Source organism: Nicotiana sylvestris, chromosome 7, assembly GCF_000393655.2.
Source record: "Nicotiana sylvestris chromosome 7, ASM39365v2, whole genome shotgun sequence".
Taxonomy (NCBI): Eukaryota; Viridiplantae; Streptophyta; class Magnoliopsida; order Solanales; family Solanaceae; genus Nicotiana; species Nicotiana sylvestris.
Window position 1 is genome coordinate 31,740,449 of NC_091063.1, and position 72,089 is coordinate 31,812,537.

The 72,089-nt window shown below is 38.1% G+C and overlaps 2 protein-coding genes across 2 annotated transcripts; one reads left to right on the forward strand and one right to left on the reverse strand.

Moving 5' to 3' along the window:
- Positions 1 to 28,355: 28,355 nt before the first annotated feature.
- LOC104246577 (calcium-binding protein KRP1-like) lies at positions 28,356 to 28,715 on the reverse strand. Its single transcript, XM_009802390.2, has one exon. It carries the CDS (start codon positions 28,713 to 28,715, stop codon positions 28,356 to 28,358), a length of 360 nt encoding a protein of 119 aa, XP_009800692.1.
- A 2,950-nt stretch (positions 28,716 to 31,665) lies between these two features.
- LOC138872937 (uncharacterized) lies at positions 31,666 to 33,541 on the forward strand. The gene is made up of 5 exons (XM_070151358.1): positions 31,666 to 31,710; positions 31,794 to 31,885; positions 32,813 to 33,122; positions 33,207 to 33,260; positions 33,329 to 33,541. Exons 1-5 carry the CDS (start codon positions 31,666 to 31,668, stop codon positions 33,491 to 33,493), a joined length of 666 nt encoding a protein of 221 aa, XP_070007459.1. The 3' UTR covers positions 33,494 to 33,541.
- The last annotated feature ends 38,548 nt before the right edge of the window (positions 33,542 to 72,089 follow it).

Genomic DNA, 72,089 nt, shown 5'->3' on the forward strand with positions numbered 1-72,089 from the left:
CCAATAGGAGACGCACATCCTAAGAATAGTTTCACCAATAGGAGACGCACTTCCTAAGAATAATCTCACCAATAGGAGACGCACTTCCTAAGTATAGTTGTACCCATAGGAGACGCACTTCCTAATTGAGTTTTACCAATAGGAGATGCACTTCCTAAGAACAGGTTTTCCCAATAGGAGACGCACTTCCTAAGTTTATTGTACCCACAGGAGACGCACTTCCTAAGTTTATTGTACCCAATAGGAGATGCACTTCCTTAAAGTTTAGTTTTGCCCATAGGAGACGCACTTCCTAAGTTTACTTTTACCCCATAGGAGACGCACTTCCTAAATTAAGATTTCACGCATAGGAGACGCACTTCCTAAATTATTTTTATTCATAGGAGACACACTTCCTAGTTCAAAATCATTAAAGTTTCACCCATAGGAGACACACTTCCTAAAACTATTTTACCCCTAGGAGACGCACTTCCTAAGTTTAATTTCATGCACAGGAGACGCACTTCCTGAATTAAGTTTTCATTATTAGGAGACACACTTCCTAGTCTGGTTCTCTCAGGTTATACTTTTGCTTTAAGGAGATGCACTTCCTAGTTTGGCTTTTTCAGGTTATACTTTATTTCAGGAGACGCACTTCCGGAATTGAGTTTTCACCCTTAGGAGATGCACTTCCTAGTTTGATTCATTCTAAGTTCGACCATAGGAGACACAATTCCTAGTCCAGTTTTTTGAAGTTTACCCGTAGGAGACGCACTTCTTAATCAAGGTCTTTCAAGTTTTTTAGGAGACGCACTTCCTAAATCGAGATTTCATTCATAGGAGACGCACTTCCTAGTTCTAGTCACTGAAGTTTTCACCCTTAGGAGACGCACTTCCTAGTTTAGCTCATTCCTATTCAACCATAGAAGAAGCACTTTCTAGTTTGAGTCATTGAGGTTTATTTTAGCAGACACATTTGCTAGCAAGAGTTTTTGGTTTTACTCGTAGGAGATGCACATCCTAGTCTAGTCTTTAGTTTACTCTCATCATTGCATCAGTAGTATAAATAGGTTACAATTTTGCTAACGACTCACAAATCTTCCCAGTGAAAACTGGGTTAGGAAATTTTCATTTGTTTTGTTTGTTTTGGTTGTAGGATCCCGCCTAGAGAATAGAGGTTGTTAAATTCAAGATGATGAAGCCAGGCACCCACCTGTATAACGAGAGGAATACATTCAGTCTTTACATTTCAAGCGTTGAAGTTGGGAGCCCGCCCAGATAACAGAGGCATACATTTCAGCAATAATTTTCAAGTATTGAAGTTGGGAGCCCGCCCATACAACAGAGGCATACATTTCAAGACCAAGTCAGAGGACAATAAAACAGAGGGTTACAACAAGAATCCCCAGCAGGAAACAATAAAATCCCCAGCACCGGGAAACAGAAGGTTGCAACAAGAGGCCCCAGCATAAATTCAGGCGCATGAGTCAAAAGGAAGAAAAGAGGCGTCTTGAAAGAAGCAGCTGGTGAACATTAAATCATGCCCAGCATAACAAGTCTGATGAAGAGAGCCGTACCCATCAGAGGAACCGCCAAAAAGCTTAATGAAGAAAGCCATGTCCCCAGCGGACCGAGCAAAATGATAAAACTGGTATTCAGAAAAGCAAATGGCCAGTATCATTCCAAAATTCAAGGAAGAAAAGCACAGGATGAAACACAAGCCGACAAGAAAGCAAGGCAACAAGAACAAGTTACAGTCTAGCCTAGCTTCTTGTTTTCTTTTAAACACGGTGTAACAAGGAGATCGGTAAGCAATGATAACAGCAGGCAACAACAGTAACATTGCAGTCCCACGGTAGTCCCAGCTACCAAAACTTCCCGAACTACATTAACCTGATTCCCCTTTAGCCAGGGATATGTAGGAAACCTTTGAAGCAAAGGTTCGGTTAAATCTTTTTCAAAAAAAAAATGCTTCACACGGAGTACTCGGATGGGCAAAAATCGCTCACTTTATCTTTGCGCGAAAACCCTTCGTGTCTTCGGGCAAAGAGGGGCAGCTGTAAGCACGTGATTTTTTCCCTATATGAGAAATACTCCCAAAAAATGCAAAATAAAATGATTTTCCTTGGTGTGCAATTTTGAGTATTTTTGTGACATTTTTGGATAATTATTTATATTTGTCTGTGTTTGCTTATTTGTTAAATTAATAAAAAATACAAAAATATGTCGCATTTTGCATGTAAGATTTAATTCTATAATTGTTAGTAATTAAGTTTGTTTACAAAAAATGAAAATTACAAAAATAGGCATCTTTTGCATTTTTAGCATTTAATGTCCAAATATACAATTTTAGGCTTAATTATTACTTAATTGTGCGTTAATTATTATTGGGAGTTAATTTGCGCTTTTATAACTTAATTTAGTTCTAAATAATAATTTAAGTATTTTCATAATTTAGTTTTAGAAAATAAAAGAAGAAAAGAGAACAAAAATACAAAGAAAAATCGGATTGGGCCACTTCTTCAATTTTCAAACAATAGGCCCAAATAATTGCCCAATCTTTCCCATGACCCAGTCCACTTCAGATCGGGTCGACCCGGTCCGCCCCATTAACCCATTAACCCCACACCCCTCTTCATTCAAAACACAAAAAAGAAAAACAAAAGAGGAAAAAAAACCCTAAAAACCCTAAAAGATGGTCCGCCCCCCACACCCATTTTGGCTCCTTCTTCTCCAAAATCTCAAAGACCCCATCCATGGCTGCCCTCGTTACTTCCCTTCCACCCCACGACCAGCTTCTTCTCCTTCACACCACTGCTGCTCTTTCTGCTTCACCATCCATCGCGACTTCATCTTCGTCGTTCGACGTCAAGCTCGAGTTCGAGCTCGACGTCCATGGCTGCCCTCACCCTCGTCGGCAACCACCATCCATGCCACAACAGTTGACGACCAGTGATGGCCCAGACAGTCCGCCATGGACGCTGTCACTACCCCGACGTCGTCACTGCTCAAACGACCCTCCACAGCTGCTCCGGCAAACACCATTGTTTCAGCAGCTGCTGCTTCGTCTTCCCGTTCCAAACGTGTTGCGGGCTGCTGCTGTGGAGTTCTTCGCCGTTGGTTGCTGCCGCGCTGCTGCTTGCACTTCATCTTCTTCAAAGCTTGAGCTCGTCATGGCCGAGTTGTTCCGTAGCTGTCTCTTCTGGCGAACCCGACGCACCCCCCCCCCAGCTGCTTCCGTTTCATCACTTCTGCCGCATCAGCTGTTGCTGTGGCTTCGGCGTCAACTTCTTAGGTTCGGGTTCGTCGTCGTTTGGTTGAGCTTTGGTCGAGGGTCGCCGAAACAGTTCGTATGTATGATTGTTCGATTCGGTTAGTAGATTTTTGAGTTTTATTTTGTCCGTATTTTGTTTTGATATTTTCGAATCTAAAATCGGCAAATGTTTGTTTTGTTCATGTCTATGGTTAGATATTTGATCTTTTGTTTTGTTCATGTTCATGTGTTTTTGTTGAATTAATTTTCAGATTTCAAATGGAAGTTAATTAGTTATTTTTCATGTTTATTTCATGTTTGTATTGTTGTTTAAGTGAATATTTGTTAGTTTAATGTTTGTTAGATTCAAATTGAAATTTAATTGGTTATTTCTTCAATTTGTTTCATGTTGTTATGTATTTTCCAGAAAATATTAATGTTGTTTGAGTCATGTGAATCCGTCATGTTTGTTGCTAAAAATAGAATTAATTCATGTTCATTTTTGTTTGAAGTTCATGTTTAAATCCAGTGATTTAATGTGAGTTTATGTTTGTCTTTGATTTGTTAACTTAGTTTGAATCATGTGTTTTGTTGTTCGTATTGTTGTGTTCTTGCTCATACATTCATGGTCTAAATTAACCAGGATTGGTTCCCGATATGGTTAATTCATTCCATTAATTTTGAGTTGTGTTGTTCATCGTGTTCATATAATTGTTGTTGAAGATTGTTGAGAAATTGGTCATCTTGATCATATTTTGGTCAAGTTATGATTAATTGAGTGTTTAGAGCTGATGGGGGTAATTTGGTAAATTGCATTGCATTCGGGGGTAGATTTGTAATTGCAATAAGGTCGGAGGGGTAGTTTGGTAATTGAACATTATTTTGATTCTTTATGTTAAGCATGGGGGACAAAATATAATGGGGTGTGGTTTTTGATGTACTTGTTTAATATAATGGGGGACAAGACAAAACATAATGGGGAGGAATCTTGTACTTGTTTAATGTCGGCATGGGGGACATATTGTAATGGGTTGGTAATGTGGTATTTATTTAATGTAGGCATGGGGGACAAGGTTTAAAATAAAGAAAACATTAAGTAGTGGGACAAAGCATGCCATTGGGGGAATAATTTGGGGTTGGGAATTGAAGACTTGTCTTGCTATATATATATGGTCATTTGACATATTTTAGGGACTTGGACTTGAACATTAAGGAAGACTTAGAGATTATTGGGAGAATATTTTTGAGAGTAATACATTCTGGAAAATTTCAAGAGTGTTAGAAAGTAAAAGAGAAAGACAACTTGAACTTCTACTTGAATAAATTCCGTTTGTCTTTTCTCGAGTGTTATTGAAAATCAGTAAGCTACTGCTTCTTGTATCCGTCTCTCTTCTGCTTTGACTACAATTGCACTTTGGTATTGCTGAGTTTTCAATCTGCTACTGGGTTATTCTACTGGTTGTTACTGGTTTGCGGTGTTGCTGAACCTGCTGTTGCTGTGGTATTATTGCTGCTGACTTCTCCTTCTTTTGTTCTTGTACTGCTGTTTCCAGGTACACATTTGTACAATCTCGGCTTGAAGCAAAAAATGAAATATTAATCAGGCTTTGTTCCTGTTGAATTCCTCCTGTTTAGATTTGTGGTTGAATATAATTTTTCTTTCTTCGTATAAAGATGTAGTTGAATGATTAATGAATAATGAGGTTGCATATGTATACTTTCTTCATCTAATAATGTTAGTTTAAATTAATCGGAGAATAATTAATCTGTTTTGATATTATGGTCAATCTCATGTTCTAGTATTATTGAATAACAGAATATAAAATGAAAGCAGTTTTTCTTTGTACAAATTCGATCGCTATTTTCCATTCGCATTAGCCGTAAATTAATAACTAATAAGTTACGTTTTTTTTAGCATGTAAATAATTAAGAGATTTTCTTTTTATTTTAGAGATGAACTTAATAGAAAATATAGTCATTGTAGGTTTATCCTTTAAAATAAAAATGAGACGAGCCTCGCCAAATAAAACGTATAGATTGCGGGGCCCTCACAAAATGTATGGTTTAATTAGAATTCGGAAGGACCGTTTAGCGAATTTCACGGTCTTCCCAAAATAATAACGCGATAGTCTCTTTAGGCGCGTGTTTAATGTTTTACTTTCTTAAGCCTGGGTGTGCATTTCATGCGACCCGTATCCAAATCCCAAAACATCAAATAAAACGTGTTCCGGATTGTGGGTGCATTTCATGTGACGTAGTCCAAAGACGTGTTTTAAGCGATGTTCACATTTCTTTTAAAACAATAATAATAAAGCGGTTAAAAGATAAAATTTGCACATAAGTTCATATTTGTATAAAATCAGATAATCAAGCCGAATATAACAGTTGAGCGACCGTGCTAGAACCACGAAACTCGGGAATGCCTAACACCTTCTCCCGGGTTAACAGAATTCCTTATCCGGATTTCTGGTACGCAGACTGTAATATGGAGTCATTCTTTTCCTCGATTCGGGATCAAAATTGGTGACTTGGGACACCCTAAATCTCCCAAGTGGCGACTCTGAAATAAATAAACCAATCCCGTTTCGATTGTCCTTTAATTGGAAAAACTCCCTTGCACCCTCGCGGGTATGTAAAAAGGAGGTGTGACATGCATTTGTGCACAACATGTGCATAAAGGTCCTTTTTAATTAAAATAGTTTGACAGCATATGCTGTCAGACTACATTCTGCTGCCCATACTCTACTTTAACCTCAGAAATAATAAACATTACTTAAAGTGAGTCTGCCAGGGAATATCATGGGTTTTGTTCATACTTAATTAGCCAATTGGAATCTGAAAATGGAAGGCACATGGGAGGGGTGTTGTGATATTCTAAACAGGCTGTTAAAAGGGGTAATGTTAAGGCTTATAAAAGAAGAATAGATACAGAGATTAGAGGGGGAGGGCACATAGAGAGACACAGATAGAGAAGATAGGAGAAAAGAAAAGGGACACCACCTGATATTAAAAAGTGAACACAGAGGGAAAGGGGATTAGGCATAGTCACAGACTTCCATCAGTTCTGAGAAGGAGGAAACATCTGATATATACAGGGGAGGGAAGACACATAGAGGGATAGACACAGACTTCCTTCAGTTGGAAAGAGAGAGAACACCTGATATTAGAGGAGATAGAGAGCATACAGAGAAAGGATAGATTTGAGAAGAGAGAGCTGAATACATCCTTATTAACACACACAGGCAGATACAAGGGAGAAAGGATAGGAAAATCAGGAACTGTTTTCTTCATATTGTCATCTGGATTTCATCTGTTCCTCTGCTCATTTTGTTCCTTTCAAGTTTAAACTGAGCTCACTGGTTGTTAGTTTGCATTGGGTTACTTCTTGAAGTTTGGCCTATCTGGGGTTTTCTATTTCCACTGCCCTGTTTGTTGCCTGCTGTTATTGCTGCTGCACCTGTTGCCATTGTTACTCTGCTGATTTCCCTCTTCTTCAATTGTCAAATATTTCCAGGTACACAACTCCTGAAACCATGTGTTGTTGAAAGTTTGAAGTTGAAGCAGAAATAAAGAAATGAACATCTGTTTATGTTATAATACTGGTGTTCAAAATAGGTTGAATGTTAGTTTAGCCTGTATTTGTTTAACTGCAAACTCCAAACATTCTGTATAAATTAACATATATTCTAAGTTGAGATGAACAATTAGATAGCATTGGCTTGATAGATCATATGTGTTTTTTAAAGCATGCAACTGTTAGTTTTGTTTCAGTTATGATATCATAACATAGAATCATAGCAAGCATATGTATGTATTTTTGCCTAGATCTCTGAATCATCGAATCTGCTACATTCGTTTCTATTTGAATTCAGGATAAGTGAACCCCGAACTAATTCTCATGCAGCATTACGTTAACAGGGTAATAATGTATGCTGACCCTGTTATTGGACTACTTGTTTCTACATAGTTTCGATATGGGCTTCAATATAGATTCATCGTTTCGAAATAACGCGACTATTTTGAGTTCAATTAACAGTGGTTTTCCTAATAAACAACTGATTTCATTTATCAAGCCCAAATGAGCTAGTTTTGCAATTCGAACTGGAAGATCGTTTTTTTGCAAATTTAGTGTACGTTATTAGCAACCCCCTTAGCAAATTAACAAAACTTATTCACTCCTTAAAGACGAGGCATGAGATAATTCTTACCTCATAAACAACCAATTAGGCAATCAAGCAAAAATTTGGATTCATCATATATAGTAGGGATTTAGTATGTTAGTTGCTTAAACAAGTAAGTTTAGTATTTTTCTCCTTTATTTTCCTAGAGACAAATGTATTAGAAATGTAGCCACTTTAGGATATCCTTTTCTAAAATAGAGGCGAGCCTCGCCAAATAAAAATGCAAAATTGCGGGGCCCTCAATAAATAACCATAATAATTATTTAGAGTCCAGGATAGGCCGTTTAGCGAATTTCATGGCCTTCTACAAAAATAATAACGCGTTAGACTCTTTAGGCACGGCTTAATTAAATTACGTTCTTAAACTCGAGTGCACATTGATGTGACCCGAATCCAAATCTCAATGGAGTCGAAATGCGTTAACAACTACGGGTGCATTGATTGTGACGTGGTTCGAGATGCATTTTCACGACGTTGCAATTCTATAAAATAAATGATAATAATAAAAGCGGTTTAAACTTAATAAAAGCACATAAGTCACAACATGTATTTAAATCAGATATTTAGCCATTATAACAATTTAAGCGACCGTGCTAAAACCACGGGATTCGAGGGTGCCTAACACCTTCCCTCGGGTCAACAGAATTCCTTACTTAGAATTTCTGGTTCGCAGACTTCATTTGGAAAAGTCGAAAATTTCCTCGATTCGGGATTCAAGATAAACCGGTGACTTGGGACACCAGAAGCCAAACCTTTCCCAAGTGGCGACTCTGAATTAAATAAATAATCTCATTTCGAATATTGTCACTTAAATTGGAAAAACTCCCTCGCGCATTTTTACCCTTCGGGGCGGGCGCGCAAAAAGGAGGTGTGACACACACCGAAATCAATGTCAGGTGGCGACTCTGAGTTATTTCCTTTTGAAACGAATTTTTGTCACTTTTAATATTGGAAAACCCTTTTAATCCTTTTATTTATTTAAGAAGGTTAGTAAGGTTTGTTAAAAAAAGGGTGTGACAGTGCTCAGTACCCTCCATGGGCAACTCATCATCAGAAAAAGTGACTCTCTTTACCTCAAATATCTTGTTAGCTATCTTTTCCAAGTGGTTTACTGAGATTTTGTCAGGAGTGTGGGCCTCATTCAGGATCTTCATCAAAGCCCGACGGTGCTTGTCTGAATGGATCAATAATGACAATAATGAAATCTGAGTCGGTGTCTTCCTCAACTGCTCCACAATGGAATAATCCTGCACTTTTATCTTTCTCAAGAATTCCTCTGCTTCTTCCTCGATCACAGCTTTCTTCGCCAACACTGGGTTATCTTTGGAGATCTTAGCTTTTCTCAACTTTTCGGGGGCAAAGCATCTCCCTGATCGCGTCAAACTGTGGGTTTCACAAACTTCTTCTTTAACCTATTTCCCCTTGTAAGTCACCGTTACTTGTTCATAATTCCACGGGACCACCTTGCTGTTGACTATCGGTAATTGAGTTACCGGCTTGATAATGACAGGATCTGTGCGGGCACCTTCCACAATTACCACGGGCTTGTTCACCACTCCTGGCACAATCATTTTTGCTCTTTCTTGTTTTACTGCAATGTTACTTGAATACACTTTCTTGACCACCACAAACGGTTCACTCTTTTCCCCGTTCAACCTGATCACATACTTTTCGCTTATTGACTTTTCAAACGGCCTAGCTTCACTGGACCGAATCATCATGACAGTTTGTGAAGGCTTCTTAGGCTCCCCTCCCTTTTGCACTATCTCAATCATATTTGTCTCATGATGAGCTAGCAATGGGTTCTGGTTGATATTAGGTGCCTCCGGAGCTTGGACCTCAATCCGATTAGTATCAATGAGCTCTTGAATAGTTATTTTCAATTGCCAGCACTTCTCTGTATCATGCCCCGGTGCACCGGAACAATATTCGCAACTCATAGAGTGATCAAGATTCCTCAGGGGAGGATTTGGCAATTTTGGCTCGATCGGACTCAGCATACCTAATTGTCTCAACCTATGGAACAAACTGGTATAAGATTCTACTAATGGAGTGAAAGTCTTCTTCTTCTACAGCCTCTCATTCTTGGTGGCCTGATTGGTCTTGAAACATGTTCCGGGGGGATTTCGGTAGGCTCTTGGGGGTGGATAGGTATTTTGTGGAACTGGGTAGGGGTTATGTGGAGTTGGCGCACGCCATTGTGCTTGGGCAGGAGGTTGAGGGTATGTTTGTGCATGATGGACGGAAAATAGGGGTCTGGTGGTGGGTAATAGTGTTGTGGTGGGTTATAGAGTGTGGCGGTAAGTTTGGTGATAGGGTCGGGGCTGGTTGTAGTAACGTGAAGGGTCCTTAGATCCAACCCAAGCTCCTGACTCAACTGTCGCAACATCCTCTTTCTTCTTTTTCCCAAGTACACCCCCAGTACCGCTTTGAATGGCCTGGGTGGTTGCTTTGATTGCTGAATAACTCATGATCTTGTTGGACTTGAGTCCCTCCTCAACCATGCCTCCTATTTTTACAACCTCATTAAAGGACTTGCCTACTGCTGACACCAAATGACCAAAATAAGTGGGATCCAAGGCCTGCAAGAAATAATCAACCATCTTACTTTCTTTCATTGGAGGGTTAACCCTCACGGATTGCTCCCTCCAACGGAATCCATATTCCCTAAAACTCTCGCCGGGCTTTTTCTCAATCTTCGTCAATGACAGACAGTCTAGGATAATTTCAAGATTGTACTGAAAATGTCAAGCGAAGGCTTGGGCCAAGTCGTCCCATATGTACCACCTGCTGTAATCTTGTCTGGTATACCATTTCAATGCCGATCCACTCAGACTTTGGCTGAAATATGTCATCAGTAATTCATCTCTTTCGCCTGCTCCTCTCATCCTGCTACAAATTCCTCTTAAGTGTGCTATTGGGTCACCATGCCCGTCGTACAGATCAAACTTAGGCATCTTGAACCCTTCTGGTAATTGAACATCTGGGAACAGACATAAATCCTTATAGGCCACACTTACTTGACATCCCAACCCCCTCATATCTCTGAACGATTGTTCCAAGCTTTTGACCTTTCTGATCATCTCCTCATGTTCAGGATTTTTGGATGGCTTCTCGGTCTCTGCTGGGAGATCAAGATGAGGGGTGTAAGAATATGGTTCTGGAACTTTGAAGGTGGGATCAGGGGGATAATACTGGTTGTCGTGAGTTTGGAACAGAGGCTCACTGGAAGATCGGTGTAATGCAGCAGGTAGAGGTGCCACAAAAATAGGAGTGACTGGTGGAGGAGGGTGCGGGACTTGTTTGGGTGGTGGAGCTTGTGATGTATGGGAAGTGGTGTCATAGCACTGTTGGTAGAGGGGAAAGGCCGGAGACGAGTTCACAGTGGGAGGTTCCTGAGGTTGAGCCAATAGTGGGAGATAAGCAGGGTTGGCGGGATAAACCGATGGTGGATGACCCTTTGCCCAGGCCTGGTACATTTCAGCCATTTGTTGCTTCAACTTATACATCTCTTCCTTCATCGCATTGACATCCAATTCTTCCACCTCTTTTGACGGATCAACAATACTTGCCTCCAGTTCTTGGTTGGCCATGTTCAGCTTGTCTTTTGATCGGGTGTTGTAGGAGTGAGTTTCCAGAATGCCAGTCAACTAACCACCTGCTTGGACTCAATATATCAACAACAACCTTGTTAGCGATTAGGGCTTTAACAGATTGGTAACCGCACATTTTAGGGAATGAATGCACCTAAGCAATTAACCGTCTCTATTATTCATTTGATCGGCTGCTTGCGTCATCCCGGCTTTTCCTTTTTCTTCTTTTTCTTTTCGTCTTTTCATTCTTGCCTTTGCTTTCTCTTTGTTTTTATCCTCTCATTTCTCTCTTGTTTTGCCATTGTTTCTTTCTCTTGGTTTTCTTATTTTCTCTCTTTTCTTTTCTTTTCTCTCTTGTTTTTCCTTCTTCTTCTTCTTTTTTGTTTTGTTTTGTTTTTTTTATTTTTTTGGGTTATGGTCGAATCCTATGGAGATTGCCTACGTATCATGACCCCGCATGAATCAGACCGAGCGTAGTTCTGGGAGAGATAAATGTAAAGTAAGTAACAAAATATTTTGGGATTTTCAAATTTCATAAAAAGCAAATGCTATTACAAAGACTCGAACCTAATAGACTCAAAAGAAACTAACAGACTTTGATGAAAGAATGAGCTACAGACTCCAAAATAAGCTATCGACAAAAGAAAATACAGACTCGAAAACAAATGACAGACTCTAGAAGAAAGAAAATACAGACTCAAGTGAAAATTACGAATACATCAGTGCCTCCAACCCTGCTCTAGGAACACCAACCGGTCTTGCAGCGGGCCTACTTGCCATGTCATTTGGAGTCGATAGAGTTCCTCCATTATCTGACGGACGAAGATCATTACAGTGGCAAAAAACATGGACCTCGTCATGTCCTCACACGCACTGCACTTCATGGTAATATAGTCAGTAATCATTCGAACTTTCTCTCTCATAATGCCCTTCTCTTGCAACAGACGGCCAATCTGATGGGATCTAGCCTCTAAGACCTGAGTGGCAGCGTGGTTTTGTTCTTGCAAGTATCGCAAGTCCTCTTCCAGCCGTGCCATTAAGGCGTAACAATGTTCTCTTTCAGCCTTAAAATTTCTGGCTTGTTTAGCCATTTCACCCTCGAGGCTGCTAATTGCCTTTTCCCAACCTGTGACCCCTCTTTCATATCTTTTTTTCATCTATTGAATTAAAGATGCACGCCTTTCGGCGCTTTTAGCTAACCTCGTTTGTGCTTTTGCTAGTTCAGACTCAGCTTTCTGCAGGTCATCTTTATAGTCACGTACCTTTTGAGTAAGGTTATAAATGAGCCTTTCATCTTTCCTGCTTCGGCCTGGGTTCTCGGCTTCAATTTTCAACTGTCGAACCTGGGTTCTGAGAGCTTCATTTTCTCGCACCAATCTTCTCCTTTCACCCTCGACCTCTTGTGCTTGTAAATCATTGTTGAAGGTGACCTTTCTCAACTCTTCTCGTAGGTCATAGATGGTGGCCTTATATTACTTTTCCTTTTCCCCCCAAGCTAACCTTTCCTGAATTTTATCATCAAAGGCCTGAACATGAGGCCTTTTGGCTGGCCTCTCGGGCTCTGGCTCGTTATTTACACAAGACATATTCTCAAACCAAGCAACATAGTTTGGATCTACTTCCCCATTGGCGATGTCCGATACCTGGGTGCCATTTTTTAGATACCTGCAGCTATTCCAATCTTGCAGAACTATAGCCTCGGGTAATGCAGCTTCTGGATGTAACTTTATGACCTGGGTACTTAGATCTTCATCTTCGGGCACAATCTGATACCTTCCCGATTGCCTCAAGACCCTCTGAGGTGCATATGTTTGAATACTCCTTACACCTATTAACCTCAGGTAGCCCTTGGTAGAAGTCATATATATGGCTTTTGTCCTCGGCAGCCATCCTATAGTCCACTCGACCTGACCTGCATTAAGAACTTTCAAGTGGGAGACCCGTGCTTCAAACCCTTCTGGTGTGTTGTAATCCTTTACCCTTTCCTCGTAGCTGGTGATGAAGTTATTCGGGTTTGAACCATAACTCATGAATTTGGGATGATGGCGAAGGTGCTCGATAAACCACATTTGCAGAAGGATGTTGCAACCTTCAAAGAATTGAGCCTCTGCTTTGCATAAAGTCAATGCTCGATAAATATCTTCCAGCACCAACGGGGAAAGTGTATGATTTTTCTTGGTGGTGAGGATTTGTGCAATTCTAGCCATACGAATATCCACCGATCCTTTCTCATTTGGAAAAACCATGATCCCCAAGAATGCCACGATAAATGCGAACCGGCGATGAATTTGCCAAAGGCCCTTATCTTGTTTGTTGCTCAGACCCTTTTCATGCGTTTCAAAACCAGCAGAGTGCCCGAACCTGAAATATAAGAAATGGAAAGCACAACACCCGTTGCTCATGCGGTCTTTGTTCGTTGTTTACTAATATTCATGAGGTCAAAGAACTTGTGCACCGACGGAGCCCTTGGAAATATAAGTTGTTGCTTCCTCAAATCCCTTCCAAACTCAATGTACCCGGCCATTTCCTCCAAAGTAGGGGTGATCTCAAAGTCTGAGAAACGAAAGACATTGTGGACAGGATCCCAGAAAGTTACCAAAGCCTTAATCAGATCTTCCCGTGGTTTAATCTCAAAAATGTTTATAAGGGCACCCAATTGCTTTTTCACCCATTTCTGACCATCTTCATCTAAATCATTCCACCACATATGCAAGTGCAACTGAGCCTGTTCCCTGACCACTTCTGGCGGATCCTGAATGGTATTCATTTGTTCCTGTAGAAGGTTAAGGTTAGGGTTAACTCTAGTGGACCTTTTTGTAAACAGGTTTCCGAAAAAACAAATCAAAGGACCATGATTTCTTCCCATATATGCCAATTTTAGTCAAATGACTATTTTTGCAAATGCGGCCCCTTCCCAATTTCCATGAATTTTGAGGCCAGGGAGGATTATTTTATGACATTTCACAAACTTGTCCGTTCTTTTACGAAAAAGCCTTTCGACAACTGAAAAATACTCTAAGGCTATCTCGGCAAGAATGGTTTAAGACGGTGTCGAAGCTGGATCGGCTTATTTTGACCAAAAATCCAGACTGTATTCACTTGACCACTGACTCTCTTTTCTTTATTTTTTCAAAAAATAAGGTCGAACCTTATGTAGGTTGCCTATGTATCCCACATCCGGTGAGAATAAGACCTGCGTAGTTCGGTCAGTTTTGACACATTTGGAAGAACACAGTGTTTGACTCTTTTGGAATAACTCTTTTTGAAAAGTTGGAAGAGTTTCGGGACGTTTTCAAATACCGGGGTTTTCTTTAGAACCGGGTTTTATTTCTTCCCTATATCACTCTTGGTTTTTCTTTTTGCTTTATTTTTCCTAGCCAGTCAGCATGCAAGCCAAAATAGATAAATGTTCACATAGCACATAAAATGCATCAGGATGGTCTGTTATTTCGGGTACACCTATCCTAGACGGACCCAACCCCTGTATTGAGTCCCCAAAGTCAAATGCATGTGATGCAAGCCAACGCTCCTACTAGGGATCCGGCATGAGGCTGTGTTTTATAGGTTTGAATCCTGGGGTTTTGTTCTAGACTTGGGTTACCCGAGCGGACAACTAGGGCCGAAGAGGGGGCGACGTACCGGGAGCACTGAAGTCTGCCCGGCCTTGTCGCTTGCCCAGCCTCGCTCTATTTGGTATAATCTCTACAGAAAAAGCGAGCTACGCGAACGTATGTAGCATTTCCAGAAGACTCAGGGGGGTGGCCTAAGAAGACAATTATATACAATTCAACAATATTAAAGCGGTAAACAGATAGCATTTAGCACAAAAGGTTCACAGAATACAGTAATATCAACGATAAAATAAGCCAAGTAAAAAAATCCTGAACAAGCTCGAATTCTTGAACCCTGAACCAGAGATTCTGGGTTCGTTCCACAGCAGAGTTGCCAGAGCTGTCACACCTCCTTTTTACTACACCCCGAAAGGGATATAGGGAGTTTTTCCAACTTAAAGTGACAATCAAAACGGGATTAATTATTGAATTCAGAGTCGCCACTTGGGATAATTTATGGTGTCCCAAGTCACCGGTTTAAATCCCGAATCGAGGAAAAGATTGACTCTGTTATACAGTCTGCGAACACAAAAATCCGGGTAAGGAATTTTGTTAACCCAGGAGAAGGTATTAGGCATTCCCGAGTTCCGTGGTTCTAGCACGGTCGCTTTGACCATACTTGGCTTATTAAATTATTTAATTACTCATTTTAGAACCTATGTGTATTTGCCTTTTTTAATTAAGAAGTTATCTTGTAACGGGTCACGCGTACGTGTACCTATTTGTTTGGCACGTCAAAAATCATGTCACGTGAACGTGTCCACAATTAATAACATTTTATTATTATTAAGAAAAGTTTGGCCAAAGTTGCGTGAACGTATACTCCGGTTTGGTTTTTAAATTCGTAATCATGTCATGCGAACGTGTATGCAATCACGATAGCATATTAAACGGTCCCAAAGCAACTACGAGCATTTGTCATTTTATATCTAAGTTATGAAATTAATACGAGGGCCATGCAATTGTCATTTTTATTTGGCACGGGGCACCTCGATACAATTAAAAGAGCTACACTTAATTAGGCCTAAGAGATATTTCTACTTACAAATAATAGAAGAAAAATAAGGTATAACCATTTGCGGTACATGCTTGGGCTTCTTGATTACCTAAGACCAATTAGTTTGAGATTCTACCCAAAGAAGTTGTTGAAGAGGAAAGTTGGGCACAAAATGAACACAGAAATGTGGCCATGCAGGTTCTCGTCCAATTCCAAGTGGGCCGCAGGTCTAGGCCCAAACTTGAAGCGTGCATACGAATCTAGCATTCGTATAGACCTCAAGAATAACATCAGAGTTAAGAACCAACCCATTTCTTTTATTAGTCACATATTATTGATTATTAGCAATATTGCAGATGCTCAACACTATGCAAAACAACAAATTAGAAAAACTGAACTCAACCAGTAGCAGAAATTCCATCAAGGCTAACATCTAGACAATTAAAATAGTTATTTTAGGGCACTTTAAATAGTAATGTCACCAGAATATATTCGAACCAAACAATCACACTTACGTAAAGCTAAAATTTGAGATAAACCCTAACTAGCTACCATGAAAACTAGCTTATGGCCTGCACTAAGCAATTACCATACGTGCCACATGACTTCATTCAATTTTCAAATCAACTTCCTCAATTACATCAGAAAAGACTATAACACCTAATTCCAAAACTTACATTCTATGATGATTCATCAAGAACAGAGGTGACTAATACATGGTCAACAGAAAAAACTCAAACCCATGAAGGCTAAACAACTAAACTATAACTTGTTCGGTATTACGAAACCAAGATTAAACTAAAACAAAGGTAAAAAGACATATCCAAATGGAATTAGCTGATTACAAGCTTTGATTACATCCTATTCATTGATAAATATACTAGTCGGAATCTTCCTAAAATTAAGTAGTACAGGCTGTGCACGAAATTGAGAGAAAGAGAAATGAAGCTTCAATAACAAACAAAATCAAATTTCATCACATTTTCATATTCAAACTTCAAGCTACAGTCAAGCAATGTCCATAGTGCTGAAAAATACCTGGATATTGAAAGGGAACAAAGAAATAATGAATCAGTGGTTGAGCAGCAACGACACAGTAGCAAAAATCAGTCCCAATAAAACCAGCTTAAACCCAGAAAACGATATGCAACAATCAACAAAAAATTGACCAGAACTTTAACCAAACTTTTAAACCACCCAAATCAAACCATTTCAGCCCCAGATATATCAGATATCATTTCAAGAATTCGACACTTGAGAAATCACCAAAAAGCTCAATGAAACAGTAACTTTCAGTGAAATTCTTAGCCGTCCTTGTTTTCTGAATTCTCAACTCTCTTTTTTTTTTTGAAAGGCAAGAAAACATGCCTTTATAGGCTAGGAAGTAGGGCAGCTTAAAGAAAATCAAGTTTGCACTTTGCACCTTCTGAAATTTTTATTTTAGCCTAGGTGCCCTTAGTTTAATCTTCAGAAGTCAAAATAGCCCCCACCCCAGCTTCCTAGAAGTTTCGCTAGGCTGTTACGAAAAATTCCCTATGCCAATTTTCCAAGCTACCCCTCAGACCCTCTAAAAATTACTTCAGATTACCAAATGGGTCAATTCAACCCAATGACTTAAACCCAGACTGGATGGGTTGTTCTTGCACAAATGGGTCATAGCCAACCCATAACCCAAACGACACAACTAGTGAAATGTAAGCCCATATGAGATGGTTTAAATAGTTAAAAATCTACACTAATTTATTTAGTAACTTGAAATAACCAACTGATGAGCCTAGAACTAGATTACTGCTTAATTACATAGAAAGAATTAACTAAGTTGTCAAACCAAACTAATTAACCAATCAAGACGGGACTCTCAATTAGCCATGCATCTAATCAAAACTTAAGAAAGAAACTAGAAGAAGAGAAGGAACAGAAAGAAAACAATGAGGGGAAAACAAAATAAAAGAAGATTAATTACAAACAAAAAGAAATACCTTCTACAATTCGGACCAAGAAAACAAACAACTCAAATATTCAACTCCTTGGATTCCTGGTCCAATCTGATATTAATCGCATGTTCACACAGAGAACAAGTGAATAAAATCATTTTGGACCAACATCGTCCGCAGAATCTCGATTTTGACTCTTAGGGCTCAACTTGTGATTTAATATTCGAAGAGCCTTGTTAGGATTCGAGGGTAGTGGGTTGGGTATCTGGGATGAGGAGGTCATGGTGGTCACTTGGTGTTGATTTGGTGGGAAAAGGAGTCGGTGCCGCCACCTCTAGGCGGTGGAAACTGGGGCGGCGATTTAGGGTTTCGTGGGGGTTCTCTGAGAGATGAAAGGTTGAGAGAGACGAGACCCGGGGGCTACAGGGCATTTGGATAGTTTTATACCAAACAATCCTCGGTTAAGAACTGTTGGATCATTTAACCTAAACGGCTAGGATATATTTCAACGAAACAGGGTCGTTTGGACCGTTTGGTGGGGGACCGGTTTTTAGAGTGGGTCTGGGCCTGGGTTGGCGGGTATAACCGGGTACAGGGATGTTTGGTTTGGGCTTGGGGACTCAGAATTAAAGAAGGCCCAAAAAATCTGATTCAACTCTTTTCCCTTTAAAATTATTTCCTAATTCTCTTTTTTTTTTCTTTTTTTTTTTAAAATTAAAATAAAAACATAAACTAAATCATAAGTCAAATTAATTCTACCACATTGAATTAATTAACTCTAGCTAATAATTACCACAATTAATTAAAAACCAAATTAAAGGAAAAACTACTAAAATTCAAAAACTAAAATTGAAAAGTGCAAAAATAAGTAATTTGTTTTTGTGATTGTTTTCGTTTTTATGAAACAATTAATTTGCTAATTAATCTAACAAAAATGTAAAATTAAATCCTACATGTAAATGCAGCATATTTTTGTATTTTTCATGAATTAAACAAAATTAACATGCGCAGACAAATGCAAACAATTAATGAAAAAATGCTACAAAATCTACGAAATTGAAAATAATGGGAAAAATTTATTTTTCTTGAATTTATAGGAGTAGTTCATATAGGGAAAAAATCACGTGCTCACAACTACACGTCACACTTATACAATTTTTCCGTGGGATATGCTTCCATGGCCTTCTGCACCAGGTAATAAGTCTGCACATCTTTACCACCGGCCATACAAATACTGCAAAGCGAATCAAGGATTCTCAAGTCAATACACAAAACCTCTTACTCATGACACTGATCTCAGGTGACGCTGAAGATAATACTAGCTTACTCTAAACATCTAAATTCTTTTCCTTCTCATCCGAGCCTGTGACCTCCTTGTAAACACCGAACCGCAACCTTGATTCTCAACTTCCAAATCCCACGCTACTCACGGCACTTAATCATGACAATGCACAAGAGTACAAGAATTTCATCATAACTCCTTAACCAATAATAGGGTAAACACTTCATCATATAGAAACCTTTTACTTAACTCATTTCAAGGGAACCATTACAACCTGTGACTAAATTCTCATAACCGTAGAAAATACCAACCTCAAGTAGTGGTCTAAACCACCATAACTCTTCCGGGATCCATTTGCACATAATAGGCCATAGTACTCGAAAGCCTCCAAATAAAATCAATTACGGCGACCGTCAAACCTCGCACACATTACTGTAGTCATGTGTATAACTTAACACGCTGAAAGAACTAATCGTTGTCACCATTATACCAATTCAACCATTGTTGACTGATTTTACTTCTTCCAATTTACTCTGGGTTTGACTTAGGAATAATAGTAGCCATATTCAAAAGATCATGAACCCAAATCTACACTCATCCTGAGTGACCTTATTTCACGAGACCACGTTGTCTCAATTCCCACAAACCATCTCATACCCTCCTTATGTGCATATTCGCATCCTCAACTGGTACACCCATTCTGATAATTCCTCTATGAATCCGAAGTTATTTTCTCCTATTCCTCTCAATTTATACCGCATACCGAAGATAACACAGAACACTCCAAGCTCCTTATCATAATTTGCTGTAAAAGCTTGATACTCAACCATATTATGGAATCGAAACCCTTAGGCACCACACTTTAACCTTTGAACCCACTAGGACCATTATTGAGAGTCACCTACTCTGATTTGGTCCCGAATATAATCAACTGCAAGGCTCCGCTAGCACATGACTACCCTCTCAAAGAAGCACCCGGTTGAATCACCTTCCTTGCAACTCACTTCTACGCGAAGCATAATTCCTGAGTCTTCCCAAAACCTGAACATGAATCGATGATTCCAACTATAGAACACATTCTTTAATTCATTTGCTCAAATTATCACTGATGTTCTCTTTCCTTAGTCGCAATAACCCATCAATATGTCGATAACTAGAAATTTCACAAATTGGCGACCAGGCAACCCAATCGTAGGCGGTGGGTCTCTCCCACTTAGCTTGAAGCCACTATTACACAACTTTGGAACCCACCAAGATTCTTTATCTCTTATTGACATGACCTTGCGCAATTAAACCGCCAGATTCCTCGAAATCCTTCCGTTAGCATTTCATGAACACTCTGAATCTCTAGCAACATTCACATATTAGACCTCTTACCGGATAGCCAATAAAATCCTTCGCAGGAGCTTCACCAACCATGCGACCGTTGACCTGCTCATAGGAGATAACCCACCTAAGCCTGTACTCCTTCACCGGCTGCACAAGTCCATTCACTCCTCGTGGACATCAACTAAATGTGCGACAATATCTTCCAATTTAAAGTTATGTTGTATCCTTCTTCATATCAAGCAGCTCATTTCCATCATATCAAATCTCCCGCCTTTATGCTAGCCAATATTTCAAATTAAACTCGTAGACCTAGTCACTGTCCACCATGAATCCCAAATCACTCTAAATTTTTCTCAAGGAGTGTAGCCATCCTACCACAGAACCCATATGCTACTCTGCCCCAAAGGCAAATTGAAGAAAACCATAATACCAGTGAACTTAACATATTCAACAAGGACAATGACACCACATCACAGATGAAAATTCCAACACACTCAAAAATATCAAGTTTTGTTACTCCATCAAACCAAACTTGAACATTCATAGCCCGACTGTCTCTCCTCCGCCGAAAATAAAATTCTGAATTTCTGAATCTTGCATTGAGTAAACATCCTTCCAAGTCATTCACTGCTTCAATACATAGACAAGCATCCTAACATTACACCAATACTGTGCGATAGCAACACATGAATCGTCATAAACATTAATGCCAAATCTCAAAACCTTAGGTAATACTGATACTGAGCAGAAACGACAGAACGGCCTTCCGCAAGGCGATGACAATATCCCAATCAAATATGCAGGGAGGAACATCCCGCACCATATATGTAGTACCATTATAATTTCTCAATTCTCGATCGATATAGCAAGCGCTTCACGTCGCATAAGATTGAGTTGGAAATAAACAAAGGCATAAGCCTCAAAGGAATCAAACCACACGATAAAGGAATCAAGAAGGGAAGTGCTCCTAACAGCCTTATAGCCTCTCGAAGATAAGTACAAACGTCTCTGTACTGATCTGCAAGACTCTACTAGACTTGCTCATGACTCGTGAGACCTAATTAAACCTAGTGTTCTGATACCATGTTATCATGACCCAAAATCTACTAAGGGTTGTGATGGTGCCTAACACCGCTCTCAAGCAAGCCAACCATAAATACTTAATTAAATTTTCGTCTAAATAATTGTGAAAACTATGATTTTCCTTCAATTTGGCTAGTAAAAGATAATCTTTACAAAATAAATAAAAGAATGTTTAGAAGTTAATATAGAATACCCCATAATCATCTCAGAACCCGGTGTCACAAGTGCATGAGCAGTTTCTAGGAAATAATGTAATACAACAACTGTCCAGAATACAAATTGGACAGAAAAGAAAATACAGTACAATACTCTGAAGGAGATTCTGCTGGCTACGGGTCGTCTCGAGAGGTGCAGCTCACCTAAGTCTCCGTATCAACCATGACTGTGCCCAACTAGGCCACTAGACATACATGTGCCTGTGCAATAAAAATGCACAACAAGTGTAGTATGAGTACAAAAATAACGTGTACCCAGTAAGTATCTCGTCAAACCTCAAAGAAGTAGAGACGAGAGGTTGACTTAGAACTTACTAGTGGTCCGATAATAATATATTAATAATGCGAATAATCATGGATTTATTAAAAACGGCAGTAAACTCAAGTAAGTCAAGAAACAAGTAAACATTCCTTTTTATATTTAGAAGTCTCCAAATTCATAATCCATTCTTTATCAATTTATCTCAGACCAGGGAGGCAATATCAATTTGTAAATCTCAAGAAAGCATTAAAAGCATGCGCAAATCATGTCGAGGTCGTACGGCCCGATCCAATAAATATTTAAATTGTGCACTGCTAGAGGATCGAATGGCGCGAACCATTGATGCATTTATTACCCAGCTCGTGAATCATACGTCGATACGGTCAAATATAAATAATAGAGTTACCCCGCTCGCGAATCATACGTGCGACACATGTACTCATAGATACACACATTCAAACAGTCAATTAAGAATTCATCAAGAAACATTTATCCAAGGAAAAGTTAATTCTCTTTTAACGATTTAAGAAAATGGGGTTTAACCCTTTTTAGAAATTCTTTTACTAATTCGATATGATTTAGGCAATTTCAGTTATCAATAAGATTACAAATATTTCAGTTATAGCATGATTTTGGGTCCTAGACTACTCAGATTTAAACATAATAGTAGCTACGCACGGACACTCGTCACCCTGTGTGTACGTAGCCCCCACAAATAGGAGCACATAACTAATTATTTCACCTATGGGGACAATTCTCTCTTACAAGGTTAGAAAGGATACTTACCTCGTTCCGAAGTCCAATAACCGGCTTCCAAGCCCCTTCCGACGACTCAAACCGATGCCCCAACGCTCCAAAATTAGCCAAATAACGGGCAAACTAATGAAAACACACCCTTATACTCATAACAATACAATTTATATAAAATCCCAACTCCACTCAAAAAGTTGACAAAATCACCCTCGGGCACGCGTCCCTGGATTCCAAAATTTTCGAAAATAAAGTTTACCCACAACCTCACGAACTCAAATATATAATTGGCTCTCAATTTCATGTCCAAAATCGTGGTCAAAATCCAAGAATACAAATTTCCTAGGTTTTCTTTAAAATCCCAAAAATTCTACTAATTTACATGATATTCCATGCTAAAATCTAGATATAATCCAAGTAATTAACTTGCAATAGGTGGGATTCACTTACCTAGACATGGATGATGAAAGTGGAGCTCCAAAATCGCTCCTAGGTCGGCTCCCATGGAGGAAATGAGATGAAATGAGTCAAACCCAATTCTTTACGCTTATACACTGCCCAGACGACTCTTCTTCGCGTTCGCGAAGAAGAATATTCCCAAAAGCCATTTTCCAAACTCTTCTCAGACTGCCTCTAGTATAATAGCCATAACTTTTGGTATAAACTCCAAATAACAAATGGTTTAATGTTTTGAAACTTAGACACCAAGATCTACAACTTTTATTTTTTGGTCATCTTCCAATTCCTTGTAGATTTTGAGATATAAGCTGCCAAAGTCAGCCCTGTGCAACACAAATTTCTTCTTCATCTTTCCGGACAGCACTTAGTATACCAACTATACTTTTTATACACAAATCCAAATGCTAAATGGTTTACGTTTCTGAATACTAGACACAAAGGGCTACAACTTTCAATTTTGGATCATCTTCAAATTCCTTATAGATTGTGAGATATGAGCCTCCGAAATCAGACCTATGCAACAGAGATTTCCTTCTTCGCGAATGCGAAGAACAGTCCCTGAAGCCAAATCCTTCTTTGCGAACGCGAAGAACAACACCAGACACTAGCATCAGCTATTGTAAAACAACCTGAAATGATCTGAAACCACCCCGAAACACACCTGAGGCCCCCGGGGCCCCGTCCAATCACACAAACTAGTCCCATAACATAACACGGACATGCTCGAGGCCTTAAATCACATCAAACAACATGGAAATCATGAATCGCACCCCAATTCAAGCTTAATGAACTTTAGAACTTCAAACTTCTACATTCGATGTCGAACCCTATCAAATCACGTCTGATTGATCTCAAATTTTGCACACAAGTCACATTCGACATTACGGACCTACTCCAACTTCCAAAATTGGATTCCGAACCCGATATCAAAAAGTCCACTTCCGGTCAAACTCCTCAAAAACCTTCAAATTTCTATCTTTAGCCAAATGACTCAAAAATGACCCACGGACCTCCGAATTCACTTCCGATCGTTCTTCCAACACTAGAATCACCATACGGAGCTATTCCCAGACTCGAAATCCCAAACAGACATTGATAACACTGAAATGCACTTCAACCCAAACTTATGAAATTCTTCCAAAAATGCTAACTTCCACAATAGGTGCCGAAACGTTTTCGGATCTTCCAAAACCCGATCCGGTCATACCCCCAAGTCCGAAATCATCATACGAACCTGCTGGAACCTTCGAATCCCAATTCCGAGGTTGTTTAATCAAAAATCTAATCTTAGTCAATTCTTTCAACTTAAAGTTTCCGAAATGAGAATTCTCTTTCCAAATCAACTCCGAACTTTTCGAAATTCAATTCCGACCATGCGTACAAGTCATAACACCTTAAGTGAAGATGCTCATGGTCTCAAACTTGTAAATGATGCGCTAGAGCTCAAAACGACTGGTTGTGTCGTTACAGGACTAATTTTATTTCTTTTTAGTAAATTTTATTTTTCTTATTCAATATTATTGATACTTAAGTTTGCAAACTTCTAAGGCTTAGAATTAAACTTTAAAGTTTTAAATTTAAAATTTTAAAATTCAAATTTGAAAGTACGTGACTACAAAAAATTATTTAATAAGACCAATAGGAAATATGTAAGGATCAAGCACCGAAGGCTTTCATTTTATATTTTTTCTTTTTTGTAAGTTCATCCATGTTAACATGCGGTTCTTGGTTTCCGGCATTGCTTGAATCGGAACCATAAACCATTATATCTCCAATTTCTTGGTCCTCTGCTTCATCTACCTCGTCACGCCCTTGATTTCGCCGTTCTGATCTTATCCAATCTATGAAGCACACTAGAATTTTCAAAGCGTTGCTGCCCAATAAATGACGGATATCTCCTAGTTGCTGCCTTGCTTGGATAAATGCGCTCTCTGATGCAACTGTTGAAATTGGCACATTTAGCACGTCTCGAGCCATGGCCGAAAGAACAGGAAATTGATTTGAGTTGCTCTTCCACCAATCCAACAGTAGAAATTCCTTTGTGCGGGGCTCTATTGACTTTTGCAAGTAGAATTGGAGTTCATCAATATTCGTGCTACTGGTTTGTTGATGTTCTCATAGTGTAGACCAAATCAAATAATCTTCAATACCATTATTATCATCCAAATATCGGCCCCAGATGTTGAAACTGAACTCGAAGGAATATTTGCATCTACAGCAGAAGAAGCATCAATAATGTTAGCATAATAATTATATAAAGTTTGTAAATGTTTGTGTAGATCATAAATACAAGTTTCAATATCAGGAGTTTCAGTTGGTCCAGTATCCATATAAGCATATAAAGCAGTGATTAATTGGCGACGGGTGCCCATTTTGATAGAAGGATTTAAAATATCACCACTTAGGTAAATAGGGGGAATTGGGTAGAAATATTTTTTAAATTTTTCTAGCATAAATTCAACAACAGAAGTACATCTTTCTTTCTTCTTCAAATTATGGAGTAAAAGAGAAATTTCAGCAATATGAACTAAACTATTTGCAATAGTAGGATAATAAGCTCCAGAAAACTCAAGTGTAGCCACATAAAAATTTTGTAAAAGTTTTACAACATCTTAAATGACATCCCAATTTCTAGATGTTAACAAACAGTTAGGATCGGTGCAATGAGAATTAGCAACTTCAATTATAGGTATTTTATATTTATAACACCATCTTAAGAATAAATAAGTATAATTCCCCATAGTAACTATTTCCTCAGGCATGAGTCTTGGTTTTAGTCCATATTGTACACATTTTTCTTAAATGCATTTAATCTAGCACTTCTATTATTTTCTTGAATTACACCGACAACTCTTTTAACTAAAGTGATCTCATCTTTAAATTATTCAAGGACACTCTTCACAATTAAATTATAAATATGACATGCACATCTAACATAAAATATTTCAGAAAGTGGAGGGTGTAAATGCGATTTTAATATTGTAATAGCAGCATTATTGTTAGAAGCATTATCAAATGACATACACAAACTTTTTCTACAAGATTATAAAATATAGCAACTTCATGGATAGTATTACTTATAAATGCACCAGTGTGACTTTGATCTTCATCATATTTAAAAGCAATAATACGTTTTTGCATACAAAAATTATCATCTATCCAATGGCATGTAACTGTCAAATAATCATTTCCATTTACAGCACGACCAATATCAGAAGTAAGAGAAACTCTACAAGAAATACTGGCGAACAAATAACGTATATATGTCTCATATTGTCTAAAAAGCCTAAAGATATCAGCTCTACAAGTACTTCTAGCAATACCTTTAAACAAGAGGTTATAAATTTTTTGAATATAAGTAACAGTATGGTGAAGCAGCAAAACTAAAAGGTAAATGACCTAAAACAATCATTTTAGCTAATTCTTCCCGATCTTTCTTAATATCGTATTTACCCATTAACCCCCCAGTACCCGGGTTAAGTTTTTGTTGCCCATCTTCCTCATCTACTCCTCAATCAATAGGGTAGTGCTCTACCATGTGCCTATGACCGTTCTCCCTCCCTTGTCGGACTCATATTTATAAACATCCTTACAAATTCTACATCTTACAAAACTTTTATCTTCTTCTAGTCTGTCAAAAAAATTCCAACACTTACTTCTTAATTTTTGATTCCTTTTAATAGGGAGGGAAGGCCTACTTGTATTACCACAACCTCTACCCCTAATATTTTGAGTTTGACTAGCATTACCAGGTGTAGCTGGTGGTGTTTCAAGATTATCAGGTGATTGAATATCATCTAAATCATCATCTATACCATAATTTTCTTGAAGTCGCTCATGATCTACATTTAAATTTTCAGAAATATGTGTAAAGCTACTAGAAGAACCAGCACCACCTCTTGATTTTTTAGAAGTTCTACTCTTACTACTATCACCCCTACTAATGCACATTTTTTTGGTTGCTCTTAATAAATCCATTAAGAAAATTAAATTAATAATTCTAAATAAATAAAAATATACACCAAAAAAGAGAAAGAGATGGAACAAGCGTATCGGGATTCCGAATGCTGCACTAAATTTGATATAAAAAATAAAAATCAAACTTCTATTGATAGATCGATACTTGATAGTTGATAACTTGATACCACACTTCACTTGAATACTTTATATTTGATAATAATAATTTTGTAATGGATAAACCAAATATTTGATGAAACTTGAAATAATAAGCAATTGAGAATTTAAGAACAATAATCAATATTATTAAGAGAGAATTAGAGTAGCAAGAGAGTAAATTATGAGAAAAAATGAAGAAGAAGATGGGCTATTTATAGTTTTTAAAAGGTTAAAATTGTAATTTATCAAATATTAGGGGTGGGGGCTATTTCCTTAAGGGGCTAGGCCAAAATGGCCATTTTTGCAAAAAAGGGCCTTTACCAACGGTCATTTTTGAATTTGAATGTTGGCAACGGTTCAGAAAATTTAAAAAAAAAAATTGTAACGGAAACTGGACTGGACTGGGCTGTAGCCCGGTAAAAACCCGTTAACGGATAACCGGACTAAGCGGGTTTTGGTGCACCGGTTTCCCAAAATATTCGTCTAAAATCCGCTCCCCGCCCAACCCGTTTCAGTCCGCCCCAAACACTACAGTACCGGACTAAACCGGATTGTGAACGGGCCAGCCCGGCCTGATTAACTGGTGTACTTTTTCCTCGCTAGAAAAAAAATAAGTTTGTAAAATTTAAGAAACTAAAAGTGCAAACTAATACTCCTACTACATCTTTATATCAGTATTTAAATATTTTACTCGAAATTGATACTTACCGATACTCATAACTAGATTATTATGTTCACCTATTGAAGATCAATTATGCAGATATAAGCCGGCTTTTAGCTTGATTTTCGTAATAGTGATGTCAAGTTAGTTTGCGCGTAGTTATCAGAAATTTGCTACCTTCCATTAAAGAGAAATATTTTATGTTTTTAGTCGCTTCAAAAAATAATAGTTGATAAAATATATATTTTTTAAATATATTTGTATCATGTACCTATAATATACATATTTTCAATACCTTGTGAGTAACTAATACAATTAGTTTTGATTGATTGACCAATTTCGTATTTTGACCCGTTATAGGCACATTGTTGGATTTGGCTACTTCTTTAAAAGCATATATGTCAAACGGAAAATAAAAAGGGAAATTGAAACCTGAAGCAGAAAATTCCAAATGAAATTACAAAGAATTTGTATATTCGGGTCAGAAATCAGAAACCCAATTCTTGTTTCCAGCTTTTCAATAACATTTTCCTTTCCAAAATTCAGCATAAACAAGACATATAAGAATCAAAGAAAGAAAAAGTAAGTTACACAAATGAAGCTTCAAATGATGTCCCTTTCGAGTCTCAAATGGAACATCAGATATCAAATCACCTTGTTGGATTAGTCTTGAATTCCTGTTGCAAAGCTAATTCAAGCAAATCTTCAGATTCTTCCATTAATTCAGGACTCAATCTGAACATAAGCACACAAAATTCCATCTGATCAAGAACACCATCCCCGTTCAAATCACCTTCTCTTAACATACTCAGCAGCTCATCATCTCTTAAATTTTGTAGCCCAAGAATTGCTGAGTTTTTCTTCAAACTCTCAAAAGTAATAACCCCTTTTTCTCTATCCATTAATAGCTGAAACCCATTACATAACTCTCTTATTAAACCATCCCCACCTAGCTTATTTGCCATCATTGGTAACATATCTTGAAAATCATTGGTTTTTGTACCAGCCATTATTTTCTTAAAATAAAAAAACTCTCTTTTTTCGTAGGAAGAGGGAGATTATTGATTGATGATTCTTGATTTTGGGGAACAATATGGTAGGACTAATATAAGGGGGGAAATAAAGGGGTTCTAGGAAAGAGGAAGAATTGGGGGAGGGGGAGGGGGGTGGGGGGGGGGAGCTAAGGATGACAACCAAATCACAGAGATTTTAATTACTGGTCGGCTTTGGTTCTTGCACACTGCAATTGCCTCTCTGTTTCTAAGAAGCTTGTCAGCCTGTCACTCTCTTAAGGGCAATTACTGTCATTTCACACATGGATTATTATCTATTTTTTTATTATTCCATGTCTCCTTTGACCTGCTCCATACTGCTAGGAGAAATTTTAAGAAAATCTTTTTCATTTTTTTAGGAAAGTTTTGGGACAACATATTTAAGTCGTGAAAGTTATCTGTTAATATTTGTATTAAGATAAATTATCTACATTAAAATTCTTAAAATACGATCTTTCTAAATGTTACATGCATGCGAGATGTTTTGTGCACCGAATTACCTTTTTTTTGTAGACTTTTAATTGTTCTTTTATTTTTGTGGTAAAAATTGCGTTGCCAACTGATTTGATATTTTTGTCTTGGTAGGAAGGGAATTGTTGAAAGTGGTGAGTCACATGATTGGGATGACTATTGTTGGGTTGCGAGGGGACTTGTGGTGGAAACTTGGAAGATGGAAAGGATCTCTAGGAAAGCTTTCCCAAACTCACCTAAAATTTCTTCGAGTCCGGAACCAAAATATAGTTTTTTTTACTTAAAATATGCAAATAAATGTTAAAAAAAAGAGTTACCAAATTATATATAACGCCACAAAAAGTGGCGCTATACAGTAACGGTAACTGCACCGTTACTGTATAGCGCCACTTTTTGTGGCGTTATATATAGTAAACCTGACACATCTTACATAGCGCCACTATTAGTGGCGCTATACCCCAAAATCCCATCTTACATAGCCCCACTATTAATGGCCGCTATACCCCTTATTAAAAATCCTTCCGTCTTCTTCTTCTTCGTTTCATCTCCATTATTTTACTCCCTTTTGGTCCCCCCCCCCCGATTCTGCCCCATTTTAAAAAAAAAAATTTGGGTCCCCCGGCACATAAAAGTTGAAGATTGGTGGTCCCACTGTCGAGTAGAGCTTCGTGTTATTGTGGATTCACTCTTCCGGAGTCAAAATTTCGATCTATTTACATTCCGAAAATTCTAAATCGAGGTATTTCGATTTATTTTAAGTTGAAACTTTTATAACAATGCATATTACTTGATTTGTATGTGTTCTATTTCGGTTTGTGTTTATTTTTTCCGAAACTAGCATGTTAAATTTTATCCGGATTTAATTTTAGTGTTGTATAAAAATATGTAAATTAGTCTAAAAATGTGTTTGTTAATATCCTCATGTATATTTATGTGTTTTTATGCCGTTTAGTTTAGATTATTTTTTAGCGTAGTAAAATGTAGACCTTTTTAGCGTAGTAAAACGTAGACCCTTTTAGCGTAGTAAAATTTAGAGCCTTGTAGCGTAGTATTGTGTAGTATTTTAGCTTAGAATTCATTTTGTTTAATTATCTTATATTCTAGCACGAAACCCATAATTATAATATATATATATATATATATAATTTTTACAATTAATTTATTAAAAAATATGAATAAAAATTATAAAAAAAACATAAAATTATTAATGATAGTTTGGTACCACTGGGCCTCAGAAAATCTAGCACGAAACCCATAATTATAAAAATTATATATATATATATATATATATATATATATATATATATATATATATATATATATATATATAATTTTTACAATTAAGTTATTAAATAAATATGAATAAAAATTATTAAAAAAATATAAAATTATTAATGATAGTTTGGTACTACTGGGCTTCAGAAAATCTAGCACGAAACTCATAATTATAAAAAAATTTATATATATATATAATTTTTACAATTAAGTTATTAAAAAATATGAATAAAAATTATTAAAAAACATAAAATTATTAATGATAGTTTGGTACCACTAGGCCTCAGAAAATCTAGCACGGAACCCATAAGTATATATATAATTTTTACAATTAAGTTGTTAAAAAATATGAATTTAAATTATAAAAAAACACATAATTATTAATGATAGTTATTAAAAATTATGAATTTACAGTTGACGACATGGATGCACCTATACATCCCGGCCCTCGGACGTCGAAGCTACTACCCCTACAGCCCCAGCATAGATCCGAGCATATATGGGGGGGAGAGTTGCTTACGCAGACTTTTCGGGGCAGGAGAGTGGATTTATTGTGGGAGTTTTTGACTCCTCCCCGCGTTCTACATCCCCGTGTGGTCCATCACCTGGAGGAGATGGGATTATATAGGATCATTAGCATTGGCCGGATACAGCTCGACTATGTTTTGATCACGACGTTGATTGAGCGGTGGCGACCGGAGACGCACACTTTCCATCTGCCCATCGGCGAAGCCACCATCACACTCCAGGACGTCGAGATTTTATATGGCCTATCCACTGATGGCTTGCCAGTTTTACTGCCTTGGAATATGAGATATTTTAATCAGGATTCATAAATGGATATGCTGCACAGGCTCACGGGCTTCAGGTCCGAGGACCCAGATGTAGCAATTGGGAGCAGTCGTATGAAGTTGGTCCGCATTAGAGACCACTTGGTGCAGATCCACGATACTATCACCGACGACTCAGCGGAGGTGGATGTGGAGCAATATACGAGGCTGTTGTTGCTCCTTCTATTTGGGGGGTCTTGTTCCCGAACACTTCGGGGAACCTAGTGAGCCTCCGTTTTCTGCATCATATTGCGGACTTCGATGATACAGTCAGCTACAGCTGGGGTGGTACTGTCCTATCATTTTTGTACAGGCAAATGTGTCGGGCATCCATGGGCACACAAAGAGACGTTTCTGGCTTTCTGCCGCTTCTACAGGTGACAACTTATTCAAATAATATGTCCTTTAGTTACAATTCTACCTAGTTATAGTTAATCTTTACGTCAACTTTGTATGTTAGGTTTGGGTGTGGGAGCGATTTCTGCAGCTTCGGCCACCTCTACCACAGCTACCGGCTAATGTATATATTCTCGATCTCCCTCTAGCTTGTAGGTGGGTATTGCGTCATAGACTTGCACGAGAGTATCATGGCCATCATAATCTCCCCTTCTGTAGGGATGTGTTGGATTTTCTGGAGGACGCACAGGTGAATATCTAACTAAACTTACCAATTATTGTTTAACTAGGTGTTTCGCATACTAACGGTTTGTGTTATTATTTGATAGTTCATCTGGACGCCGTACAACGAAGAGCTGATAGGTACCCTGCCAGCGTATTGCACGCACGACCGCCATATTTGGAGGGCTTTCGTCCCTCTCACGTGCCTCGATATTTTCGAGCATCATGCCTCAGAGCGAGTATTTCGTCAGTTTGGATTTCTGCAGCCTATACCGACTCGGCCTGCATGGGATCCTTTACATTATGAGAGGGATGATCGGATGAGGGTGGACGACACATTTATTGATTGGCTGGCAGCGCAGTTGGGTATTTGGGACAGCCGAGGGGACTTGACCCCAGCTCTGCAACACTTTCCTATCGAAGTTTATATGGCATGGTACCGCACTGTTTCCTGACTTTTTATCGGGAACCCAGTTCATTAGGTAGATGGTCGGTACGTCTCATACGCCGGGAGACATGAGGCTCTGGTATGTTTTCTGTTATTATCAATTACATTAATAGTAATTTCGAGTCAAATACATAGTTTATATTAAAAACTTTTGTGCAGGCGATTGGATTGCATACCGTATATCGTATGGGGCAGCAGATGCAGAGTTATGTCCACGATCCTGTGATCATGCAGGAGTATAGTCGTCGCTTCATGGATGTGGCTGCCCAGACACTGCAACGAGGCCGATCGGATCAGCGTTTGGCACACGAGCCAGATTATGTTGACCCAGCCACGTACCAGCGAGGTCGTGGTATGCCACGAGGTGGTGGCCAACGAGCTTCTACTGCTCCACGATGACCTGCTGGTGCCAGACGACGTGGTCGTGGGCGGAGAGGAGGTCCCCAGCAAGGGGGCTTTGAGGCTCCTGCTGATGATGTTGCTGCTGATATGGGAGGTGGCATGCATGAGACCGACATGCCGTCTTACAGCCTTGGCATTTATGACACTCCAGGGACGTCGCAGGTGACCCCATCGGGTCAATTCTTGATCACGGGCTCGGATTTTCAAGGAGTGGAGTTGGGTAGATATTTCCCTGGCCCGTCTACCACTGATGAGTCTCGACCGATCCGAGATTTTGATAGTGGGCACCGACTGAGTTATGGCAGCTCATCACATGCGCAGGTATGAGTTTATTAGTATTAATTTTATTACTGTTTTTACTATAACTTATTTATTTTCTTTAACTTTATTAATTTACTTTTTTAGGCTTCATGCGATGCTGCGACAGATGACTACATTCAGGATCCAGACACGATTATGGTAAGACAATATAAATTTTTGTGAATTGTTATGTAGTTTTCTATACTAAGTTTGATATTATTATGTAGCCTTCTACTGGACCTGACAGCACCACCGATACATGTCATCCTGTGCCGCATCCGGCCATAAGGAGACGACTTGATGATGATGATCCTGATAGCGTACCCGGGCGGCAGGGGATGCGCCTCAGGCCAACGGCTACTTTGAGACACACCGGATGCGGGACACATTGATTCGGTCTTCCATTTTTATGTTTTTTTGGTGTAAATAATATTTTTGTATACATTAACAACAATATTTAATCGAATATGACAATTACTTTTTTTAGTTCTCATTTCGTTTTATAGTATTTGGTATAGTAACACAACAACTTAAACTTAACTTCCACTTAAATTAAAATAAAATTTAGTACAACAAACAAGGAAAACATTACTACAACACAAACACAAACATAACAGGCCAACATAATAAAAATACATGACATATGAAAATGACACTAAACACATACACGCCAATGCTCCATCCTCAGTTGTCATTTATTCTTCGCTCCAACCACTTAAATCGTTCTTCCATTTGTTCTTTTTCTTCTTCTAACTCTTTCACTCTCGCCTTCACCTCCGCAAGTTCCCGTTTATATTTTTCGTTGCGTTCCTTGTGTGCTTCACAATTCCATTCTGCTCTCCATTTTTTATCTTCCACCTCCTTCAGTTTCTCCCTCATTTCTGTAATAATTCTATCTCCCTCCTTTTGTATTCTATGCTGGTATAACCACATATTATGAAAATCCTGTAATCTCTCCCTGTAGCTTTCCTGATAACATGGTTCCTCAGCCCATTCATCAAATTCACAAGTAGGTTCGTCGGGTTGCTTGTACAACGTGTTCATACAGCACCAATAGCGGCGTCCAGCGTTAGCACCTTCCCACCCACAATCCATCATGCATGGTTTTCCACAGAAGCAAATTGGTGGACGACCAGGTTGAGCCATTTGTGAAATATTTGCTTATAATAAAAAACCTTACTTACTTTTAATGAAATATTTCTGGGGGAAATTTTTAGCACACAAAATAACTACAATGACCCCATTATTTATAGGCGAAACAACCCACATATAGCGCCATATCTAATGGCGCCATATCATGATGTTGACAAGACGACTTTATGTCAGCCGGTAAGCTTTTTCAGTTCGACAAGACAAAACACACATAGCGCCATATATAATGGCGCTATATTTTGCGTATTAAATATCGTGATGTCGACAAGACAACACACACATAATAAATATACCGATAATTATATTAAATTATTATTTAAATAGGTAAAATGGGAAAGTACAAATCATAATTAACAAACAAGAAAATTTTATTTCATAAATACTTAAATCGTATACATAACAACTAATTATTACAACATGAACTCATGGGTAGTTAGGTACAATAGAAGAACACCCGCCCTGAGCTTGATTACTGTTGCCACCCAAAGGACATTTTCTACGGTCGTGTCCTGTTTGCGAGCATATACCACATTTGCGCGCATATACGGTATCACTAACATCCATTTGGTTCCGTATACGTGTTCTCTTCTGCACCTGTCTTTTACGCAAATAGGACTTGTTACACACCATTTTAAATGGTTCTGGGGGCCGGTAATGCTCAGCACTCACTGGCTGCAACTGACCACTATATGTATTTAGGTATTTGGAAACACTATATTGTTGATCAATATAGTTGGTCTCCGCATAACCAACACGTTGAAAACACTTGATGGCATGTGAACAAGGCATGTGGTAGATTGACCATTTCCCACATGAGCATAACCTTGTGGATTCATTTACAGTATGTACATTATTACCCCGATTATTATGGATAGCGGTGCGAACTTCAAAAATACCTCGTTCGTTATCATATTGCAAAAAGGAATGCCAATGTGCTCGCCGTCTGTATTTCTCTAATCTCTTCATAGGCACTGGCATAAATTCAACACCCCTTTCCATCAATTCCGTTGCAGCTGCAGACCGTTGCACAAACCTCTCCGCCATCTGCTTGAACGACATACGCACCATGGCTATGACGGGCAATCCTCTTGCTGACTTTAATAACCCGTTGAAGGATTTTGACATGTTTGTAGTAAGAATTCCCCAGCGTCTGCCACCATCTGCATGCAACGTCCACTTTTCAGGGTCATGTCGCATTAACCAACGATATGCTGCCTCGTCTTCTTGCCTGATAGAATCCATATGCCTCCGGAATTTATGTTGTTGGTGGTCTGTTGCTGCCATCCACATCAAATCATGTAGATCCTTTTTGGGATGTGCCTTCTTGAAATTGGCCTTAAAGTGCCTCACACAGTAACGGTGGTATGCATAAGGTTCTTGCCAGGCAGGAAGGTTCTCCACAGAACTTAATATACCCCCGTGCCGATCAGATATTAGACAAATACCTAAACGCTGTTGGATAACGTGCTCTTTCAGGTGGTTCAAAAACATTGCCCACGTCTCTGTGCTTTCATTGGCACAAATAGCAAAGGCTAGAGGAAATATCTGTCCATTAGCATCCACTGCCACGGCTATCAATAGCTTGATATCGTACTTTCCATAGACATGAGTTCCGTCTATGGATATTACGGGCCGGCAATACGGAAAACCATCAATTGCTGGCTTAAACGCCCAGAACACGTAATTGAATATATATTCTGGTTTACCCGGACTCCGCTCAAGCTTCCATTCAATAACTGTTCCGGGGTTAAAGTGCTGCAGTGCAGCCATGTACCTAGGCAGATCCGCAAATGACTTATCCCAGTTACCATAGACTATTTCAAACGCTCTTTTGCGCCCAAGATATGCCTTTCTTTTAGTAATTGTGTGGTCATATTCCTGGTGGACTGCTGTAATGCACTCTTTGATTTTATACCTTATGGACGCTTCGATGTGCGGAATAAGTACAAGAGATATCAAGTCAATATCCAAGTTGAAGTGATTCCCGTTGAAAGTGTCCATTTCGCATGTGTGGGTGGGAATGTATTTACCCACTTTCCACATACCTGTCTTCTTCTTCGACGCACGCAACATCCAATTACATGGCCAAAACCACCTGCGACAAATAGCCTTGTATACCGTCGGACTTGACTCTGATACCTACATCTCACGACACTCTTTAACATTGTGCATTTTACAAGCCCTGCTTACGCGTGCTTTATCAGGAAAAAGCATCCCCTTTGCAAGCACCATTGGTCTAGACTCATCCCACATTGCTGTCCGGATTTCATCAAAATCCCTTGCGAGAGCTTCCACATCCGGCACGGCTGGCAAGTTATCAATATAAGGAATCTCCCTTGAATGAAACGGCACTTCAGACTCGTACACTTTTCGTCTATGGGGGCTCTCTTCAAATCGGGTCCTTCCTCCTCGTCTTCTTCATCACCATCCTCACGAGCAAATGGTGTCTCGTCTCCCGATTCATCGGCATTGTTATCGTAATCGTTGTTCTCTTCCTCACTCTGTGCATCTGCCAGATCCTGATGTAATACGTCGTTTTCGGGCAATTGAGTGAGTACGGGTAGTTCAACTTGCTTGTTTTCACTGCACATTTCAACAAAAATATAAGCTACTAAATTAATAAATGCTTTATATATGGCTATATCATTTCACTTACAAACCGTAATGTGATGACATTCCATGATGGACGTTTTCAGTTAGGTGATGACTACCGGATGGGCCACTTGTAAAATTCATATCCGGCCGGTACCCCCTATTAAATAAATGAGCGTTAAAATTAATTCAATACGCCAAAAATATACATAATTAACACAAATGAAAATTGAAGTTTACCACTCTTCTTGTGAATTATGGAAAGCAGGGTATAAATTATTTTCTCGCTGCTCATTCGCCGACGGTGATAAATTTAAATCAAGAAAAAATCTTTCATCCGGAACATGTCCGGCAAAAACTGATCCAGAATAACCACCCGATGACTGGGGGTTATCTCTACTACGCACAACCTCGTTTTTTGGAACGTCTTCGACCTTCACGTACATCTCCAACATTGTGATTACAAGAAATTCCCGGCATTCGTCCGGAGTCCTCAGGAAATCACTCAAAGTGTCATCATCGTCGATGTTAAACTCTGAATAAAAAGCAACCCCTTGCGGCGTAACGGAATACGAATATCTTCCGGTTACTTTGAGTATCACTAAACGCTTTCTCACACTCATTTTTTTACATAACAACGATATCAATGTTTCGTACTCCATTGAAAGTGGCAATTTAACATTACACTTAGCAGGTAAACTGTAGCCCACAGAGTTATTCTCCATCACAACCTCACCCCCCCCCCCCTCAATATAATGATACTCTTATTCTACGTTCTTCAGACATAATGAAAAAATGCTGGAGAATTTAACAATAATAGAAACCAACAAGAGTTAAAAAAAAAAATTTGAATGAAGTTGTGGCGATTCTACGATGTTTATATAGGAAATGGCTAGCCGGAGAGTTTTTTTTTTTTTTTTTTTTGTATATAGCGCCACAAAAAGTGGCTTTATACGCTTTTGAATTATTGAACCCAGAAATTATTGGTGGGGTCAGGTAATAAGGGGTATAGCGCCACTAATAGTGGCGCTATGTAAGATATGTCGGGTTTACTATATATAACGCCACAAAAAGTGGCGCTATACAGTAACGGTGCAGTTACCATTACTGTATAGCGCCACTTTTTGTGACGTTATATATAGTTTGATAACTTTTTTTTAACACTTATTTGCGTATTTTGAATCAAAAAAAATCACATTTTGGTTCCGGACTCAATTTCTTCACTTTCCTTTGTTCCTTCTTTTGGTTCAATAGGAAAGATATGTTCACATGTATATCATATTATATTATAGCTACTTAAGTTAATATATTTTTAATTTTAAATTCTAAAGAATACTTCCTCCATTCCCATTTTTATTAGATACTCCCAGCGTTTACTTTTATTTGTTCTTTTTATTTTTTTTATTATACACATAATATTAATTAGTCATTTTCAATCATTTTCTCAAATCCATTAAAAATATGCATCAATTAATATGGGTATCATGGTAAATCATGCACTTTATTTATTATTTCTTAAGAGGTGTGCTAAGTCTATAGTGGACAGATAAAAATGAACAGAGGGAATACAAAGTTTAAGATGCTAATTTGACACACATATAATAGTAGTAGTAACAACTTGTTTAGATTGTTGTTACATGTCGTTTCATAATGTATCGTATTATATAATGTTATATTGTATTGTACTATTTGATGAATACAATGTTCGGATAGATCGTATCATTTGCCGTCATTTCAGGATGTCACGCACCAACAATACGATAATAAACTTGCAACACTGCTAAGAAAAAATAGAATATGGAGTAGAGTTATCATATAAAAATGTATGATAAATGATAAAATATAACTTTTAATAATAAGAAAAGGCCAGATAAGCGAAAAAAGCAAGGAAACGACGCAACCACACCAAATCCGTCGTTCCATAAAATGACACTTTTCGTCGTTACATAACAATAGATTTAACGATACTATAAAATAAAATAAAATTTAAGTAACAATCAAAACAAACATTGTACTTAAAGTAACAATACGATACAATGCAATATGAAACAACCATCCAAACAAGCTGTTAGTAGAAAATATTAAAATTAAGATTATTGAAAATTTAGTTGATACAAATAGCATCACGCTAGATATTTAAATTTGAATAGTATAATGAGTTTAGAATTTGAAAGTCGTGAAATTATATAATAATAAGTATTAAAGTTTTTGGGGTACACAAAAATAGAAAAATGTCATAGAAAATGAGAGCTTCACAATATATCTAATGCCCAAGCCTAAATTATACTTTTTAGTTATAGTTTTACTCTTTGCAATCAGCGCTCTAATAAATACTCTATCTCCAATTTATTTATTTATTAAGCAAGAATACCAATTTGGTAATCAATTGCAAGTGGGTCCGATCGATGGACATTAATTGTTACGTTTAAAAAATAATAGACACTGCATAATATTATATCGCCAAACATTTTGCATACAATAGCAGAAGAAGACTCCTCAGTAAATAAAGTAGATCAAATTATCCAATATAACACCTGAAGAAATGGATCTTGTTGGATAATATCCACGTTAATTAATATGGATCTTATGGATAATATGCACATAACTTAATAGAATCAGGACAATGAAATTTTCGTCATATATCTGTTTTGGATAATATGTGGTGTGTCCTTTTAAATGACTTAGTATATTGCGGAAATTTATAAAAAAGAAAAAGAAAAGACAGAACGAGAAAGAAATTTCAGAAGTCAGAGAAGTAATTAGCTAGCCCTGCTTCTGGTAATTAGTTTTAGATTTTTTGGTCCAAAAAATCATTTACAAAAGAGAACTACTTTTTCTTTGTTTTATTGTTTACAAGAAAATAAAGTCTTCCTTTTTATTTCATCGTAGAAATTCCCTAGTCAGAAGAAGGGCTTGGAATCCTCTAGAACTTTAGTCTATTGGAAGTTGCCTAATCATTTAATTGCTAGTTGGGCATTTAATATTATATGGTGCAAGTTATTATTCTTTTTCATGTTGGAAAATGGAAACTCATCTTTCTTAATTTGGTTGAAAGCTGATTATTTAAAAAAAAATTATAATAAGATTAACGTATTTAAGAATTACTTTTAAAAAAATTGATTTGCTAAAGCGCCAACTTAAGTTTCTTATTAAAGGTTTCAGAATAAAGAGGTGGCTACAGACTTTACACAAAACTTTTTGAGATTTAGCTATTCATTATTTTGGTGTTTTATTCACTTCGCATTAGCTTTTTAATTATTTGATATTAAAAATCGGTGATACGTTTAGCATTGTCCGGTTAGGCATCTTTAATTATTCCTCCCTACAAAATAAAAAAAAGATGGCATGTGGGTCTAGAGTCTCCTAGCTAGGCCCTAGGGTATTCAAACCAAACCGAAAAAATGGCACTAAATCAAAAAATCAAACCAAATTGATTAAAAACCCTATTTATTTTTTATTTAATTTAGTTTGATATTGAGTAAAAAAATCTGAACCAAACTAAGATATAAATATATAATTTTTATATATACTTTTAAGACTTTATATAGAATTTTCTTTAGAAAACGTTTAAAAATTTTGTGATCCTCTCATGGGAAATACTTAATAGAACTACAAAGTGTATTCATTTTTATTTATTTTAAATAATGAGTTGTATCACTTTCTTATCAAGTGTAATTAAAATACGTCGTTCATCTATTTATTCTTCCATATTCATATCAATATTTCTTATATTTTTTTTATCGAATTTGAAATGGTATTTCGATAATTTTAAATTAAATAGAATATATCATTATACAGGTATCAAATTATTTTTTATGTTTAATTACTAAATTCGATTAACCTTGAAAGTGTGCATGAATAAAAATTTTTTTTGAGACAACTAATAATATAATTATCATGTGTTACTAAAAAAAATCCTCCTATAAGAATATCTTAATAGATCATATGTTTGTTAATTTTTTAAATTTTTACTAAATATATATTCACTATCAAAATTTTATCTATAACTTTAACAAAGTAAGACTAAAATAATATTTATATAACTAAAAGATACGAAAAACCCGACCGAACCAAGCCAAACAAAACCAATATAGTTGATTTGGTTTGGTTTTAATAAAAAATGAACCAACCCGGTCCATGTACACCCCTACTCCTAGCTTATTAGATTAAACATGTTATGTCGAATAATTTGCAATAAAAGAACAAAACAATTACTCCCTCCGGTCCAAAATAAGCTAAGTGATTTTTTAGCTTTTTTCTTGTGGTCCAAAATAAGTGATTTTTTCAGATTTTAAGAATGAATTAATTATTTTTTTCCTACATTGCCCTTGAAGTAATTAATGTTGGAGTATGTGTTAGGAGTGTTTATGTGAAAAGATAGTAAATGTTAATATGGTTAATTTCATTGCTAATTAATGTTAAAATGTGGATTTCTTAATATGCGTGAAAACAACCAAAAAATCACTTATTTTGGACGAAGGAGTACAAGATAGTAGAGCATGTTAATTAGTTACTAAACAAAGCCAAATTCCGGTCTAATATCTCCATTTTCGATGGTGATTAATTACCAAGATTAAGATGGTGAAAGTTAAATCCAAGTGGGGTGTGATGGACGTTATTACGTTTAAAATACTTGATACTGTTTGAAGTTACATCCCCATAGATTTTTCAAACAAAAGTAAAGAATTCTCAACCTATAAAATAGATGAAATTATCCAGTATAATACCTTAAGAACTGGATCTTGTTAGATAATATGAAGGTTAGTTGTTACTTAATAAAAAGACTATCTTAATCCATGATTTTACTTTTTCGATTCCTGATTACGATAAACTGTTGTGTGACTTTCAAATAACAACTAAATTAAAACAGAAAAGGCTAACTCGTGTCTTGTAACTGTTTCATTCTTGATTCGGTAATGAGTTACAAGAAGATTGTTATCTTTTCACACCAAAATAAAATCATCCTTTACAATAATAACAATGAATAACAATACCCAGTATAATCTCACAAGTACGATAAAAGACAATAGTGCATACGTGGCCGTACCCTTACCTAGTACAAGCATAAAGGTTGTTTCCCCTAGACCCTCGGCTCAAACAAGCATGCATAATCAATCACAATAGAATAGAGCGAGAAACGCAGTAGGAAAAAGACAAAGAAAGAGTAATACCAATGTGTTAGTAGAAAATAAATATGACACATGGAATTATGTGTAGCTGACAAGACATGTTACGTGGATCAGTAAGAAGATGACAACTGGAATATTGCATTAAAAGATGCATGAGTTACAATAGGTACAAGAAAATCACTCACGAGATGAAGGGATGCGGTTGCTCGAGTCTAAATCATTCAGTAGACACAGACTGAATAAATCAAGACAGTAAGAAGGGGAAGATTCACAAACCTCTAATTAATGAGGAAGAAGAATTGAAGCCGTTACAGAATCTCCATAAACCGTTATGATTGTCAATCATAACGGTTCATTAATGTCATTAATGTTCATAATGATTCGGCCATAAAAGGGAGGAAACGTTATATTTGTATATTCCTATATAAGGGAAGAGAATTTCACTTGTAAAGACATCTGAGACAATATTGGAATATATTCGCTTTACTTTTCTGCTTTTCTCTATATTGACTTTGCAATCAGTTATTTCATCACTTACTCTTGTTCTTTTCCTTTCATATAATTGAGAAAATACGGAATTTCTTAGTTATCAGTAATCTTAGTTCTTCTAAAAATAGGCTTTGACCGAAAGATACATTTTTGGTTAAACAACCAACAAGATAAAAGAATAACCAGAACAAAACCATCTAGGTAGTAATAAAAATATAGGAAGATTGCAAGGTAGCTGTCAGCATCCGCAGGACCTTATTACTCCTTTTGTCATTTCTTATTTTGGACAGTTAGACAGGTTATATATATCTTAGTTTATAGTTTTAAACGCTCATGACTTAGTGACATTCCGATGTTTGGGACTCGTTTTCGTATTTTATATTATTTGATACGAGAAGACAAAGGTAAACAATCTTCGATCTATAATGTTAGAAAATCTTTATTGGATGCTGAAACTCGATATCCTCATTTAGAAAAACTTGCTTTAGCACTAATCATGGTATCTAGAAAGTTAAGGCCTTATTTTCAATGTCATCCTATCTCTGTAGTGACCTCTTACCCCTTAAGAAATATTTTGCGTAAGCAATAATTATCAGGTAGATTAGCCAAGTGGACTATAGAGCTCAGTGAATATAATTTCATATATCAAACCTAGAATTTCGATAAAATCACAAGTTTTAGCAGATTTTATGGCAAACTTCAGCATAGGGATAGTACCAAAAGTATAAAAGGAACGGCAGGTGTTCAACGGGTCTAATCCAGGTACGTGGACCCTATTTACTGATGGCTCCTCAAATGTTAAAGGAGCATGTTTAGGCATTGTTCTAATCCCACCTTCGGTAGAAACTATAAGGTAGGCAATAAAGTGACATCCCATTACTAACAATGAAGCAGAATATGAAACTGTAATTGCAGTCTGGAATTGGCACGAGATCTCGAAATAGTGCAGATTATAATCAAGAGTGACTCGCAACTTGTAGTTAATCTAATGCAGGAGACTTATATAGCTAGAGAAGCAAGGATGCAACAATATTTGGAAAATACACAAGACATAATCAGACAGTTCCAATCTTGGAAATCGTGCAAATACCCATGGAAGCAAATGTTGAAGCAGACATGTTATCTAATCTCGCATCCACGGCAGAAGTGACAAATGAGGAAAACGCATCAGTAATACATTTGTTTCATTCGACACTTGATCAGGACAAAATGTGATGATCCAAAAAGTTTTCACTTGATTTACAAGTTAATTTTGTGTTCTGAGGCCTTAAAATCCTCCTTTTATCTCACCTCGATTTTCATGCACGGTTCGGGCATATATCCAGAACGCTTTTATGTGAAAATTTGATAAAAATGCTAATTTGGCCTTTAAAATTGAATTTAAGTTGACTTCGGTCAACATTTTGAGTAAACGGACTCGAACTCGTGATTTGACGGTTCCGGAGGGTCCATAGCAAAATATGGGACTTGGGCATATGCCCGGAATTGAATTCCAAGGTCCCAAGCCCGAGAAATGAATTTTTGAAGAAATTTGTTTAACTGAAATTATAAGAGTTTTTGAAAATTTAAAGATGTTTAAATTTGATAGTATCGAGCCTGTATTTTGGTTCCGGAGCCCGGTATAGGTCTTATATGGTATTTACGTTGTGCCTGTAAAATCTGGTTTAAAAAGGAATTCATATGACGTTAATTGGACCCTCGGTTGTGAAATTTGGAACTTAAAAGTTCTTGAAATTTTTCTTAGATTTTTATGCTAAATTCATTGTTAAAGATGATATTTTGGCGATTCGATCGCACGAGTAAGTCCGTATGATGTTTTTAGATTGGTATGCATGTTTGGTTTGGATCTCCGAGGGCTCGAGTGAGTTTCGAAAGGAGTTCGGGATATTTTGAAACTTAGAAATTTTCAAAGTAGAACAATAACGTAGAACAATAACGTAAATTTAGCCATATTTTTATATCTTCTTCCCCAAAATCAGACCCTAGGCGATTTTGGAAGAGCAAATTCAACACCAAATCATAGATGTGTGTTTCTAAACCCATCTCCTTCATTTCCCATCAACACCCATTAGATTTCTAGGCTTAAATATTTTTCTTCCATGGTAGAAATTGGGAATTTGGGTAGAGTTAGGGCTTTTTGAATAATTGGAATTTAGACCTCGTTTTGGGGTCGGATTTCAAAACTAATTGGATATTTAGGCTTATGGGTGAATGGGTAATTGAGTTTTGGTCCGAACCTCGAGTTTTGACCAAGCAGGCCGGGGGTCGATTTTTGACTTTTGGGAGAAAATGATAGAAAACCTATAATTTAGCATTGAGGTTGAATTCTTTAGCATTAATTGATGTTGTTAAATTAATTTGGGTTAGATATAAGTGAATTGGAGGGAAAATCTAAAGGGAAAGCGGTGCTTGAGGCTTGAGTTTGGCTGTGGAAATTTAGGTAAGTGTTTGGCCTAAATTTAGCTTGAGGGAATATGTGTTGTGTCTTATTTGCTATGTGTTGGTGTCGAGTACAACGTATATGTGAGGTGACGAGTATCTATACGTTGGTGTCAAGCATGCCCGTGAGTCTTATATTTGGATTTGATGTGATTTTACTATGTTTGAACATGCTTAACTCGATGGTTAGCAATTGTTGTACAAGATTTATGATTAATTCTCATTAATTGGCTATTGTAAAGTATTGGCTCAGGTTGAGGTTTGTTTTGTGAATTAACTGTTGAAACTGGATTGGTTGTAGTTGGTTCCCTTGCCGGGATGTCATTGCTTGTGATATTGTTTCCTTTTCCGGGATATTGTTACTTATTTTAGTTTTCCTTGCCAGGATATTATTGTTTTATTATTGTTCTCTTGCCGGGATTCTCTTTGTGATTGGTGTCGATTTGTATATTGGGATCGGGTTGCACGCCGCAACAATATTATATGGGATCAGGTTGTACGCCGCAACATGGAGTAATAAGGGAGGAAATGAGAGGTCGGGTTGCACGCCGCAATAGAGTTATATGATTTGGATCGGGTTGCACGCTGCAATAGTATTATATGATTTGGATCGGGTTGCACGCCGCAATAGGATTGTATGATTGGAATTGGGTTGCACGCTGCAACAATAAAGAATAAAAGTGGATATTGATTCGTTACTATTTTCCTTATTCTTAGTGATACAAAATTTAAGACGTTCTTTATGTTTTTCTACTGAAATTCTGTTGGTACTTGATATTCCCCGCATCATGTTCCCCCTTCCCATCTTTAATTGCTAGTTCCCATTATTATTACTTGCCATATATGCTTTAATTGCACAAATTTATTTGGTAGTATTGTCCTAGCCTCTTCACTACTTTGCCAAGGTTAGGCTCGACACTTACCAGCACATGGGGTTGGTTGTGCTGATACTACACTCTATACTATGTGCAGATCTCGGTACCAGAGCTTTTAGACTATAGCGAGGTTGCTGCCTTCAGTCCAACGGAGACCCAAGATAGTCCTGTAGACATCTGCAGGCCTTGGCGTCCCGTTCTATCTTTTCTATTCTGTTTTTATTTACCTCAAAGGCAGACTTGTATCTTTCTATTCACACCACTGTTTGTAGTATTTGTAGATGGTCCGTGATATTATGACACCAATTATGTATAGAGTTGTATTTTGGATTTTTGCACTAGCATTTGGTTAAATTATCAGATTTTGTCTTCCGCGTTTCTTTTATTAGTATTATTATTCTACTGTTGATCGCATGTTAATTTAAAATTGTTAAAAGGTCAAGGAAAAAGGGTAATAAAATCTATAACACTCGGCTTGCCTAGCTTTCATGAGTAGGCACCCTCACGACTCCCGAGGGTGGGAAGTACGGGGTGTGACAAGTTGGTATCAGAGCTCTAGGTTGCTTAGGTCTCAAAATTCACGGACAAGTTTGGTAGAGTCTGAGGGATCGGTACGAAGACATCTGTGCTTATCTCCCAGAGGCTACAGAGTTAGGAACAGTTTCACTTCTATTCATCTCTGTCGTGCGGTTTGGTTTCTCAATGCTAATAAAATTTCTACTCTGTTCTTTCGCAGATGGCGATAACACGTGCTTCTTCATCCACTGACCAACAGCCCGAGCCCCTAGTAGAAGTTTCCATCAGGGGCAGAGGACGAGGCCGAGGCCATGCTAGGGGCCGAGTTAGGGGCAGAGCTCATCCCAGAGCAGCAGCACTAGCGGCGGAGCCTCAGCACTAGCGGAGGAGCCTCAGGTAGAGTTTGATGATGAGGTTTCGGCCCAGACAGTTCCGGTAGGCCCATCTCAGGTCCCAGAGGGATTCATTGCTACCCCCCATACTCCAAGATGCTCTGGTCCGTCTAATGGGCCTTATGGAGAGTGTCACCCAAGCAGGCTTACTTTCTGTAGCACCAACTGTCTCTCAGGATGCGGGAGGAGCACTGACTCCTGCCACCCGCACTCCGGAGTAGATGGCTCCCCAGTTTCAGACTCCAGCAGCTCAGCTAGTTAGAGCAGTTCAGTTGGGTGTAGTAGCTCAGACCGGTGATGGAGTAGCTATGTCTACCGATGCTTTGTGGAGATTGGACAGGTTCACCAAGATGTTCACTACTACTTATGGTGGTACATCTTCAGAGGATCCCCAGGATTACTTAGACAACTGTCATGAGATTTTTCGGAACATGGGGTAAAGACCAACGGGGTCGACTTTGCTGCTTTTCGTCTATCAGGTTCCGCCAAGACTTGGTGGAGGTATTATTGTTTGGCTAGGCTAGCTGGATCGCCTGCCTTGACTTGGGATCAGTTCTCTCAACTATTTCTAGAGAAGTTTCTTCCTATCACTCAGAGGGAGGACTATCGGAGGCAGTTTGAGCGTCTCCATCAGGGTTCTATGACTATCACTCAGTAAGAGACCAGATTTATTGCTTTAGCCTGTCATGCTCTTATCATACTTCCCATCGAGAGAGACAGGTAAGGAGGTTCATTAAGGGACTCACTCAGCCGATTCGATTGCAGATGGCTAAGGAGGTAGGGAGCGAGATTTCTTTTCAAGATGCGGCCAAAGTGGCTAGGAGAGTTGAGATGGTTCTATCACAGGGGAGTGGTCAGGGGTATGATAAGAGGCCCCGTCATTCTGGAAGGTTCAGTAGTGCCTCATCTGGAGGCAAGGATTCTTTTGGTAGGGGCCATCTTCCTAGGCCGTTTCATTCAGCACTTCAGACTTCTCAAGGTGCTCCAGGTGGTCGTGGTTCTTATGTGTAGTATTCTGATTAGCAGTCCTACTGTGCTCCATAAATTCCTATCAGAGCACCTCCTCTTCAGAGCTATTCTCATGGTTAGCCGGCCCGCCAGGGTCAGTTTCAGTTTCCTCAGCCGCAGTACTCAGGTAGATGCTTTGAGTATGGTGAGTATGGTTATATACGTAGGGCTTGTCCAAGATTAGTGGGTGTTCAGGAGCAGCAGCAAGGTTCCCGTGCCATGGTTCAGGCACCGGGTGTTCCACCGCTCGCTCAGCTAGCTAAGGGTGGGGGTAGAGGTGCTAGAGGTAGAGCTAGAGGTATTAGAGGTGGAGGTCAGGCCTCTAGAGGTGAAGGCCAGCCAATAGGAGGTCGTTACAGGGACGTAGCTCAGAGTGGTGGGGCCCAGCCCCGATGTTATGCTCTTCCAGCCAGGCCCGAGGCTGAGGCCTCCGATGCAGTTATCACTGGTATTGTTCTGGTTTGTAGGAGAGATGCTTCAGTCCTATTTGATCCAGGGTCTACATACCCCTATGTGTCATCTTATTTTGCCACATAACTAGTTATGCCTAGTGATTCTTTGAGTGCTCCTATATATATGTCTATACCGGTGGGTGATTCTATTGTGGTGGATCATGTGCATCATTCATGTATAGTTGTGATTGGGGGTTTTGAGATCCGAGTAGATCTGTTACTTTTGGATATGGTCGATTTTGATGTCATATTGGGGATGGACTGGTTATCACCTTACCACTCTATCTTGGACTGTCATGCCAAGACTGTAACCTTAGATTTGCTGGGTTTACCTCATTTAGAGTGAAGGGGGACTCTTGGTTATTCCACCCATAGGGTTATCTCATATATGAAGGCTTGACGTATGGTTGAGAAGGATGTTTGGCCTATTTGGCGTATGTTCATGATTCAAGTGCCGAGGTTCCTTCTATGGATTCTCTGCCTTTTGTTTGTGAGTTTCCAGAGGTAATTCTTGTAGACCCCGGGTATGTCACCCGACGAGGATATTGATTTTTGCATCGATTTGGCTCCGGGCACTCAACCCATTTCTATTCTGCCGTATTGTATGGCCCCGCCAGAGTTGAAAGAATTTAAAGAACAGTTGCAAGACTTGATTGATAAGGGCTTCATTGGACCTAGTGTCTCGCCTTGGGGTGCGCCGGTGTTGTTTATTAAGAAGAAGGATAGATCGATGAGGATGTGTATAGATTATCGATAGTTAAACAAGGCCACAATCAAGAATAAGTACCCATTGCCGAGGATTGATGATTTGTTTGATCAGTTTCAGGGTGCCAAAGTGTTTTCGAAGACTAATTTGAGATTTGGCTACCATCAGTTGAGGATTAGGGCATCCGATGTCCCTAAGATAGCTTTTCGCACTCAGTACAAGTATTATGAGTTCTTAGTGATATCATTTGGGTTGACAAATGCCCCAACAACTTTCATGGACTTGATGAACTGAGTGTTCAAGCCTTATTTGAATTCCTTCGTGATTATCTTCATTGATGATATTTTGATCTATTCCCGCAGCCAAGAGGAGCACGAGCAGCATCTTCGAGTCGTTCTCCAAACTCTGAGGGATAGTCAGTTGTATGCTAAGTTTTGAAAGTGTGAGTTTTGGTTGAGTTCGGTTGCATTCTTGGGTCACGTTGTATCAGCAGAGGGTATTCAGGTGGATCCTAAGAAGATTGTGGCAGTCAAGGACTGGCCTAGACCCACATCAGCTATAGAGATCCGGAGTTTCTTGGGTTTGGAGGGTTATTACTTTCGGTTTGTGGAGGGGTTTTCATCTATTGCAACGCCGATGACCAGGTTGACCCAGAAGGGTGCCTAGTTCAGGTGGTCAGATGAGTGTGAGGCGAGCGTTTAGAAGCTCACGACAACTTTGACTACGGCGCCGGTGTTGATTTGCCCACAGGTTTAGGGCCATATACAATATATTGTGATGCATCGTGTATTAGACTTGGTGGGTGTTGATGTAGAATGGCAAGGTTATTGCATATACTTCACGATAGTGGAAGATCCACGAGAAGAATTATCTAGTACAAGATTTGGAGTTAGCAGTCATTGTTCATGCACTGAAAATTTGGAGGCATTATTTATATGGCGTGTCGTGTGAGGTGTTCACGGATCACAAGAGTTTAAAATACTTGTTCAAGCAGAATGAGCTAAATTTGAGGCAGAGGAGGTGGTTGGAGCTATTGAAAGACTATGATATCACCATCTTGTATCTTCCAGGAAAGGCCAATGTAGTGGCCGATGCATTGAGTAGGAAGTCAACCAGTATGGGCAGCATTGCAGATATTCCAGTCAGTGCGAGACCGCTTGCTTTGGATGTTTAGGCTTTGGCCAATCAGTTCGTGAGGTTGGATATTTCTGAGCCTAGCCATGTGCTAGCTTGCACAGTCGCACGTTCTTCATTATTTGAGCGTATCCTAGATCGGCAATATGATGATCCTTATTTGCTTATACTTAGAGACACAGTGCGGCACGGAGATGCCAAGCAGGTTACAGTTGGAGATGATGGAGTTTTGAGGATGAAAGGTTGTATTTGTGTGCCTAATGTATCAGGAGGCCCATAGTTCCTAGTATTCTATTCACCCGGGTGTCGCTAAGATGTATTAGGACTTGCGACAACATTATTGGTGGAGGAGAATAAAGAAGGACATTGTTGCCTATGTAGCCCGGTGTTTGAATTGTCACCAGGTGAAGTACGAGCATCAGAGACCTGGTGGTTTGTTCCAGAAGATTGAGATTCCTGAGTGAAAGTGGGAGAGTATTACTATGGACTTCATTGTTGGACTCCCACGGACTCAGAGGAAGTTCGATGTAATATGGGTTATTGTTGATAGGCTGACCAAGTCAACGCATTTCATTCCCGTGGCAGTTTCCTATTCCTCGGAGTGGTTGGCTGAGATCTATATCTGAGAGATTGTTCGTCTTCATGGTGTGCCAGTGTCTATCATTTCTGACTGAGGTATGCAGTTTACCTCACATTTCTGGAGGGCAGTTCAGCGTGAGTTATGCACACGGGTCGAGTTGAGCACATCATTTCATCCCCAGATAGACGGACAGTCCGAGCGTACTATTTAGATTTTGGAGGATATGCTCCAAGCTTGTGTTATAGACTTTGGAGGTTCGTGGGATCAGTTCTTGCCATTAGCAGAGTTTGCCTACAACACCAGCTACCAGTAGAGCATTCAGTTGGCTCCCTATAAGGCATTATATGGCAGGCGGTATCAGTCGCCAGTTGGATGGTTTGAGCCGGGAGAGGCTCGGTTGTTGGGTACAGATTTAGTTCAAGATGCCTTGGACAAGGTTAAGATCATTCAGGATAGGCTTCGTACAACTCAGTCCAGGTAAAAGAGTTATGCCAACCGTAAGGTTCGTAATGTGGCATTCATGGTCGGAGAGCTGGTGTTGCTCTGGGTGCCGCCCATGAAGGGCGTGATGATATTTGGGAAAAGGGGCAAGCTAAGCCCTAGGTTAATTGGTCCTTTTGAGATTCTTAATCGAGTGGGAGAGGTGGCTTACAAACTTGCGTTGCCGCCAAGTTTATCAGTTGTGCACCTAGTGTTTCATGTGTCCATGCTTCGAAGGTATCACGGCGATCCATCCGACGTGTTAGATTTCAGCACTGTCCAGTTGGACAAGGATATAGCCTATGAGGAGGAGTCGGTGGCCATTCTGGACCGGCAGGTTCGTCAGTTGAGATCGAAGAGTTACCCTTCTGTTTGTGTTTAGTGGAGAGGTCAGCCTGCCGAGGCAGCTACCTAGGAGTCCGAGTCCGATATGTGGAGCCGATATCCTTATCTTTTCCCCGACTTAGGTACTTCTTTTCTATGTCCGTTCGAGGACAAATGGTTGTTTTAGAGGTGGAGGATGTGATGACCCAAAAGGTCATCACCTGATTTACAATTTAATTCTATGTTCCAAGGCCTTAAAAGCTTCCTTTTATCTCACCTCGATTTGCATGCACGGTTCGGGCATATATCCAGAACGTTTTTATGTGAAAATTTGATAAAAATGCTAATTTGGCCTTTAAAATTGAATTTAAGTTGACTTCGGTTAACATTTTGGGTAAATGGACCTCGACTCGTGATCTAACGGACCCAAAAGGTCCTAGAAAAATATGGGCTTGGGCGTATGCCCGGAATTGAATTCCGAGGTCCCAAGCCCGAGAAATGAATTTTTGAAGAAAATGGTTTAACTGAAATTATAAGAGTTTTTGAAAATTTAAAGATGTTTGAATTTGATGGTATCAGGCCCGTATTTTGGTTCTGCAGCCCGGTACAGGTCTTATATGGTATTTAATTTGTGCATGTAAAATTTGGTTAAAAACGGAATTCATATAACATGAATTGGACCCTCGGTTGTGAAATTTGGAACTTAAGAGTTCTTGAAATTTTTCTTAGATTTTGATACTAAATTAATTGTTAAACATGTTATTTTGGCGATTTGATCACACGAGTAAGTTCGTATGATGTTTTCAGATTAGTATGCATGTTTGGTTTGGAGTCCCGTGGGCTCGGGTGAGTTTCGGATGGAGTTCGAGATGTTTTGAAACTTAGAAATTCTGCTGTCATAGCCGTTGCAGGTGCCCAGGTAATTCCTTCTTCACGTTCGCGAAGGAACTCTCGTGAACGCGAAGACCAAAGTGGGACTGAAGGAAAATTCCTTCTATGCGAACGCGAGACACAGGTCGCAAATGCAAAGCCTTGGGGGTGTTATCCTTCGCGAACGTGAAGGCCATTTGGCAGGGACTGGGGGAAGGGAAAATGCTATACGCGAATGCGGCAACTGGCTCGCGAACATGAAGGCTGGGGGGGGGGGGTTGAACCTTCGTGAGCACGTACAGTAACTCGCGAACGCGAAGGCTCTTCTATCCAAAGCTTCTCGAACGCAACAGACCCTTCGCGAATGTGAAGAAGGTTTGTCCAGTGATTTAAAGTAGAACAATAACGTAAATTTAGCCATATTTTCATATCTTCTTCCCCAAAATCAGACCTTAGGCGATTTTTGAAGAGCAAATTCAACACCAAATCATCGGTATGTGTTCCTAAACCCATCTCCTTCATTTTCCATCAATGCCCATTAGATTTCTAAGCTTAAATATTGTTCTTCCATGGTAGAACTTGGGAATTTGGGTAAAGTTATGGCTTTTTGAATAATTAAAATTTAGACCTCATTTTGGGGTCGGATTTCGAAACTAATTGCATATTCAGGATTGTGAGTGAATGGGTAATTGGATTTTGGTCCAAACCTCAAGTTTTAACCAAGCGGGCATGGGGTCGATTTTTGACTCTTTGGGAAAAATGATAGAAAACCTATAATTTAGCATCGGGGTTGAATTCTTTAGCATTTATTGATGTTGTTAAATTAATTTGGGTTAGATACAAGTGAATTGGAGGCAAAATCTAAAGGGAAAGCAATGCTTGAGGCTTGAGTTTGACCGTGGAAGTTGAGGTAAGTATTTGGCCTAATCTTAGCTTGAGGGAATAGGTGTTGTGTCTTATTTGCTATGTGTTGGTGTCGAGTGCGATGTATAGGTGAGGTGACAATTATCTATACGTTGGTGTCAAGCAGCCTGTGAGTCTTATATTTGGATTTGATATGATTTTACTATGTTTGATCATGCTTAACTCGATAGTTAGCAATTGTGGTACAAGATTTATGATAAATTCTCAGTAACTGGCAATTGTAAAGTATTGGATCAGGTTGAGGTTTATTTTGTGAATTAACTGTTGAAACTGGATTGGTTGTAGTTGGTTCCCTTGCTGGGATGTCATTGCTTGGTATATTATTTCCTTTGCCGGGATATTGTTGCTTATTTTGGTTTCCCTTATCGTGATATTTTTGTTTTATTATTGTTCTCTTGCCAGAATTCTTTTGTGATTGGTGTTAATTTGTATATTGGGATCGGGTTGCACGCTGCAACAATATTATATAGGATCAGGTTGCACGCCGCAACAAGGAGTAATAAGGGAGGACATTTGGGGTCGGGTTGCACGCCGCAACAGAGTTATATGATTTGGATCGGGTTGCACGCCGCAACAGTGTTATATGATTTGGATCGGATTGCATGCCGCAATAGGATTATATGATTGGGATCGGGTTACACGCCGCAATAATAAAGAATAAAAGTGGATATTGATTCATTACTGCCTTCCTTATTCTTAGTTATATGAAATTTAAGACGTTCTTTATGCTTTACTACTGAAATTCTATTGGTACTTGATATTTCGCGCAACATGTTCTCCCTTCCTATCATTAATTGCTAGTTCCCGTTATAATTACTTGCCATATATGCTTTAATTATACAGGTTTATTTGGTAGTCTTGTCCTAGCCTCGTCACTACTTCGCCGAGATTAGGCTCGACACTTACCAGCACATGGGGTCAGTTGTGCTTATACTACACTCTGCACTGTGTGCAGATCTCGGTACCAGAGCTTTTGGACCATAGCGAGGTTGCTGCCTTCAGTCCAGCGGAGATACGAGGTAGTCCTGCAGACGTTCGTAGGCCTTGATGTCCCTTCAATCTTTTCTATTCTGTTTTTATTTACTTCAGAGACAGACTTGTATCTTTCTATTCAGACCGCTGTTTGTAGTATTCGTAGATGGTCCGTGATATTGTGACACCAATTCTGGGTAGTATTTTGGATTTTTAGATTTTGTCTTCCACGTTTCTTTTATTAGTATTATTATTCCGCTGTTGATCGCATGTTAATTTGAAATTGTTAAAAGGTCAAGGAAAAAGGGTAACAAAATCTATAACGCTCGGCTTGCCTAGCTTTCATGAGTAGGCGCCATCACAACTCCCGAGGGTGGGAAGTCCGGGTCGTGACAAGTTGGTATCAAAGCTCTAGGTTGCTTAGGTCTCATAATTCACGGACAAGCTTGGTAGAGTTTGAGGGATCGGTACGAAGACGTCTGTGCTTATCCCTCAAAGGCTATAGAGTTAGGAACAGTTTCACTTCTATTCATCTCTATCATGCGGTTTGGTTTCTCAATGTTAATTGAATTTCTACTCTGTTCTTTCGCAGATGGCAGAACACGTGCTTCTTCATCCGCTGACTAGCAGCCCGAGCCCCCAGTAGCTGGTAAATAAGGAAAATTTCAATAATTTAAATTGGGATTAAAGAAACGAGATCGTCAATTTTTTGCAATACAGGATTCTACCTGAAGATAAGAAAAAGGCTCAGGCATTTCAACGGAGAGTTGCCCGTTATTGTTTGGATCGTAGCAACCTATATCGAAAGATATTCGGTGGACCTTTAGCAAGGTGTCTCGGGCCTTCTCAAATAGAGTATATGATGAGAGAAGTAAATGAGGGACACTGTGGAAATCACGCAGGAGGAAGATCCTTGGTAAAAACTCTAATTAGAGCAGGATATTATTGGCCAAAAATGGAAGAAGATGCAGAAAGCTTTGTGGCTAAATGTGACAAATTCCAACGATATGGAAACAACATGCATCGCCCAACGGAGCTATTACATCCGGTTATTTCACCATGGCCTTTTATGAAGTGGGGGATGAATATCGTGGGTCCACTACCACAAGGTAAAGGAAAGGTACGATTTTTATTAGTACTATCAGATTATTTTACCAAGTGGGTAGAAGTAGGTGCTTTCAAGCAACTACGAGAAAAAAAAGTCAGGGACTTCATTTGGCGAAACATCATATGCCGGTTTGGAGTTCCAAAAGAAATCGTGTGTGATAACGGCCTACAATTCATAGGTGCAAAAATCACAGAATTCTTTTAGAGTTGGTAGATTTAAAGGATAACTTCAACACCTTATCATCCTATGGCTAATGTACAAGCTGAATCAATAAACAAGGTTATTATTAATAACTTGAAGAAAAGGTTAGAGGAGTCAAAAGGTAAGTGGCCAGAAGTGTTAACAGGAGTCTTATGGGCTTACCGGACGACAACGAAAATAGGTACGTGAGAGACTCCATTTTTACTTGTGTATGGTGCTAAAACCTTAATCCTAGTTGAAATAGGTGAACCGAGTACAAGATACACTCAAGCAACTGAAGAATCAAATGAGGAAGAGATGCGGATAAATCTCAATTTGCTTGAAGAAAATAGAGAAGCGGTTTTAATAAGGATGGCAACACAGAAACAAATTATTGAGCAATATTACAATCAGAAAGCTCATCTTAGATTCTTCAAGATTGGGGACTTAGTACTCAAAAAGGTTTTTCAATCATCAAAAGCAGCCAATGCAGGAAAGTTGAGTCCAAATTGGGAAGGACCTTACAGGATTCGAGGTATTGCTGGAGAGGGTGCATATGAGTTAGAAACAATGGACGGCAAAGTACTCCCATCAAATTGGAATGTTGTTCATTTGAAGAAGTATTACTTCTAAAGGGAGAACCCCAGGTCAGTATCATTTATGCAAGGTTTAGATTTATTCTTTTTTAATTATACTAACCATTTTAGATGATAGATATAAAGTAAGCACACATCAAATGATGATTTTAGACCTAAAAGACACGCGGAATGCAAAATTATCTCTGGTCTGGGTTACAACCTTTCTGACGGAAATTAAAAAGGGTTAAGCAGTAATCATCAAACAATATAGCTCCGAGTCTCGTATGTATTTTCCTTTTCAGGAAATGGACCAAATGGAAGTAATAATCAAGTATTCGAGATTTCATACTTCAAAGGTCTAACACTTGGGGGACTATAGATAGCAAGAAAAGAAGACTACAAATCAAAGAAGATTCATAGACTAAAAGTCAGAATTCAAGCTTGGATCAACCCAAAAATGAAAAGTCAAGAGCCAATCAAGAGCCAAGAAACCAAGAAACAAGTCTGAATAAAAAAAACCTTTTGTATTAAGCTTTCATAAAGTGTAAACTCGCGAACATAAATTATAAGATCCTACGAGTACTAAGGTTAAAGGCAGTGATTAGATACGGGTTGCAAAATATAGCCTAGAATGTTAGATATCTGTTATAAAAAAACAGTTATGGAAGAGTTGTAAATGTTAATTGAATACTTGTAAAAGTACTATGTAATTTGAAAGTTCAAAATACAAAACTTCCTCAAATTATTCAATAGATTTATTTGAAATATGAATTTTCCTAATTCTTTCATATGTTTACACCAATATGAAGTTGAGACGTCTTCTTCATTAGTGTCGTTTATAAAAGGGCCCTCTTTTATGAAAATTCATGTTTATTCAAAAATCACGAAATACTAAAGCATTTTTAATGCAAAATAAAGAGTAGAACAGAAACTCAAACGAAATATTATATATTGAACCTGGCTAAAACTAAGTATAAACTTAGTTAAAATCAAGGAATTTTGATAACAAACCCCAAAATAGACCAGGGGTAAAACTTGCCAACTATTTCGAAAGTAAAAAAACAACAAATTTCCCAATAAAAGTTCACAAAACACTATGAGGCAGGATCTAAAGCAGTACTATCAGCATCAAGAGAGGCAGAATCTAATAAGGCATCATCAGTATCGGGAGAAGATACAACTTGAGCAGAAGAGGCTTGAACACCAACTTCACGAGGAGTAAGTTCATCACCTTCGGAAACGTCGACCTCAGGTGAGGAAAAGTTCTGACTTTGCTGAGTTTTTTCAATAGTTTCCTTAGCTTTTGCAATCTCAGCAGTTAAGTCAAAGCCTTCCTGACTAGCCTCTATCAAAGTCTCGATGCGCATATTCAAAAAAGCCCAGCTTACATCAAGAGTTGATTTATCTTCAAGGGGCTCGTAATCTCTCTCCCATTGCTCAATTTCAGCCTTCAACGTTTCTCTTTCAATCAAAGAAGCATCATAAGAAGCCTTCAAAGGAGCTAGTGATCTCTCCAAGAACTGAACATTGTATGAAGATGCACGAAGGTCTTCTTGAGCCTGAGTAAGTGTTTGAACAAGCTCCCCGACATAGATCTCCTTCTGATTAAGCAGTTCTTTCAAACCCTTAATTTCTTTGGTAGCTTTAGAAAGTTGCTATGCATATGAATACTCAAGAATGTCTTTGGCCTTGCTCATTTGACTAGAAGAGGCTTTTTCAATTGCCAATTCTGCTACCATCACTTTTAATTGTTGTTCCAAAGCGCACTTCTTCTCATCTAAAACATCTTTTTCCAACTAAAGACCCTCATACTGTTCCTTCCAATTATTTGTTTTCATACGATAATTACTGACTAGCTGCTCAGTATGGATAATTCTCTTCCTAATTTCCGTGCCTATCAAGTTGATCTACAAAAGAAAGGAAAGAAGTAATTATCAAACAAAGATAAAAAAATCACGGGGGAAATAAAGTAACAAAAATCTAAGGCTTATACCTTCAAAGATGAACGAACAATATCATTCACCCATGTTAAAGAACTGTGGCTTTCCAACTTAGACTTCTCAACTGGGGAATTACAGGTTTTAGTAATACATTGACTTGACCAGACTTTTTCAAAATATTACCATCCTTAGAGACTTCAATGGTATCTTCTTTCATAATCCTATTGCTACTTGAAGAACCAACTTCAACACGAGAAGTGGTATCAATAGGGACAGTTGAGAAAGTAAAAACAGCCATAGGAGGAGCAATAGCAGCAATGACATGAGCAGAAACTTGAGAATCAATAGGAACAGACATTGGAAAGGAGACAAGAGGCGCTTCTTCATAAACAAGTCCAAAATCTTCATTATCAAACCCAAGGGAAAATAATTGATCGGTAGAGTCACGAGGTGCAACATTCATCTCTTCATTAGAGCTCATTAAAATGACACTTTCAGGCTCATCCACAGGAACTGAACTTGGAGGAGGGGTGACTTCATCATCCGAAATAATGCGCCTCCTAGCCCGAGGCTTGCACACTAAGGAACCCTCTACTCGTTCCTCTTCATCCTCAGAGCCATGAACTCTCTCTACATTTTTCTTTGATGAAGAATTCAAAATCATTTCTTGAGCAAGAGACAAAGAAAGCCTTGGTGAAGTATTAGACGCGACACTGAGACCTCGAATGGGAAATCCTAGCAGAGGAAAAAGTTAGAAATCCCCAAGTAAATATGAAAGAAATGAAGAAAATTAAAGGGAAGGATACCATAAGTTTTGACTTTCCAATCAAACCTATGAGAAAGGTATTTTCAAGACCTTATTTCCGTAGGAGCAACCGATAACAACTTCTCTACCCAAGCATGGAATTTTGGTATTTCTTCAAAAACTTCCATGGTAGCTAAAAAGAGAAAAACAGCCATGAGATCGTAAGTTTCATCCTCCCTCATAAAAGAACAGAGATATAAAAAAACATACGTGCAAAATTCCATTTCTCTGGAAAAGGCATGTTCTCCTCTCTCACTAAACTACTTGTGGGAGCAGCAATAAAATAGGCATACCAGCCATGATCCTTATAATCTTTAGGGCTAACCAAAACCTTTTTTCTCCTAGCAGCGAGAGTAAAAACCCCTGAACGGAACAACTTAGGGGAATAAAGATGAAGCAAGTATTGAAAGGTGAAGGGTAAAGAGGCCAAATTGGATAGGTATCGTAAATATGCAACAACTCTAGATACAATAGGACCAATTTGTCATAAGCAAACGTTGAAAAAACGACAAAATTCTATGATAACTGGGTCAATAGGGGTCTGAAATCTAAAGTAAAAGGATATATATGAACGAAAAAATAACCAGCTAGGTACGAAGTTATTCTTTGGTTTGGACCAGGAGCTAAAATTGAAAAATTAGATTTCCAGTAGCATTCTCTTCAAACAAGAGAAATCAAGCCATCAGTAATCTGAGAAGGATAAATATCGACACGATCATGGAAGTCATAAAAGTAACTTGGTTTCTAATTGATCTACGATCAGTGGAGAAAGAAAATTCTGCAGGAATAATTTCATCAATTGTTGGTTCTCGAATGGGTTCACTTGATTCCCTATTTATGGCAGAAGATCTATGGGTTGAAGAAGCCCTAGTTCTAAATGAAGAAGGTGTAACAACGTTGGGTTGAGAAGTAGAACTACGAACAGATAAAGACCCTAAGCTACGTAACATACTGCCTCTTCTACTCCTAACAGGAGCAGTTAAATGGGGGAAGTTCATCTACAATTACTGTTCTACGAGGATTGGGGTTTGATGAAGACATGGATGTAAGAAAATAATGCGTACTGAAGAATAAGAATGATTAACGAAGAAGAATAATGTAGATTGAAGGTTTTTGTGAAACTAAAGGCACATGAGGTATTTATAAGAAGAAGCAGCCGTCATGTAAAGTGAGTCATGATGGAGACATCGTAATGAAACAGTCACTTCGTGACTGACGCAGCCGTAAGAAAGCCCTAAAAATCACTAAAGAGTCACAGACCCAATCGACAAAGGCCACGTGGCACATGCATTAAATGGAAGTGACATACGATGCGTTGGTTCTAACGAAGACACAATGATACATGGGAATCAATGGCAAAAATTCTGCCATAAATACACACCACTTCCCAAATATTCAATTGCAGAATATTCAGCAAGTTGGAGGGACTATCTGTATTAGTAGAAAATAAATATGACACGTGAAATTATGTGTATCTGACTAGTCATGTTACGTGGATCACTAAGAAGATGACAACTGGAATATTGCATTAAAAGATGCATGAGTTACAAGAGGTACGAGCAACTCACTCACGAGATGAAGGGATGCAGTTGCTCGAGTCTAAATCATTCAGTAGACACAGGCTGAATGAATCAAGACAGTAAGAAGGGGAATATTCACAAACCTCTAATTAATGAGGAAGAAGAATTGGAGCCATTATAGAATCTCCATAAACAGTTATGATTGCCAATCATAACGGTTTATTAATATCATTAATGTTCATAATGATTCGGCCATAAAAGGGAGGAAACATTATATTTGTATATTCCTATATAAGGGAAGAGAATTTCACTTGTAAAGACATCTGAGACAATATTGGAATATATTCACTTTACTTTTCTGCTTTTCTCTATATTGACTTTGCAATCAGTTATTTCCTTACTTACTCTTGTTCTTTTCCTTTTATATAATTGAGAAAGTACAGAATTTCTTGGTTATCAGTAACCCGAGTTCTTCTAAAAATAGGCTTTGACCGAAAGATACATTTTTGGTTAAACAACCAACAAAATAAAAGAATAACCAGAACAAAACCATCTAGGTAGTAATAGAAATATGGGAATGTGAAAATACGCGTATAACACTAAATGGGATAAAAGACGCTCGACTGCCTACTACCCTACTATCTTAATCCTCGACCTCCACAGTCCACACTCTACTATTAAGATTCATATTCTCAGTAAACTAAAAATATACCATATCGTGCCAAATCAGCTCTCCCCAATTCGCCATCCTTTAATTTTCATCATTTTATAAAAAGGAGAAAGAGATTTCTGAGTTAGGCAAAAACTTGGAAACCTCTAGAATTTTTAGTCGCAATGAAGTTTCCTAATCATTTCTGCTATGAAGACCAATTATTATAGACAAAATTACAGAATAATGCACTTCATAAGTTGACCTTGTACTATTTTAGTCCAGTTACAAGTTTACAAATGTGTAGCTAAATATCAATAAGATATTTTCTTTTCTCATTCCCTCTAATTATAAAAACCTCATTTATTCCTACATAACCCTATTGTAGCTCTCTCCTCATTTTTCACTCATAAATATTTAATTTAATTAATAAAAAAGGATCATATGCAAACAAAACTGAAAAGAATAATTAGTTTCTCATTCAGTCAACACTCATTCGTGCCTTCTTCCAAAACCAATACTTCTCTATTTTTTTTTTTAATTTAAATTTTGTATATCTTCAGGTTTATACATACCTATCACAACTGCAAAACGCAAAAACAGACGCGAGAAACCTAATATCTCATCTCCTTTAATGCAAATCTTGTTAAACTTTTATTATGCTTTTATGAGAAATTTGGAGTGGGTATTGTTTGAATTTATTAGAAATAGTCTAAGTAGGTTGCATACAAAGTTTGAAGTTATTTGCTGGAGATTTGGACTAGTTTTATACAAAAATTGCAAGTGAAAATCGTACAAAAATTTCGTCAGCGATGCTTATACACTTTTATACAAAGAGGTACAGTATGTATATAGTTGTATAAAAGTGTATAAAGATGTATAATCACAGAGTGAAAATATTCTTGATACACTATGTGTATAGGTGTATAAGAAGAATGAGAAGAAGAAGAAGAGAGAAGAAGAAGAAAATACGAAAAATTCACTAAATACCTGTAAATAATGTATCAACCTTGGATATAATAGTGTATAAGTTGTGTTTATACACTATTTATACAATATTATACAAATGAATCATATCAATGGAGCTTTACGTGTTCTTCTTCTTTCTTGGGCATCCTCTGAAATTTAACTCAAATATAGCCTAAAGCTACTCCAAATCACTTGAAATTTAAGTTTTGAACACATCTTGATGATTCCAATCAATTGAGACAACACCCATTCCAAACAACTAACAAATCGGAAAACTCAATTTCTGAAATTTAACTCAAATATAGCCTAAATCTACTCCAAATCACTTGAAATTTATGTTTTGAACTCATCTTGATGATTCTAATCAATTGAGACAACACCCATTCCAAACAACTAACAAATCGGAAAACTCAATTTCTGAAATCGAATCTTCGAACCACTTGTAATGGTGACTTTTATTTTTCAAATCCTTAGTTAACCATTGAAATCCGGAAAAGAATTGAAGGAGAATAACAATAGTAGAGAAATTTTGTGGTGCAAAGGCTGACATGGAAAGGAGAAGAAGAATGAAGAAAAAAGGGGAACGAAGAAATAAGGGGTGTGCTAACTGGTAAAAATTAATTTTAGATTATGTACAACCTGAACTATACTGGGTAAGGGCTTCAAACATGGACCATTTTCTGATGAGTTGTTGGGCCAAATGACAATGAATGTAATTCTCCACGTTCTTATCATGCAAGTTATTAATAAGTTCTACGCAATTTAGTTATAAAATTTTCAAGTTCCTAGAAATAAAAATTATATATATTGGAACCTATATAAAAAATATTCTAAGCCATACTAGTGAATAATTCAAAACATTATAAAATATTTAGCAAAAAGTGTAGTTAAAGAAGAATCTTTTTGACTCCTCAAAATAATAATATTGTCACATAAATTAGAACGGAAAAATTAATATTCTTTCCATATTGGAGATTTCTTTTACTTTTGTCCTAAAAATAATTAGCCGAAACAGTCATAGAAGACTTTATAATAGGATTTTAATTTAAGGATCCCTTAAATGACGCTATGCTAAAGTAATAATGTTTCAAAAAAATAAATGTCTTTTCTGTTTCTGTTAACTTTACAAAATCTTCTTGAGCCTACTCTGAGCGTTATACATTAAGAGAGAAAAAGAAAGCAGAGGGTGCGTTTGATATGAAGAAAATATTTTCCTTAAAACTAGTTTTTATGAGGGTAAGTAATTTTCTTACATATTTTCTAGTGTTTGTTAAGTAAACAGAAAATATTTTTTAGAAAATATAACGTGACAAATTAACTAATTTTTGGGAGGTGGGGGTTGGAGTGGAGTGCGTTTGGGTGGTGTGGGGGTTTGGGATGCGTGGAGGCAAGAGTGGAATGGGAGGGTGGGTTGGAAATTAGAGAGTTTCGATAAATGGCTTTCCTCTTCTTGCTTGGAAAGTCATTTTCCATAATAATTAAGTTAATTAAATATGAAAAAATAAAAATAAAAATATTTTCCTCCGTACCAAACTCCACGGTACAACTTGGGTTATAGGGTTAGGCATCTTAGGCCACATTGGTCTAGAGCCTATTGGCTTAGATTAAACCAGCGGCCTCCTAATTAAATTGATTTTGGGGCATTCTGGCCCTAACATTGGTCTGGCCTCTAGCTAATAATGCTCAATTTAAGGCTATTCTGGCCCTAAAATCAAAATCAAACCTTTAAGGTTCTGCTTGTGGAAACTTGAGTGCTATTTGGAAGAATCAAAACTTTTTTGATGTTTTTTTTTTGGACAAAAAACACTTTTCTATTTCTTAAAAAAAAGTTACATAAATGAGTAAAACGCATTACTATATTGCGAACTACTTTAACGAAAATTAGTCCGTTAAAGTAAAACGCAGTAGTACCATACTGCGTTTTATTTTAATTTTTTTTTTGTAATTCGCAGTACCATATTACGTTTTACTTTAATTTTTTTTGTAATTCGAAGTATAATACTGCGTTTTATACGAAAATTTGGGCCCAACTATTTTATTAAAGCTGTTCGCAGTATTATACTGTGTTTTACTTAAAACGCAGTATAATACTGCGAACAACTTTAATAAAATAAACCCCCTTCTTCTTCCTTGGACCATTGAACCGAGCCCCCCTCTTTTAAAAATTTCGATTCTGCTGGTCTCCCCCTCCCCCACCCCGCGACAAACTTAAAAAAAAAAAATTCGGCCCCACCCGTCACCTAAAGAGCAAGGAGTGTAGGTCCCACATACAAGATAAGCTTTGGATTCCTTCTTTCGGGTGCAAAATTCGATTTCAATCAAATTCAAAAAACTTAAATCAAGGTATTTCGATTTTGTTTATGTCGAAACTCGTATAGTACATGCATATTTGTATTGTTTAATGTGTTTCCATGTTAATTTGTGTTATGTTTGTGTTTAAATTTGTATCTTATTTATACCCGGATTGATTTATTAGCTTTGGTACAAAAAATTGTTAAAATTTGATAAATTATTTGTATTGTTAAAAAATTAATATTATTTATTTTGTTTGTTGTTCATATTTGTATTTTATGTTAGTTGTTTTTATATGTAATAGTGACCTTTTAGCGTAGTAAAATAAATAGCCTTTTAGCGTAGTAAAATATAGAGCCTTTTAGTGTAGTAAAATATAGAGCCTTTTAGTGTTGTAAAATGTAGAGTCTTTTAGCGTAGTAAAATGTAGAGCCTTTTAGCCTAGAGTCTATGTAGTTTAAGTATGTAGTAACTGCAAACTCTATCCAATTACACTTTACAAAATTAATTATTTAATTTATAACAATAAACTTACAAAAGTAACAAATTAATATATGTTGTAAAATTAACTCAAATATCGAGCCTGGAACCCATACATAATTATTCAGTCCAATTTTAAACATAATTAATTATTTAATTTATTAAGGTAACACATACAATTCTAAAAATGTTGAAATTAACACGCATAATAATTAAGGATAACTCGGTGCTACCGGGTCTCAAATATCGAGCCTGGAACCCATACATAATTAATCAGTCCAATTTTAAACATAATTAATTATTTAATTTATTAAGCTAACACACACAATTCTAAAAATGTTGAAATTAACACACATAATAATTAAGGATAACTCGGTGCTACCGGGCCTCAAATATCGAAGCCTGGAACCCATACATAATTAATCAGTCCAATTTTAAACATAATTAATTATTTAATTTATTAAGCTAACACACACAATTCTAAAAATGTTGAAATTAACACGCATAATAATTAAGGATAACTCGATGCTACCGGGCCTCAAATATCGAGCCTGGAACTCATACATAATTAATCAGTCCAATTTTAAACATAATTAATTATTTAATTTATTAAGCTAACGCACACAATTCTAAATATGTTGAAATTGACACGCATAAGTCATGCAATGCCTTGTCAGGATATTTCTTCTGGAAATTAGCCTTTAGGTGACACACACAGTAACGATGGTATGCATATGGTTCCTGTCATTCAGGCAAGTGATGTACAGAACTTAAAATACCACCATGCCGATCTGATATTAGACAAATACCTGAACGCTATTTGACAACGTGCTGCTTCAAGCGGTTCATAAAAAGCGTCCATGTCTCTTCACTTTTGTTGACACATATGGCAAAAGCTAGTGGAAATATTTGCCCGTTGGCATCTACTGCAACTACAATCAAAAGCTTAATATCATACTTTCTATAGACATGAGTACCGTCTATGGAAATAACAGGACGACAATGCACAAAACCATCAATTGCTGGTTTAAATGACCAGAACACATAGTTGAAAATATATTCGGGTCTGTCCGGACTCCGCTCACGCCTCTATTCAACAATAGTCCCGGGGTTAAAGTGTTGCAGTGCAGCCATGTACCTGGGCAGATTTGAAAAAGACTTATCCCAGTCGCCATAAATAAGTTCAAAGGCACGTTTGCGACCGAGATATGCCTTTCTTTTGGTTATAGTACAACCATACTCCTGGTGGACGGCTGTAATACACTCTTTAATCTTGAACCTAATGGACACTTCCAAATATGGAATCAAGACAAGAGAAATCAAGTCCACATCCAAGTTGAAGTGATTCTCATTGTATGTGTCCATTTCACATCTGTGCTCGCTAATAAATTTACCCACTTTCCACAAACCTGATTTCTTATTGGTGGCACGCAACATCCAGTGACAACCCATAAAGTCTCTACGACATACAACCTTGTATTTCTCTGTAGTTGACTCACTTACCGTCATCTCACGACACTCTCTTATATTGTAGATTTTTACAGTCCTAATTAAGCGAGCTTTATTAAGGAAATACATGCCCTTTGTCAGAACAACTGGTCTAGACTCATCCCACATCGCTGACCGAAATTCATCATCATCCCTTGTGAGGGAATCCACGTTCGGCATGCTTGACAAATTATCAAGGTAGGAAATATTCCTCTCATGAAATGGCATGTGGGACTCGTACACTCTTGGTCTAGCGGGAGGTGGAGGAACATGCTCCCTCGCCAGCTCAGGTTCAACATTTACTTTCTCCTCATCATCACCCTCATCGTGGAAGGGTGTGTCATCCCCAGACTCATCCACATTGTTGTCATAATCACTATCAACTTCCTGACTTCGCGCATCTGCCAAATCACGAGTAAATACATCGTCTATGGGCAACTGTGTGAGGTTAGGAGCTTCAAGAATCTCGTTTTCACTGCACAAAAATAACAAAATGATAATATACCCAACTAGATAAATACTTTAGATATAGCTATATCACTTTACTTACAAGTCGTACTGTCTTGACGTTTCATGATGGATATTTGCTTGTTGGTGATGACTCCCGGATGGACCACCGTGGTCCAATACTCCAGAACTACACATATTCCAACTAGGGGCGGGGTCATAACTTGTAAAATTCGTATCCGGACGGTACCCCCTATGAAAAATATGAGTGTTAATACAAATCCAATTAAAACATAAAATAAACATCGCTAAAGCACCCACAGAATTGAAGTTTACCAGTCGTCTTGTTGATTATATAAAGTCAAAAAATTATTTTGCGGCTGCTCATTCGCTGGTGGTGATAAGTTTAAATCAAGGCAAGCTCTTTCATCAGCAATCTGTCCGGCAAAAACTGCTCCAGAATAACCACCCGTTGACTGGGGGTTATCCCTACTATGCACGCCCTCATTATTGGGAACGTCTTCCACCTTGACGTACATTTCCAATAATTTTATTACAATAAATTCCCTATATTCATCCGGAATCAGCAAAAAATCTCTAAGAGTTTCATCATCCTCGATGTTAAACTCAGAATAATAAGCAAACCTCTGCGGAGTCACTGAATACGAAAATCTACCGGTTATTTTAAGGTTAACCGAACGCCACCTCTCATTCATTTTTTTACGTAACAACGATACCAATTTATCGTACTCCATAGTAAGCGGCAATTTAACATGACATTATGGAGGTGAGCTATACCTCACAGAGTTATTCTTCAACACAACCTCACCCCCCAATATAGTGAAACCCTTATTTTTGCCACTTCAGATATTGTAAAAAAATGACTGATAAGAAGAAGAGAGAAGTATGAACGTAAGTTTGAAGATTGAATGAATTTTCATAAAATTGAAACGCCTTTAAATAAGGCAAGTCCGAATGTAAAACGCAGTACAATACTACGTTTTATGTATTGAATTATTGTTATGTCAATTCATTATTGGTAGGCCAAAAACCAGAGTAAAATATAAGTAGAACGCATTATTATACTGTGAATTACAAAAAAAAATAAAATTTAAAAGTAAAACGCAGTATGGTACTGCGAATTACAAAAAAAAAATTAAAGTAAAACGCAGTATGGTACTGCGAATTACAAAAAAAAATTAAAGTAAAACGCAGTATGGTACTGCGTTTTACTTTAACGGACTAATTTCCGTTAAAGTAGTTCGCAGTATAGTACTGCATTTTACTCATTTATGTAACTTTTTTTTAAGCAGTAGAAAAGTATTTTTTGTCCAAAAAAACATCAAAAAAGTTTTGGACTCCTATTTGGAATCACATAGTTTTTCATCTGCCTCTATCCCCTATAACTTGCTGCCTTTTAGAACCTTAAAGTCTATTTAAAAGGTTTCCTGTCTCAGTTCGGCTTTAGGCATAACAGAGAAATTAGAATTTCTTATATCGGTGGCATTATATTTTCCCTGGTGGAAACAATTAGATCCTCATTTCTTAATGCTTAACATTTTCATTTCAGGAAGCCTATCAAAAAAGTTTGGAGGAATAGCGTTAAAGTCAACCGGAATAGGAAGATGGTAGCTCAACCCAAGTGTTACTCAATGATGTAGCTTCAATATGGTCACAGGTGGTTGGTGATGGAAAACATGTATAAACAGCGGAAGCAAATAGCCAGGATTACTTGCATGTAATATAGACAACACATAATCACAAATAATCAAACATAAAATTGATATTTATCTCTTGAAGCGTGACTGCGATAGCGAAAAGAAACTCCAAACAAGAGCAAAAACGTCCATGAGACCATCCTCCAGTTCCACAGTCTTCTGCTGTGTGACCCGAATAATGCCCGGAATTAGCGAAACTCGTGTGGGCGAGTTTCTCCTAGAAAAATAGTAAAAACTATGGCCTCCTTATGGAATAAGACCCCTTTATATAACAATAGGTTTTAGGGTTTAAAACTTTTTCCTAAACCTGTTGGGTCTTCCTTTTCCACCAAGAAATATTATTTCATTTAATTCCTAATTATTCGGCCACAACAGGGACCGCAATATTTAATTAACGAGGCTTCTTATTATGGACATAATTCGAAATATCCGAATTAATACTGTAAGCATGCAAAATTTATTGAATTGAAATTCAATAAAATATTTTGGACCGCACTTTAAATATATGTTAGTCCAAATAAATATTATGGGTCAATATGATTAGATTAATTATATGAGTCCAATATACATATATTAAATAAATAAGTTTTAATCTTTTGGGCTAGCCCATTTAATTGGGATAAAGTGATGAGCCCACTTAATTAAGCCCAAGATGTCATCTTCCTAGAGGCCCAGTTTGGTGCCACATGTCAAATGACGTGGCACGCCAAGTCAAACGAAAGAGTCAATAGGACTATGCCACATGTCAAAATGACAAGGCATGTCCAGTCATGCTAAAAGGCCAATGAAATTGCGCCACATGTGCGAGTGATATGTTTTGGCCAATCAAATGCAGCCATGTCACACTTCAATTTGATTGGTCGGAAAGAGTTTGTTTTTATCACAACTCTTCCCTTCCACAACTATAAATAAGGGTCTTTATAACTCAGAAAAGACACCAGAAGTTATAACAAGAAGCAAAAAAGAGCTCGTGGATCAAACGCTACAAATTCCTCCACAAGTTTCAGGCTTCAAGTTCAAGTTCAAAAAATCAAGTGCAAGTCCAAGAACGAAAAACAAATCAAGGTCAAGTTCAAGCAATCAAGTTCAAGCTCAAGAACAAGATTATCGTTCGAGGCAACAAATACATATTCAAGATCAAGCTCAAAGGCCCTTAAATTTATTTACTATTGAAAAGAAGAATCAGAGGATTCATAGAGATTGTAACACTCAAATATTCGAAATAAAATACTACGATTGTTGCGATATTTTTCGGTTTTGATTTTATTTTCTCGACGCAAATTTATTGTCTACAAATTCTGGCACGCCCAGTAGGATAATCTCTACCTCTCATCTCAACTTTTCAATCACCAAAGTTCAAGAATATTGAAATGGCTTCGAAGAAAATCAACTCCAAATCAACATCCACCAAGGCTGCTAACTCCAGGTTCTATGCTGATGTGGAAAGCATCCTCGATGTCACCTTTGGAAGATTTGGACCAGTTACGAGGAGCAAAACAAGCTCTTTAGGACAACAAGCACCCCAAGTGTCGTCCGCATCAACCCCTGTTTTCAGATCTTCCTCCTCAAAAGGAGCAAGATCTTCCACAAATGCATCTGAAGGAGGAAGCGATGTTGCTGAAAAGATCAAGAAAACTCTTGCTCTGCTTGACCTCTCCGGCTCCAAGCACTCTGCTATGAAGGAAGATGATGATGCTTCAAGCGATGGATCCTCCCCACTTACACCACATAGCGTGACCCAGTCAAGGATCAATCTGTGTGAAAATCCATGCTATTCTCCGTCATCGACGATAATCATGCAAGCCATGGTGACAAACACTTCATCTATGGAAGAGCAGTTGACAAACTTGATGGAAGCAATCACTGGCTTGACCAAATGCATGCAAAATCAAGAGGCTAGAATTGACAAGCTAACAGACAGGGTGAGAATCTTGATGGAATAAGAATCTACCCATGCACCCGGCAAGCTCCCAAAAGTTCTAGAGAGTGACTCTCCCCCAAGACAAGCAGCATCCACTAAGGCTATACCTGTCTCATCTGAAGGGATGATTCCAATCGATCAACTGAAGGAGTTCATCAAAGGAACCATTAAGAACAAATATGAAGTTGTTGCCAAATCTTCCCTTACATATGCAAAGCCGTACACTGCAAGGGTCGATATGTTGAAGATGCCTACTGGCTATCAACCTCCAAAGTTTCAACAGTTTGATGGTAAAGGTAACCCAAAGCAACATATTGCGCACTTCGTTGAGACGTGCAACAATGCTGGGACTTATAGAGATTACCTCGTCAAGCAGTTTGTTCGCTCGCTAAAAGGAAATGCTTTTGACTGGTACACGGACCTCGAGGCTGGATCTATCGACAGTTGGGATCAACTAGAGCAAGAGTTCCTCAATCACTTTTATAGCATAAGACGCACGATGAGTATGATAGAGCTCACAAATACTCGTCAATGAAAGGGGGAACCAGTTATCGACTTTATCAATCATTGGAGGAATGCAAGCCTCAATTGCAAAGACAGGCTTAGTGAAGCTTTAGGCATAGAGATGTGCATCCAAGGCATGCATTGGGTATTGCGCTACATCTTGCAAGGTATCAAGCCTAACACATTTGAAGAACTTGCAACTCGTGCCCATGACATGGAATTGAGCATGGCTTCCGTTGGAAATGAAAGGCTACCCATCTATGAACCTCGCAAAGTGAATGATAAGCAAGAAGTCAGGAAGTGGGGCAAGTTCGTACCCAAGTCTGAAAGCAAAGAAGCTATGAATGTCAATACGTCACTTGTGAAGTTCACGATGAAGGAGAGTAAGAAGCAGAGTATGAAATCCACTTCGTTTCAAGATAAGCCAAGTGGGAAGTTGACTCTAAAAGAAATGCAGGAAAAAGAGTACCCATTCCTAGATTCTGATGTGCTAGCCATTTTCGAAGAACTCCTCGATTTAAATCTCATTGAGCTTCCGGAGATGAAGTGACCAAATGAAGCTGGGAAAATAAATGACCCGAACTACTGCAAATATCACCGACTTGTAAGCCACCCTCTGGAGAAGTGCTTTGTCTTCAAGGATAAAGTCATGGACTTGGCTCGCGAAAATAAGATCGTGCTTGAGGATGAGAAAGCAAGCGCAAACCAAGTCTCTATCACCTTTGGCTCACTCAGTCCGGATGACTTATGTGGTTTTAAAGAAAGTAAAGATGAAGAATTACTGGAGAGCAACAAAGCTGAAGTCAATCAACCTGATGACGATGAAGGTTGGACATTGGTGACTCGTCGTAGGCACCACAAAAGGAGCCCACAAAAAGAATCAATAGAACAACCAACAAGGAAGATGATGGTAAAAAGACCAACGAAAAAGAATCCAGTTAGGCATTTGAAGAAAGCAAAAGTGGAGATGCACCATCCTCAAAAGCCACGAAATCCAGTGACCTTGGAGGAGTTTTTACCAAGTTGGTTCCGCACGAAGATTGCCCATGAGGGCATTGATGCCTCTTGTTGCCATGCTGACAAAGGGGAAGAAAAGATTGATGACCTACCGCTGGCACCACCTTCGGAAAAGCCCATTGAGTCCACTCCTCAAGAAGCTAATGTTTGTGAGGAAAAGGTCATGTTCACAAATGACGATCTTTTGCTAGGTGACACTCTTCATAACTGCCCATTGTACCTGGTTGGCTATATGTGAGATGAAAGGGTAAATAATGGAGGATCCTCAGTGAACATTTTACCAATCCATACTGTGAAAGAACTTGGTATTCCCATGAACGAACTCTCAGAAAGTCGTG

What these genes read in the sequence shown, in the direction of transcription:
- LOC138872937 (XM_070151358.1), top strand. Translation starts at nt 31,666, where the DNA reads ATGGGCACACAAAGAGACGTTTCTGGCTTTCTGCCGCTTCTACAG. An exon ending in GCTTTCTGCCGCTTCTACAG is followed by an intron (nt 31,711 to 31,793) that starts GTGACAACTTAT and finishes TTTGTATGTTAG; the next exon opens with GTTTGGGTGTGGGAGCGATT. An exon ending in GATCTCCCTCTAGCTTGTAG is followed by an intron (nt 31,886 to 32,812) that starts GTGGGTATTGCG and finishes TGCTGGTGCCAG; the next exon opens with ACGACGTGGTCGTGGGCGGA.
- LOC104246577 (XM_009802390.2), bottom strand. Translation starts at nt 28,715, where the DNA reads ATGGCTGGTACAAAAACCAATGATTTTCAAGATATGTTACCAATGATG.